Source organism: Onychomys torridus, chromosome 12 (genome assembly GCF_903995425.1).
Source record: "Onychomys torridus chromosome 12, mOncTor1.1, whole genome shotgun sequence".
Classification (NCBI taxonomy): domain Eukaryota; kingdom Metazoa; phylum Chordata; class Mammalia; order Rodentia; family Cricetidae; genus Onychomys; species Onychomys torridus.
The window spans coordinates 32,581,580-32,653,668 of NC_050454.1; positions in this window are offsets into that span (position 1 = coordinate 32,581,580).

Genomic DNA, 72,089 nt, shown 5'->3' on the forward strand with positions numbered 1-72,089 from the left:
ATCTAAATATTTCTGAAAGAACAAAATCCAGGAAATATGGGACACTATGAAAAGACCAAACCTAAGAATAATAAGAATTGAGAAGAATAGAGGAAGAAGATTTACAGCTCAAAGACTGAGAAAATGATTTCAACAAAAGCATAGAAGAAAAATTTTCCTAACCTAATGAAAAAAAATGCCTATAAAAGTACAAGAAACACACAGAACACCACATAGATTTGAGGAGAAATGAAATTTCCCTTGCTACATAATAATCAAAACACTAAACATTCAGAACAAATAAAGAATATTAAAAACTGCAAGGAAAGGGGGCCAAGTAACATATAAAGGCAGGCCTATTAGAATTGTACCTGGTTTCTCAATGGAGACCCTAATGGCCAGAAAGGTTTGAACAGATGTTCTGAAGATTCTAAGAGACCACAGATGCCAGCCCAGAATACTGTGCCCAGCAAAGTTTTCAATCACCATAGATGAGGAATATAAGATTCCATGTTAAAGTAAAATTTAAATAACATTTATATATAAATCCAGCACTGCAAAAAGTGGTAGAAGAAAATCTCCAACATAAGAAGGTTAACCACACCCATGAAAACATGGAAATAATCTCACATCAGCAAAACTGAAAGAAGGAAAACACACACTTGCACACATACACACCCACAGCCTGCCACTACTTCTACCACTACCAGTACTAACAACAATAGCAACAACAAGAGAACAAAAATAACAGGAATCTCCAGTCATTGATCATTGATATCTCTCAATATTAATGGTTTTAATTCCCAAGTAAAAACATATAGACTAACAAAATGAACATGAAAACAGGATCCAGCCAGTTGGTGGTGGCTCACGCTTGTAATCCCAGCACTCTGGAGGCAGAGGCAGGTGGATCTCTGTGAGTTTGAGGCCAGCCTGGTCTACAAAGCGAGTTCCAGGACAGCCTCAAGAGCTACAGAGAAACCCTGTCTCGGAAAAACAAAAATAAAAAACAAACAACAAAAACAACAATAACAACAACAACAACAACAACAACAAAGAGGATCCATAATTCTGCTGAATCCCAGAAACACACCTCAACAACAAGGACTGACATTAACTCAGGGTCCAATTTGTAGAAAGATACAACAAACAAATAAACCTTTTAAAAAAGCTAGTATAGCCATTTTAACATCTATCAAAATAAACTTCAAAGCATAACTAATTAAATGAGTTCAGGAAGGACATTACATACTCAACCAAGAAAGATCTACCAAGACTCCATTTCAGTTCTTAACATCTATACCACAAACTAAGGGGTACCAAAGTTTATAAAAGAAACACTACCACAGTTTCAATCACACATTGACCTTCACATACAGATAGTGAGAGATTTCAATACCCAACTCTCTCCAATAGACAGGCCTTCCTGACAAAAATTAAACAGAGAAATACTGGATGTTAGAAACCACATGGGCCTAACAGAACTTTTTGCCCTAAAATAAAACAATGAATATTTTTTTCAGTAAATCATAGAACTTTCTCCAAAATTGGCCACATACTCAGACACAATGCAAGTCTCAACAAACACAAGGAAATTGAAACAATTTACTGCATCCTGTCAGACCACCATGGATTAAAGCTGGGTATCAACAAAAATAAAACAACAGAAAGCTTACAGACTCATGGAAACTGAACAACTACAAATTGAGTAGAAATTAGATGACAAATGGGTCAAGACAGAAATAAATAAAGAAATTAAAGACTTTCTAGAATTCAATGACAATTAATTCATAGAGTACCAAAATTTACTAGACACAATGATAGTGGTACTAAGAGGAAAGTTGAGAGTAATAAGTGCCTAAATTTAAAAAAAAAAAAAGTGAAGCTCTCATGCAAGCACCTTAATAGCACACCTAAAGTCTCCAGAAGAAAAATAAGTGAGCCTCTCCAGGAGGAGTAGATAACAAGAAATAATCTAACTGAGGGCAGAAATCAATAAGACAGAAACAAACAAACAAAAAAATCAATGAAGCAAAAAGAGTTGGTTCTTTGAGGAAATAAACAAGATAGATAAGTCCTTACTCAAACTAACTAAAGGACTGAGAGAGAATATTAAAATTAAGAAAATCAGAAACAAAAAGGGAGGGCATAACAAGAGACACCAAGGATATACAAAGAATCATAAGGACATACTTCAAAAACCTGTATTTCATCAAACTGGAAAACCTGAAAGAAATGGATAATTCTCTCAATAGGTCCTACTTACCAAAAATAAACCAATATCAGATAATCAACTTAGATAGAACTTTATCTACTTATTGTAAAGATATTTCCCATTTTTAATGTGGGATTTTTTTTTCTATTTTAAGTAGTTTCTCCCTTTAAGATACCTGGTATCTTAATTGACTTACCAAGTCTACATAGAACAGGAGAAGTCCAATGGAATTTCAAAACAGCTACTTAGCATGGTTGCAGTCCAAGATGGAGAGAGAGAGAGAGAGAGAGAGAGAGAGAGAGAGAGAGAGAGAAGAAGAAGAAGAAGAAGAAGAAGAAGAAGAAGAAGAAGAAGAAGAGGAGGAGGAGGAGGAGGAGGAGGAGGAGGAGGAGGAGGAAGAGGAGGAGGAGGAGGAGGAGGAGGAGGAGGAGGAGGAGAAGAAGAAGAAGAAGAAGAAGAAGAAGAAGAAGAAGAAGAAGAAGAAGGAGAGAGAAGAGAAGAAAAGAGAAGAGAAGAAAAGAGAAGAGAAGAAGAGAAAAGAAGAGGAATCGCCTACTACTTACCAGAAGAAGAGAAAAAAGCTAAAAGCCAAAGTCCAGCCACATGCTCCAGCTTGAGCCATTTCAGGCCTGAGATGCTCATAGCTCCATCTTCTTTAAGCTCCAGCCACAGGAGCAGAGATCTGGCAGCAAGTAGTTACGGTCAAATGCAGCTATAACACTGTGCTTGTAGGTATGACTTATGAAATAGAAGCAGGCATTAAAGTCTCTAGATAGTTTTAGCTCAAAATTATACCAGACTTTTAAAGAAGAGTGAACACCAATATTTCTCAAAGTATTCCACAAAATAGAAACAGAAGGAACATTGCCAAATTCGTATTATGAGACCATAGTTACACTGATGGGCAAACCATAAAAAGATTCACAAAAAAGGGAATTATAGACCTATGTCCCTTATGAACTTAGGTGCAAATATCCTCAATAAAATATTTGCAAAACAAAATCTAAGAACAAATCAAATGATCCATCATGATCAAGTAGGCTTCATCCTAGAGAGGAAGAGATGGTTCAATATATGAAGATCAGTAAGTGTAATCCATCATATAAACAACTGAAATAAAAACAAAACAAAATATGATAATCTCATTAGATGTAGGAAAGGATTTTGACAAAATCCAACATCACTTCATGATAAAAGTCCTGGAGAAACTAGGGATATAAATGACATAGCGAAACACAATAAAGGAAATTTACAGAAAACTATAGCCAACATCAAATTAAACTGAGAGAAACTCAAAACAATTCCATTAATTAGGAAACAAAAAGGTTGTCCACTTCTTTCATATATCCAATAGAGCACAACAAGTTTTAGCTAGAGCAATAAGACCACTAAAGGAGCTCAAAGAATACAAATTGGAAATGAAGTAGTCAAAGTATCATTATTTGCAGATGATATGAATATATATGTATATATACATATATGCATATGTACACACACACATATTATCCCTAAAAAATCAACCAGGGAACTCCCAAAGCTAAGAAACACTTTCCTCAAAGTGGTAGGGTGCAAATTAACTTAAAAAAATCAGTAGCCCTTCTATATACAAATGACAATTGGAGTGAGAAAGAAATCAGGGAAACCACACCTAGAGCAACAGCCTTAAATAAAGTACAATATCTTCAGGTAACTCTAAAAAGCCCTTGAAAGTCCTGTGTGATAAAAATGTCAAGTCTTTGAAAAAAAGAAACTGAAGAAGATATAAGCATATGGAAAGATCTCTCATGCTCCTAATTCAGTTGGATTAACATAGTGAAAATGGCCACCTAACCAAATGCAATCTATAGATTCAATGCAATCCCCATCAAAATCCCAACATGATTCTATACAAATATTGAAAGGACAATTCTCAACTCATATGGAAAAAAATCCAGAATAACTAAAACAATCCTGAACAACAGCAACAACAACAAAGAACTCCTGGAGGTGGCACCACCTCTGATTTCAATTTGTAAAACAGAGCTATAATAACAAAACCATGATGAAATTGGCATAAAACAGACATGTTGATTAATGGAATCAAATTGAAAATCCAGACATAAATCCACACAACTTTGGACACCTGATTTTTCTATAAAAATAATTCACGAATATAAAAATGGAAAAAGAAAGCATATTAGACAAGTGGTGCTTGTCTAAGATGTCAGCATGTAGAAGAATAAATATAGACCCATATCTATCACTCTACACAAAACTCAAGTCCAAATGGATTAAAGACCTCAACTTAAAACCAAACACACTACTAGACTTGATAGAAGAGAAAGTGGGGAATACCTTGAACATAAGGGCAAAGGAGAAAATTTTCTGAACTGAAAAATGATAGCACAGGAACTAACATTAAGAATTAATAAATGGGACCTCATGAAACTGTAAAGCTTCTGCAATATAAAGGACACTGTCAATCGACAAAGCAGAAGCCTACAGAATGTGAAAAAAATTTTGACTAAATCCACATCCCATAGAGGACTAATATCCAAAATATATCAAGAACTAAAAATCCTAGATATCACATAAGACATATAATCCAACTTAAAAATGTGGAACATATTTAAACAGAATTCTCAATGGATAAATTTGAGAAGGTTGAGAAACTCTTAAATAAATGTTCAACATCCTTAGGCACTAGGTAAGTGCAAACCAAAACTACTTTGATATTCCATCTTACATTTGTCAGAATGGCTATTATCAATAACACAAGCAACAGCTCATGCTGGCAAGGATATAGAGCAAGGAAAACAATACTCCTCCATTGCTCCATGGGAGTGAAAACTTGTACAGCCAGTACAGAAACCAGTATGATGTTTCCTCAGAAAATTGGAAATTGATCTACTTCAAGACCCAGCTATACTACTTTTCTGAATATACCCAAAGAATGCTCTGTCCTATCATAAGGACACTTACTCAACAATGTTATGGCTTTATTCACAATAGCCAGAAACTGGAAACAACCTAGTTGTCCCTCAACAGAAAAATGGATAAGGAAAATGTGCTGCAGCTACACAATGGCTTATTACTCAGCTGTTAGAAAAAAAAATGACATCATGAAATTTGCAGCCAAATGGATGGAAACTAGAAAAAAAAAATCATTCTGAGTGAGGTAATCCAGACCCAGAATGACAAAGATGGTATGTATTCCCTTATATATAGATATTAGCCTTTAAGTAAATGGGGGAGGGATGGAACTCCCTGGGAAGGGGAAAGAGAATAGATTTTTATGGGTGAACTGAAGGCAGCTGGGAATGAGAACAAGGGAATGAGGGTATTGTTGGTGGGATAGAATGAGAGAGTGCTTCAAGAGACAGCTGGAATTGTGGGACATTTAGTTTTGTGTCTTGGAATCTATGAAGGTGATCCTAATGAAGACTCTTAGTAATGGAAGATACAGAGTAGCAACTGGCTAGCTCTTGCATCTAGAAAGATTCCTATGGTGTGACTGAGCTACGGTTCAATTGAGTTGCAGGCCAAGAGAGTCCCATGGAATTTCCCAAACAACCCAGGCTGATGCCTAGACAAAGGGTTACTCTTTGTAAGTTGACAGTGGGGCCCCAGGAATGAGGACAACACTCACACAACTGATTGAACATGGAGACGTGGAGCTGGTGCCTACATGGAGCCTTCACCCCTATGTTCTGGTCTTTTTGGTGCAGGAAGGTATTCTGTAGGCTACCAAAAGAAAAATGTGGACACCAGTGAAATCCCAAAACCTTTGATCTACAATGCTGTCCTGCCTGCAAAATAATCTACAACAATAGCAGCACAGAATTTATGGAAATAAACAGCCAAGTTCTGATCTGAATTAAGGCCCAATTCATGAGAAGGAACCCATGCCTGATAACTGCCAGGACAGACAGGAGCCAAAGACTAGATAGCCCAGAGACCTATGGCAAAATCGAACATGACTAGTAAAAAATAATCAATTACTAAAAACAGTCACACCACTAATGGGTATAAGTTTCTTTCCTACAACAGTTACTAAAAGAGAGATAAAATATTGGTAAAGAATAGTCAATGGCTACAGTTTCCTGTGGGTTGGGGGAGGAAGGCTTGGGGAAGAGTGGAAGGAAGGATGAGAGGGAGAATCTGTGTTTCATATGTAAAAATGAATAAAACACTTCTCAATAAAAAAAAAAATCGGGGCTGATATGTGAAGTTAAGTTCATTATAAAATAAAAATACTTTAAAAATAAATAAAATAATAATAAAATTAACAAAAACATTTTAAAAAGAAAAACCTTTTATGTATATATAATTTCTTTACTTTTTATTTTGTTTTATTTTCTATTTTACTTATTTTTTCTTTATATTGTTTTATTTTTTATAACCCTAAGATAAGAGTCATAGTGCTACACAATTTTAAAATCTTTTACTCGTCTTATATTTTAGTCAATTAGAATCAAGTGGAAATCAAAAGCTAAGTATAGAGTTCATAATAGCTGCAGATAAAATTTTCAAAGAAAATGCTTTTTCTTCCCTATTGAGCCTGTGTCGAGTTTCACTGTGATCATAGCTGAAGAAGGCATCGATTTGCAAAGGTTTATCCCCTCTACCCTAAGGCACTGTAATGCAATTTCATGTCTGCCACATGTGAAATGTTCATGTAACCATTCCAAACACCAGGCTGAAGGACTGGCTAGTTCTACGTCTCTATACTGTATTTCATACACAAAAATAATTATGAGATGTTTTCAAGTAAATATGAAATAAAATTTGCAAGGTATTAAACATGAAAATGATAATTGCTTGAAACATAAATATGTTAATTACTCCAATTTGATTTTTGTATACATATGAACTCTTTATATTGTACCATATGTGTGTATACATCCAGAAATATGTACCAAAAGTTTAAGACATTCATAAAAATGAAAAAAAAAAAAAGAAAAAAAACCTGATTCAGACAGTAGCTCAAAGTGATCATTTTTCTAGTGCTCTGGAAAGGACATTGTTTTTCCTCCAAAATTGGATAAAATAATTTTTACATCAAAAGTAATACCAAATGCAAATCATTATTCAAAACAAATTGCCTTTTAGAGAAGAAAAATATTATAGAGAGTCCCTTGGAAAGTGAATATGCATGGAAAATATTTTACTAAACTCTGCCATAAGTGGATATAGCCACACATATTAAAAATGAAGTAGGTTGTATAAATATTCATGGAGTTTACATTTACTAAATTATTATATAGCTTTGCTGATATTATCTTTTGATTCTCATAACCTGTTGGGTTCATTCCCAAGCATAGTTTGAATAAGAGATTTCTGTTTCAAATGGTTAACTCTTAAAAGAATAAATAAAAACATTTTTCTACATTACCTAAAACGTTTTTTTCATTTATTCTTTTATGATTTGACTGTACCATATAAATATGTGGCACAACAAAACAAAAGCAAAAGCAAACAACAAAATGTCTTAAATGATTGACACTTGTGTCAAACTCACTTTATTACTAGATAGGGGTAATTATAATACTTTTGCATACCAAATATTTAATTGTCTAAAATGGATATTAAAATTAGGAGATACAGAATTCCAAAATGTAAATTGCAAGTCTTTTATACATATATTAATATTGCCCTTTATGAGTTATGTATACATATTTCTAATGTAATAATAAGATATTGTATTACAATATTAGTTCATATACAAAAATACCATAATGAAGCACATTATCTTCCTGTTAATGAATATGTTTGAAAATGAGGTAAATGCAGAGAACAGCAATTTATTAGGGTCAAATGTTGGGGAAGTTTATTGATATGGAACATTTTTACTTTTGATTTTGTACAAAACAGATTTTTAAAAGGCATGTCATTATTTGTTGATAAATTAATGAGGATACAATCAATAAAAAAATTGCCTTTCCAGTATATGGTTTAGAACTTTTCTTATTAAGATAACAAACAACTTTGTATTTTTTTTGTTTTATTTTGGATTCTATTACTTCCAAAGAAATTCTTTTGTTGCCAGATTAGAGTTATAATCGAAGCATGGGAATCAAAACACATAAACACACAAAAACACATATGTGTATTTCTGGAAGAGAAAAAGATAAATATTAATTAAGAAAACAAAATAGATGCATATATTAAAATGAGGTTGATTTTGAGAATGCTAAACTGATCAATCAGTATCCCTGCCTCCCCATATGGTGATTTAAACAAAAAACTTAGTTAGAAGGATGAAAGTTAATGATCATAAAAAAAGTCATCTTTGTTTTACATCTAGTATCCTACTATGAGTGAGTCCATACCGTGTTTGTCTTTCTGAGTCTGGGTTAGCTCACTCAGGATGATTTTTTCTAGATCCATTCATTTGCCTACAAAACTCATGATATGCTGAGTAGTACTCCATTGTGTATATGTACCATATTTTCTTTATCCATTCTTCAGTTGAAGGACATCTAGCTTGTTTTCAGGTTCTAGCTATTACAAACAAAGCTGATATGAACATAGCTGAGCAAATGCCCTTGTGGTATGATTGAGCATTCCTTGAGTATATGCCCAAGAGTGCTACAGGTAGATTCCCAGCTGGGAATTGGGGGCAGATGGATTTCCAATTTTCTAAGGAAGCACCATATTGATTTCCAAAGTGGCTGTACAAGCTTGCATTCCCACCAGCAGTGGAGGAGAGTTCCCCTTGCTCCACATACTCTTCAGCATAAACTGTCTTCTGTGTTTTTGATCTTAGCCATTCTGACAGGTGTACGGTGGTATCTCAGAGTCATTTTGATTTGCATTTCCCAGATAATTAGGGAAGTTGAGCAATTCCTTAAATATCTTTCAGCTATTTGAGCTTCCTCTGTTGAGAATTCTCTGTTTAGTTCTGTAGCCCATTTCTTAATTGGACTGTTGGGCATTTTGATGTCTAATTTCTTGAGTTGTTTATATATTCTGGATATCAGCCCTCTGTCAGATGTGGGGTTGGTGAAGATCTTTTCCCATTCTTTAGGCTGTCCCTTTGTTTTGTTGACCATGTCCTTTGCTCTACAAAAGCTTCTCAGTTTCAACAGGTCCCTTTGATTGATTGTTTGAGTGTCTGTGCTACTGGTGTTATATATTAGATCTCTGGTGCCAATGCCTCCAAGACTACTTCCTACTTTCTCTTCTATCAGGTTCAGAGTAACTGGATTTATGTTGAGGTCTTTGATCCACGTGGACTTTAAGTTTTGTGCACAGTGACAGATATGGATCTATTTGCAGCCTTCTAGACTGCTACACAACTCTAGGGAGGCTACCTGAAAAAACAGGACCTTAAGAAAGACACAGGGATTGCCTAATGACAGAGAAATCAATGAGATCTGCATGAACAACCAAGACGACAGTGGGAATAATGAAGGGCAAGGTTCGAGGGAAAGAAAGCTTAGGGGAGCAGGAGATTCCAGCTGGATCAAGAATAGAAATGGAGAACAAGGAATAACAGACCATTATGAAAGAAGACCACATGAGAAAAAGAAGAAGCAAAGTGCTAGAGAGGTCCCCAGAAATCCACAATGATTAATCCACTGTAGACTACTGGCAGTGGTCAAAGAAAGCCTAATCTGACCTAGTATGGTGATCAGATGGCCAAACACCCTAGCTGTCATGCTGGAACTCTCATCCAATAACTGATGGAAGTGGATGCAGAGATCCTTGGCCTGGCCCCAGGTGGAGCTCCAGGTGTCCAATTGTCGAGAAAGAGGAAGGAGTGTAAGAGTATGAATTGTTGAGACCAAGTTTGGAAAAGCACTGGGACAAATAGCCAAACAAATGGAAATACATGAATTATGAACCAAAAGCTATGGAGCCACCAACTGGATCAGGCCCTCTGGATAAGTGAGACAACTGAATAACTTGAACTGTTTGGGAGGCACCCAGGCAGTGGGACCTGGACCTGTCCTTAGTGCATGAGCTGGCTGTACAGGGACACTTTGCTCAGCCTGGGAGGAGGGGACTGGACCTGCCTATACTGAATCTACCAGGTTGAGCTGAATCCCCAGGGGAGTCTTGGCCCTGGAGGAGAGGCAAATGGAAGGGAGGGGCTGGGGGGAAGGTGGGGGTGGTTGGGAGAGGGGAGGAGAGGGGAACGAATGGCTGATATGTAAAATTAAAACACAAATATAATAAAAAATAAATAAATGAAATTAAAAAAACAAAAAGTCAAGTAATTTTAGGTTATTGTTTAATACTAGTACAGATTAATAAATAGGACATTATTATTTATAAATATATATTATAATGTCCAAATTATTGCTGAGCACTTTTGGGTAATTCATGATACCATAATATATATCTTAATTTTGCTCATTTTTCATGACCCTGGTACTTTCATTTCCTTAATTAGTGATTTCAACTTTATTTACATATCAATTATTAGTTATAAATTTCATTTGCACAAAATAATAAAACCAAAATGTATTTTTTGAAATAAAGCATTTACCTTACTATGGATTTAAGCCCACAAATCAGCTCCAGGAATCCATAACACAGTTTGTTAACAGTATCAAAATTTTCTGTAGTTGCATTTCTGTGATATTTTCAAGGAATATCTGTTAATATAGGATATTGTAGAATATTTTCTAACTAGCCTCACTTTTATATTAATAAAAATAAATTTGTTTTTGTTATGTCTTAACTTTTTATATTTGTAGTATACTTTTCCAATCATCCTTACCTTTATGAACATTTATTTTTTTTTATTTCTAATGACATATTATATCCATACTTGACTGACCTTTCCAAATCAAAACCTTTGAAAACCATTTTTTGTTGTTATTTTCATAAAGTTCAAATTATTTTTAACTAAACCTGTCTTGCTCTCTTTGCAGCTCCCTAGTTCTCCTTCCATTCTCTTTCAAGTAGTATCTGAACAATCCTTTCCTTACTCTGTTGCATATTTTGTAAGTTGTTGTTAATGAAAACATCTATTCATAGCTATGCAAATATTTTATTAGCATTGTGCTCTGAGATTGTCTTTCACATATTTTCATAACATTCCAAAACTTTTAAGAAATGTACTTTCATTTTGAGGAACTCAGGATTCATATTGAAAGGCAAAGTGACAATGTAGAATTCCAAGAATTCCATAGGGGTGTGTGTGTGTGTGTGTGTGCTCATTTTGACTCACATATGTTTATACTTACATATCAGACCATCAAAAATACTAGATTTCACATGTCTGGCCATTGATGAGGCTGTGAGGACAGAGCTTTTCAAAGACTCTGAAATTCCACTCTGAATTGCTGACAACCAAGCATGTTCTTAGTGTTCCCCATGACCCAGGAACACCCTACTGTGAGAAAACAGAAACCTTAGAGCTTGAGTTTCAATAACAGTCCCTTGATTTCACAAGTACAAAAATACCCATCACCTCCAAAGACAATCACCACATATGGATTTCATTGAGTGCGTACATCAGGGCATTCAAGGTCAACATAATACCAAAAATCACTGGATTTAATTAAATGTTTGCATTCATAAGGAATTGAAATTAAAAAAAGACTCCATTCAAGAAGAGAAAAATAAAACTTAAATTGATATGACTGTTTAATTAAATACCTTCCCATTGCTTTCTTGTGGTCAAATGAGAACTATTGGCTTGATGCTAAGAATAATGAAATTATGTGGAGTGTATATTTGTTCATCTTTTTATTAGGAGTGAATATAATTCAAGATCATTTCTGTATTAATTATGGTTTTATTGGTTTTTAGTAATATTAATTGATCTTTTCTTTCAAAACATTTCTATTATTACCGAGTTTAACAAGTCTAATTCATTTAGGCAGAATCCCAACACCAATAAAACAGGAGTTTGATATAGATTGTTGACCAAATCTGTTCCCCTGACTGTTTTCCAAACATAAATTTGAACATATGTACACTTCTGTGTGGTGTAGAAATAAGGAAAGAAAGATATTTACATCAGAGGAATTTTAAACTATCTGGATTTTTATTTTATTTCTGTTTCACGTATCTAACACCTTTAATTTTGAAGCCTTGGTTTGCCCTAAGAAACTGCTCTTCTCCATGTCATTGTCAAATTTCTAAATATAATTCTTTAATAACCCTCTCCATTCTTTATCTTTATCTATGAGTATAAGTGGATGTTCATCATTCATACTGCATAGTTGTTACATTACACAATAGCAAGTTATATTCAAGTCTACCTTGTTTACCATGGGAGTGCTGCTTCTTATAATTTATGAGAATTCATGGATATTAAAAGCATCATCTAAGCAAACAGGAACTTAGAACTATTTAAGTATGTTCTCTTATTGTGCCCTTGAAAAAAATCATATGGGTATTTAGACCTATTTGATGTTCTCTTCTGTCTGTAGGAGCTAATGACAGTCTGCATTGCAGTGTTAATGAAATAAAATGCTAAATCTTACATTAAGCAAATGTAAGATCTGTCACTTTTCCAGTTCTTAAAGAATTTGTTTAACACTGGGATTGTTACATGGAAGGTAGGATTCCAAGGTTTCACCTCAATGACCCAGTACTTTTTACTAGGATTTCTAGGGATTGGACATACAGTTATTGCATTCTTTTTTCCTTCTTCGGAGTTTTCATTGCACTGCACTCTAATTGTTCTACTGTTGTAGATCCTTTTCAGGTCTTTCTACATAATGGACAAACACTCACAACTAGTTAGAACCCAACTCAATCCCTGTTTATATTTGAAGTCAATTTTACTTATGTTGTTTGAGTGATGGTGATATTACAATAGTACACCATTCCTCATTTGCATTTCCTGCTACCATAAGTGAACTAACCGAAAATATTTTATTTAAAGTTTACCTTTGTATTTGAACATTTTGCATTCATAGTTTAAAGCATTTATAATTATTAATAGTAACAACTTCCAAGCAGAACAGCCTGGTCCCAGAGCAGACCTTACAACAGAGAAAATACATGGCCTTGAGAGGTTGCTTAACCTGCTGAACATTTGTTTCTGTTTTGCATCTTTAGGGTAATACAGTTTACATGACAACATGATAATGAAGATTATGTAAATTAATATTTTATTTATCCTTAAAATATCACATCTAAGAATGCAAAAATTAACAAAGTATTTTACCTAAAATTAGTGTTAAATGGTAATAATTTGGAAAGTACAAAGTACATAAATAAAAACTGAAATAATTTATTCACCAGGGATGGCAAAAGACCAACACACTGATCTTATTATAATTGCAATGTTATTTTTTAAATTGCAGTTAGTTTTAATGTTTTATTTTGATTTTGAGTCTCATGTTGAAGCTCAGGCTGTCTAAAAACTCATCAATTTGCCCTCATGGCTTGGAAATCACAGAAAAACTTCTTCCTCAGTCTCTCCTGTGCTGGCTAGTTTGTAAGTTCAACAAAAATGGCATACAGTTTTTCTGAATATCACTCTTAAAATTCCATTATTCCTTTGTGATATGGCATGTTCAGACAGCGAGTGGAGACAGGGCTCTTAATTGTAAAGGGAACTGAATAAATGATTGATAGCCTTAGGCTTTCAAAACAGACCTTAATTTCTTAGTTGTCATAAAACAATAACACTCATTTTAACGAAATAATCTTCCTTAGGTAGTTTCTTCAGCTGAGACTTGGAAAATGAGCAAGTTGCAATAATGAATATTAAAATAAAATATCTGAGAACTTCTGCTTATGTGATGCTTGTGTGTCATAGGCATTCCACTGGAAATGCACTGTGGTCTCTGATGTGAAACAGTGTTGAACAAGGGTGTAATTGGTAGACCTCATAAAAAAAGAGAAGAGAATAAGTGGGCAGAAAAGAGTTCCTTAGAGTAATGTCAGGCACTGGAGGAAAGAAAAGCAAGAGTAACTGCAACATTTTCTTCTTTAAAACATCAGAGGAAGTATTCTTGCCTAGCAGTATGTTATCCGAGAAGAGAGAGAAAGGCTATTTATACAGAAACTAGAAAGGATACATAGGATAAACAAATTTTGACATCCTATGATACAATGCCCTACCAGAAATGAAAGTTGATAGTAAGTTTTATGTCATTAAAGCCTAAAGGGCAGGACAAAAGGCTGAACGTGGAAATGAGTGTAACTAAATTTCATGCTCACATGACATTGAAAGAGACATCCAGCAGAGGGTCAAACAAAATGAAGGCAGCATGAAAAGAGGACATGTAAACCTACTATTTTATTTATTTATTTATTTGTATTTTATATAAGAGATGTTTTTAGTTGTTTAACTTATCAGCCATGGATTCCCCTGTCTTCCCTCCTCCCACCCCCCACCGTTGTCCCCCTCCAATTCTCCCCCCATTCTCACCTCCTCCAAGGCAAGGTCTCCCCTGGGGAGTCAGCCCAGCCTGGTACACTCAGTTAAGGCAAGTTCAGTCCCAAGGCTGAGCAAAGTGTATCATCATAGGCACTAGGTTCCAAAAAGCCAGCTCATGCACCAAGGACAGGTCCCAATCCCACTGCCTGGAGACCTCCTAAACAGTTCAAGCTAATCAACTGTCTCACTTCTCCAGAGGGCCTAGTCAAGCTCCATGAGGTTCTTCAACTGTTGTTTCACAGTTCATATGTTTCCTCTAGTTTGGCTATTTGTCCCTGTTCTTTTTTAATTATGGTCTAGATATCTCTTGCTCATATAATCCCTCCTCTCATCAACTGGACTCCTGAAGCTCCATGTGGGGCTTGGTTGTGGATCTTTGCATCTGCTTCCATCAGTCTATTTTGAACCAAACTTTAAAGAAAAGGTGGAAAATGAGAAAAGATAACTCATATAGCTGTGACTGTTTCCACTCAAAGCTATGGTGTTATTAAACAAAAGCCCAAATGTCATGTGTGAGATAACTATTTATGAGTTAAGAAGGTCCCAGAGACATACAGAACAATACATGGTATTGCCATTCTTTATGGTTGCCCATGAGAACTTGCATGATAAGACTCTATTTGCTGAAGACACAACCCACTTTGGCTAAAATATATTGAGTAATTACAGTATGGTTGAGCTAAAATTCCTCTTTCCATCTATCTTTCATATATTTAGAAGATGCTATGTAGGCTAATGGAGAAGAAAATGTTTCAACAGTCTTACCCAGCTGTGTTCCCTATGAATTATATATGGTACTGTGCTGGGGATGCTGTGAATGTGTTGCTCTGATTGATTGATAAATAAAATGCTGATTGGCCAGTAGCCAGGCAGGATGGATAGTATAGGTGGGACAAGCAGAGAAGAGAATTCTGGGAACAGGAAGGGTGAGTAAGGAGTTGCCAGACAGAGACAGAGGAAGCATGATGTGAAAGTACCAGTAAGCCACAAGGCTTATAGATTGATAGAAATGGGTCAATTTAAGATATAGGAGATGGATAGCAAGAAGCCTGAGCCATTAGGCCAAATTGATGAAATAATGTAAGTGTCTGTGTGTTTATTTGGGTATGAGTGGCTGTGGGCTTGGGTGGGATTGGAGATAACTCCAGCAACAGTACTGACCTGCCAGGCAAGATGTACTCACTTGTGTCACAGGGCAACAATATTATGTGGGTTAGTAATTCTCCATGCCAGTAGCAGATTTCAAGATGGAGAGTCCCACCTGGACTCCTTAGCATATAGGCTCTTAAGCTGAAATAGCCTTAGCATTCTGCATGGTTACAGTGATTGAAAGTAGAGATTAAGACACACCTCCTTCATTTGTTAACTAGGACAAGAGCATCATTGGGGAGCCACCAGAGTGTTTGCTGCTGAGAAGAAACTTCTGTGTTGGGCTCAGTGTTTTACAAGTGTATTGTGAGGTATTGTTGCTTAAGTCTCTACAGTACAAGATCATTCATAAACATCTCACATGTACCTTCTAGAACACTGCATCCCTACATGCTGCCGGAGAGAATGTCTTATGTGAGTACAGTTGGCCAATCCCTCAACAGATGAGACAGTTAAGGGTCAGATCACTCAGTAAATCAGTGGTTAAGGACATTTTCTCCCAATTGGGAAATTTGATAAATACACAGTGGTGAGAAGCATATACATAATGACTATATATTTCATCATTTCTTTATCAGTAAGTACTATGTACTTATTTATACATAAAATGCACATCTTTTAGACATCTTCATTATGTAAAGTAAAATGAAGGTGACAATTAAGTGGATAGATTCAGTACATTATGTAACAATATTGACGCAATGCGGCATAAACGTCTAGTCCCAGTATTTGGAAGGTCTGAGGTACATACATAAAGAATGATACAATTAAATCATGTAATATCTTTATTTCCACTTAGTACAAAATAACACCCCAATCTGTGTATAATATAATCCATTTTCCAATTCATGATTGGAAACATAGGATAGCACAGAACCTAGAACTGTTAAATTCCACAAAAATTTAGACCTCTAGTCATCACCAAATTAGACTGACATTTCAAAAAAGAAAGATAATGGAAATTATGAAATGAAAGCAAATGTGAAAAATGGATTTTTTCCATCCTTGAGAAAGTTACCTCTTGCTCTTTTAAGATGTACTCTGGGGTTGGGGATTTAGCGCTTGCCTAGTAAGCTCAAGGCCCTGTGTTCGATCCTCAGCTCAAAAAAAAAAAAAAAAAGATGTACTCTGTTTACTCTTTTCTGTGTGTGATTCACAAATGGTACAAGAAAGTTGTTATTTATTGAAAAGTGAAGTTATTTCTCCTCCAAGTTATTCTTTCATGTTTCTTATCCTTACTTAGTTAATGATTAATTTCCCAAAGAGCAGTTTTATCATAAACATAGTATTATCTGTAATCACTGAAATATTGGACACAGAATGATTCTCTTATTACTATTACAAACAGGTATATATGAGCAGAGACAGTGTTTAGATTTCTGGAAAAATTCCACAAGGTACTTTTCTGTGGCATCCATAGGAGCTGAGAAAAAATACTAATCTTATCAGTACTTTCTTCTTAACAACAATGTATTAAAATCTACACTATCTGTTATTGACTATAGATCATTGTTTACTTGTGTGCTACCTGTTTTCTCTGCTTTCATTGACTATGATATATATGTTCATATATATATATATTCCATAGCAAATATTATGTAAATGTATATTTTATAATATTTCAATCCTTATGATGACGAAATTTAAACAGCTTCAGCAGCAGAGAATGAATACAGACCATGACATTTCTTTGTTTTATATTAATGTCTAGTCTTATTTCTGGACTTATAAACAATTATAAATGCATTAATAAAATAATAAGTACATAGCATTGTTTGGTTGTCAATTATATCTTAATATCAAACCAGAAGAACAGCTGATTTAAATAGATCAGGTGCTTTTTAAAAGGCGTGATAATATGAACAAAAACACCTTCACATTATAAAGTAGTATTTCATTGTCATTCTGTCCTGCAAGCCTCCCTCTGATGCTTCTGCTCTTCTTTTATTATTTGAACTCAAAAGCAAACAATCTTTTTATGTCAAAGATAATATCTGTGTAGAACTTGTCCTTTTTCATTTGTTTTGTCTGTGATGAAAACAAAACTTCATAATTTTGAATTCAAATGTTTTGTGTTAACCATGTTCACAGAAACTCCATGCACATAGACAGCATTGTTAAGAAAAAGATATTGATGACTAAAGATGTTGAGCAATTCCTTAAAGGCCATTCAGCCATTTGAGATTCTTCTATTGAGAATTCTCTGTTAAGCTCTGTAGCCCATTTTTTTTAAATTGGATTGTTCAGTATTTTGATGTCTAGCTTTTTGAGTTCTTTACATATTTTGGAGATCAGCCCTCTGTCAGATGTGGGGTTGGTGAAGATCTTTTCCCATTCTGTAGGCTGCTGTTTGGTCTTATTGACCATGTCCTTTCCTCTACAAAAGCTTCTAATTTTCAAGAAGTCCCATTTAATTATTGTCGCTCTCAGTATCTGTGCTATTGGTATTACATTTAGGAAGTGGTCTCCTGTGCTAATTCATTCCACACTACTTCCTACTTTCTCTTCTATCAAGTTCAGTGTAACTGGATTTATGTTGAGATCTTTGATCCACTTGGACTTGAGTTTTGTGCATGGCGACTGATATGGATCTATTTGCAATCTTCTGTATGTTGACCTCCAGTTATGCCAGCACCATTTGTTGAAGATGCTCTCTCTTTTTTTTTTTTTCATGGTAAAGTTTTAGCTTCTTTGTCAAAGATCATATGTTCACAGGTGTGTGGCTTAATGTCAGGGTCTTCAATTTGATTCCATTGGTCCACATATCAGTTTTTATGCCAGTACCAAGCTGTTTTTATTACTATAGCTCTATAGTAGAGCTTGAGGTCAGGGATCATAATGTCTCCAGAGGTTGCTTTATTATACAGGATCCTTTTAGCTATCCTAGGTTGTTTGTTTTTCCATAAAAAGTTAAGTATTGTTCTTTCCATGTTTGTGAAGAATTGTGTTGGGATTTTGATGGGTATTGCATTGAATCTGTATACTGGTTACACCTGTCAGAGTGGCTAAGATCAAAAACACTGAAGACAGCTTATGTTGGAGAGGATGTGGAGAAAGGAGAACACTACTCCATTGTTGGTGGGAATGCAAACTTGTATAGCCACTTTGGAAATCAATATGGCAGTTTCTTAGAACATTGGGAATCAATCTTCCTGAAGACCCAGCTATGCCACTCTTGGGTATATACCCAAGGAATGCTCAATCTTACCACAAGGACACATGCCCAACTATGTTCATATTAGCATAATTCGTAGTAATAATAATAATAATAATAATAATAATAATAATAGTAACAACCTAGATGCCCCTCAACTGAAGAATGGATGAAGAAAATATGGCACTTCTACACAATGGAATACTACTCAGCAGTAAAAACAATATCATGAATTTTTCAAGCAAATGAATGGATCTAGAAAATATCATCTTGAGTGAGGTAACCCAGACTCAGAAGGACAAACAGTAAGAACTCACTCATAAGTGGATACTAAATGAGAGGGAAGGGATGGCCAGACTGCAACCCACAACTCCAGAGAGGCTAGTTAACAGGCAAAGACCCTAGGAGGGGTACATGGATGACCCTGTGGAGGAGAATTGGATGAGATCTACATGAGTGGACTGGCGGGGGGCGGGGGGATGGCAGGCAGAGGGTGAAGAGTAGGTGATGAGAACATAGGGAAATGGGAGGGTCAAGCTGGAACAGGGACAGAGTGGGAGGGCATGGAGGGAGATACCATGGTAGATGAGGACATCATGGGAATAGGAAGAGGCAGGGTGCTGGGGAGGCTCTCAGGAATCCACAAGGTTGACCCCACCTTTGTCTGCTGGCAGTGGTCCAGAGGGTTCCTGGACCAGTCTACTCTGGTGACCAGCCTGGCAAATAACCTAGCTGTCATCATAGAGCATTTGTGCAGTGAATGATGGAGGCAGATACAGAGATCCATGGCCAGGCACCAGGCTGAGATCCAGGAAACCAACTGATGAGAGAGAGGAGAGATACTGCATTCGAGAGACATTGAGATCATGATGGGAGGATGTGCAGAGATGACTGGCCACACTAGTGGAAGCCCATGAACTGTGGACTGGTGGCTAAGGAGCCCTCATGGGACTGGACTAGGCCCTCTGGATATGGAAGACAGTTGTTTGGCTCGAATTGTTTGGTGGCACTCAGGCGGGGGCATCAGGATCTGTCCCTTGTCTAAGAATAGGCTTCTGGAATCTGGTGCCTGTGGTGTGACACCTTGCACAGCCTTGGTGCCGTGGGAAGGGGCTTGGTTCTGCCTAGGCTCAATGTCCTGGGCTCTGCTGACTCCCCATGGGAGACCTCAATTTGGGGGATGTGGGGATGCAGGGTGGCTTGGGAAAGAGGGCTGGGGGTTGGGAGGAGGGAGGAGGAAGGTCTGTGGATAGCATGTGGAGTGAGTAGAAAATTTCTTAATAAAGAAAAATGAAAAAAAGAAAAAGATTGATTTAATGATTTTCGTCATATTACAAAACTACTTTCATTTTGATTTCTAAAAAATTTCCTTCCAGTTTTTTTCTCTATTTTTACAGACGTTTTTAGATTATACATTTCCAAAGAACTTTTTATAAATTTTGGAAAATGATTCCATGTTTAAGCTATTAACATTAAATGTTTCTTAAATTGTTTTTCTTAGATGTACGCCTTCATCCATACCTTACATTAAACTAAATTAAGATTATATGTAAGGGTATATACATAATTTAATACACAATTAAAATAAATATATTGATAACATAATTCCAGTATGCCTTATTTTAAAAACTATTTTGTTGCTTAAGAAAATCCTAGAATTTGCTATCCAATCTATTTTTTAAATTTACAATCTTATAAGATATTCTTTAGAAACTGTTCTGAATACAACATTGTTTTCATTAAATGCTGCATTCTGTTTTTGTAGTCCTTCTGTTTTTGTAGTCCTACATAACTGACTTTTGGTAGAGTGATAGTTGTAAAAATATTTTGTTCACACTCTAATGTGAAACATGTTGGTTTCTTTAAAATGAAAATTTTTGTCCTCATTATATCTTATAGTGTCTGATTTATTTTATTTGCCTGATTACAATTTGATGAATTTTAGTCTATGTGTGCTTCTTTATATGTAGTCTCTAGAATTATTCTCTATGGACTTATTCTGGAGCCTTAAACATAACTACCATGACTTTTAGACCTTTTTGCTTTTTATGTGTTTACTATGAAAAAGAAAAGCATGATAGATAGATAGATAGATAGATAGATAAATAGATAGATAGATAGATATAGAGAGACAGGCATAGGCAGACAAACAGACAGACACACAGAGAGAAGGAGAGAGAGACAGAGAAAGAGACAAATGCCCTATAGAATTTGAAAATAAAATTAAATTACACTACTCACAATGATAAAGCTCATTGTAAAATCTCGTTTAAACCAGGAACCAGAAAATATCCTGTTTTTGTTTCTTGTTTATATTTTTATAGGTAATTGCTTTTGCCATATTGATATACAGTAGAATTATAGCTTCCTGTTTCTGTTCAGATGCCATAACAGTAAATAAGAGACACTGCTTGATGTGATGTCTCAGGTTTTCAATGTGATATATATGTCTTATGAAAATCATATGTAATGGATTTGTGTCGTTGATAAACTATTTACCCTGAATCTGTAGGCAGATATAACTATTTATATCAGAACTTAAAGTAACTTAAAACATGCCACAAGACCTGATAATTTTCCACTATTTCCAAAACCTTACATGTCTTTGAAAGAGAGAGATGTTATTGATAAGTGAAGGCATATTTACGTGACAATAAATTTTTAAGTTTCTCATTTACTTTTTTCCTATGTCATAATTGGGCATTTATAGCAAACCACACATTTTGTTAAGATATTTATAACCCTGAAATTTTTTCCAGTGTCTTCCTTCCAAACACACATTTTGTCAAAGTGAGGATATTTTCTCTTCTGATCCTCAAATATAATTATCTTTGTATTGAACAATGAAAAGTTCGTTGCCAATTGTATTTCAGGAGAGTGCAGACATCACCATTTTCAAAACAGCAGGACTTTGCCGGCATAGAATATAATCATCTGCAGCCAGAATGGAATGCAGCCAGAACTTGGGCCAAACAGTTCTAGATGCTGAAAGTAATACTAATATATCTAGAGGAAAGAGTAAGGAGACGTATTTGCTCTTTAAATATCAGCAAAACTAGCATTCTCCAACTGGAGGAGAGGAACAGGTGTATTACTTTCTGTTACACATGGTGCACCTGTGTCTTCTGGCCTATGATTAAGTTTAAATATTCTTAAAATATTGACAAGTATATTTGTAACTAATGTTAATATAGGTGTACATTAATTTATATCATAAATATATAGTAAATAGTTTAATTCTCCTTGTATTTTTAACTATTGACAGCAAATAAAACTTAGGATATTCACATAATTAATATTTCTGTAAGGCACTCACAAGTAAATGATACAAGGTTTAGCAATTTTGTCACAATTAACTACTGTCTCTCCAAGAAACATTTTGTTGAGTTTATGATGACCTCTGTCAATTTTTCTTACACTTGTAGATAGAGATAAACCTTGACCTATCTAAAATATAATATCAATGATACTAAAATATAATATCAATGATATACTCATTATTTGACTATTATTTCATTTATATGAACTTTATATTTCAGTGCCAGCAATCCAGTGATTTTTTAAAAATGTTTTTAGAATTTTTATAACTAGATAGATATCTCAGCAGTTAAGATCTCTTGATGATAGTATAGAGGACCTAAGTTTGTTTTCTGGCTACTATGTGGGGAAGGTCAAAATTGCCTATAAATCTTGTTCCAGAAGACCTGACCCCCTTTACTGGCCTCCACAGGCACTTGTACCAACTTGGGAAATCATGTAAGCACATATATACTCATAACTATTTTTAAAATTGTAATTATTTTATGCACACAGTGTGTGTGCTAGGGATACCTGCATGGCACAGTCCATATGCGAAGGTCATATGACAACTTTGTCTGTTTGGTTCTCTCCTTCCACTTTTATGTGTGTTTCAGAACTTGAACTCAGAACTGACTTAAGATGGACAGCAAGATCTTTTACCCACTAAGTCATTTTGCTGTCTCCAGTGGTATCTTTTAGATAGTCATCTAGACAATTTTGACATGTGTGACTCAAAAGTATCTCTTTCTTACCTAGACAGTTTTAGAAATGAAAATAATTTTTCCTGTCCACTGAAAGTTTTCCATAACAGTTTAAATAGAAAAGCTAAACCTAAATGTCAATAATATAAAAACAATGTATTGCAAAACCAAATTTTCCAGAAATATTCATATTCTCCTTTCAATACTTGGTGAGAATGCAGAATCCATATAATTTTGAGAGATGGTAAATTATTTACATGGGGAAATAACAGGAAAAAGACTTTGGTTCACACAAACAACTCCATGGTTTAGACATGATTCTTTTTGAGATGGATGTGTGGACTGCATGAGCAGGTATTCGTTTTTGTTTTGTTTTGTTTTTGTTTTTCTAGATTTGAGAGAATGCTTCTGACAGCATTACCCTTCACCCTGTACGAATCTAAATACCCAGATATAAACTGTTCACAGAGGTGCTATCTAATTTACATCAGTTCTGACAGAGCCAGGAGACATTTATGGTCTTCATAAAGAACTCAGGAGAGTGGCTGGTTTTTCTTCATTGACATATGAACATACTCTCCTGGAAGCCATTTTTACTTCCTTGTTTCTTTTGCGTGTACAGAAAAGTCTAATTAGGATTTACAAGTAAACAAGTGCTTGCCATTTTATTTCCTGATTCATCATCTTACATTAGATAGATTTGGAGTCATATTTAAAATGATATTATGTAACTCAATGAAGCACAGCATAACCTGTCATATCCTAACATAATAAGATATGATGTATTGGAAATCATCTAAAGCAATCACTTTGTTTCAAGTTTGATACCTGGTATTCGCTCACATGGATTTTTATCCTAAATTAATTTTGGTAAAGATTACAGTGTTATTAGCATGGAAACTCCTCTGAAACTTCATATGTTGCTTGGTAGTTTTTTTAATTTTCTAAATCTTTAGATCAAAAACTTGAATGGATCCAAAGTCTCATTGTCAAAGAAGAACTTGGTATACATTCCCTTGTTGCTTACTTTTTTATATTGTGTATGGTTAGACTTTTAGTTTTCAAAAGTAACTTGAATATTTTCTAACAATAATTCAACAATCAGAACAAAAGGGTATGCCATACACAGATGAAAATACTGAGACTCTAGAGATGTCATTGGACTTAGGATGACATGAAAAAGGGACACGTTATACTCACAGTAACAGCAAAGTTATATTGATTCCTTCTGAGGAAACAAGACAACAGCCAACTTGATATGGTCTAAGCTTCTCTGAAAGAAACTTTGTATAAACAAGTAATATGAAAAATCTTTTCTAGGCTACTTCATGCTTTATTTATATGAATGGTTTTTTTAAAAATTCTTGTTGTTTTGATTTTTTTAAAATTAATTCACTTATTATTATTATTATTATTATTATTATTATTATTATGTGTTTTAATTTTATACATCACCCATGGGTTCCCCTGTCCTCCCCCCTCCTGCCCCCACTCCCACCTTCCCCCCAGCCCCTCCCCTCCATTCCCATGTCCTCTAGGACCAAGACACCTCTGGGGACTCATTTAAACCTGGTGGGTTCAATATAGGCAGGACCAGTCCCCTCCATCCAGGCTGAGCAAAGCTCACAAGTTGGACAGAGAAATTCCACTCAGTCCCACTCCTAAATGAAAAACTAGAGTTAACCAATACTTGTAGTGATGGCTCTTCTTGGTTGTCAACCTGACTATATTGTGAATGAACTATAATCCAGAAATGGAGAGCACATCTGTGATCCTGATCTTGAGACTAGAAGACAAAAGCTTTTGATCCAGCTCTTAAGGCAGGATGACACATACCTTTAATCCAGATCTTGAGGCAGGAAGGCATGCCTTTAATCTGGGCTACATCTTCTGCTGGAAGCCTGCGTAAAGATAATGGAAGCAGGAAGGGTTCATTCTTCACCTACTTGCTCTTGCCTTGTCAACATTGGAGCCTACTTCTTTGGAATTGCAGCATATACAGAAGACTAGCTGAGACAGCCAGTCTTAGACTATAGCCTGTAAGTCATTCCAATAATTATATATATATATATATATATATATATATATATATATAAATGAATTTTTACATATACTCATGTATATATTCCATAAGCTCTGTGACACTAGAGAACCATGAATATTGCACCTGGTGAGATAACTAATGTCAGTCTTCTACAGAGATGATCACCCAGATAGGTTGTTCAATTCCAAATGGTAAATTTGGGACACAGGTAAATATAAGCAAAGCTAAATGGATTCAGCGAATTATATACACAACTGTGCATTTATACACATACATATATACATATAGCAATAATATTAAGGAAGAAGATTTTATGAATTTGGGAGAGAATGGGAGAACACAGAGGAGTAGGAGAGAAAGAAGGATGGGTGTAAATACCATAATCATGTTTGAAATTTCAAAAAAAAAATTAATAACAAGTTAAAACTGTGTTTCAGAGAAAATCATATTCAGATGACTTATTGGAATGCATATAAGAGTTTGAGTATGCATATTTGAACTAAAATATTTTTTCTAATGTGTTTGTAGCATGCTAACCAGACCATCATATTAGAAGGAAAGTACTCATTTAAAAGAGATACCAAGAGAGTACAAAGTTAGGTGTCTCACTAGGAACCTACAAAGTGTTTGCTTTTTAAAAGACACTATCCTCAGAAGGCAGGCACATTCATGAGACAGATTTAGTCTTTATTTTGATTGTTCTGCTTCAGTACAACTCCTTCCTGCTTTATGTTGCTTCTTTTGCTTCATTGAAGACGTCTTTAAAGAATGCTATGCTTTGAACTACAGCAGCACACACTTCCTTTCACAGCGTGTAACCTGGGGACAATTGGTGCCAGAAATGGTCTGAAGAGGAATACTCTGAAATATTCCCTTTGAAGCTAAAATACCTACTGGTCACCTGACATACAGTAATGCAATTTTTAATAGAAATTTTAAGTTGTTAAGTTAATATAGTTTGCTATCAAGAGTAAAAGCATCTAGGAGGGAGCATATACCAATAATACAGAAATCTGAGGAAAAAATTAAAATATCTGCAGAATGAGTTGATGGTTTTTAGGGGCAATGGATGATTTAATGAAAGAACATAAATGACAGATTAATTAACCAGCAATTAAAGATTATGTTTGAAACTCACTGGAATATCCTTGGTAAGATTAAAAGAAAATACAGACCACTTTTCTTAATCTCCTGAAGTTGAAGTGGACCAGTCTTAATTGTAAATATCTCAGTTGAAGTGCTCTTAGTTAAGAAATGATCACGAGTAACAAAATATCTGTATCCTACCATTTCAAACTTCTTGTATCAAAAGTTGGCAGGAAAGGGAAACTTGTCATTCTCTTAGGTTATCTGACCTTGCTCATTGGATGGGAATAGAGCTGCTGTTGTCTATCAGGAATACATGAGTTGCTACAGGGAAGGTTGTTAGTGTTCTCTTAATACTACAAACAGCTTCATGATAAATTGAGCTATGGAATAATTATTGATGGGGAAGTACTTTTGTCTCAAAATTACTGATTGAGAATTACCTTTGCACTTAAGAATTTAGTGCAGGACAAACACCTAAATCATTCAGGTAGTCCAGCAGAATGATAGAAGGACAAGGGATTTGTAATGAATGCTGGGGTACTTATAAGTCGCATCTATGATTTGTAAACATTTTGGAGACTAATACACTTATTTCAAATTTCAACAAAATGACATATCAATTAAAATCCAAGTGATTATTAATTTATTATGTGAAGCAAATTGATCTGATATCACAATGGTGATTTATACTTGAACTGTGGTCACTGTTCATGTTTCTTTCTCTGGGACCAAAGCATCTTATTCACAATTCTTAGAGTGATAACTTCCTAACATTGTCCTTTGACTTCTACATGTACACAATAAAATGTGTGTCCATATATATGCAAATATACATTCACACAAACATACACCTCTCTCTCTCACACACACACACGCACAAACACTCAAATACACATAGACAAACACACACCCAGATAAATGATTAGATAGATATATAGTTCAAAAATCAAAGAAGTTCATCTGAAACAAAACTGTAAGTAAATAACTATACTTAAAGACTACAGACTTTTTGAAGAGTAATTATCATTAAATATTTCCTTGAAAAACTGTGATTTAAATTATTCCTATGAACTTATTTAATGATATACAATATTGGTTTTAAAGAGAAAGTTATTAATTCATACATACACCATTTGTATTGAGGTAAACTGTTTCCTTGCACTTTATTGAACACTTGTCTTGGATGTAATATAGTGATGTTCTTACTGTACATTGTCTGAAGAATTACTATAATCAATCTATGAAATATTTTATCATGCCAATTTTTACTTTCAATGCTCTGCACATTACTGATACATACCTTTTCTGCCTCCTTTTATTTATTTTTATTTATTTATTTTTGGTTTTTTGAGATAGGTTTTCACTGTGTAGTTTTGCACCTTTCTGGGAGCTCACTCTGTAGCCCAGGCTGCCCTTGAACTCACAGAGATCCTCTTGGCTCTGCCTCCCATGTGCTGAGATTAAAGGCATGTGCCACCACTGCCTGGCTCCTGCCTTCTTTTCATTGTAATGTTTTAGCATATACCACACAAATGTGAGGCTGTACTATATTTTAAACAGTACAGAGAAGCATCTGTTCTTTATCCCAAATATTATCAAAATTTGAAAGTCATAGAATTTCTTTTTATAAAGTATTAATAGTTTTGCAAGTGAATATGACCATACAAATAAATTCAAATATGCCAACTCCCACATAGTATGTTTTTAAAGAAATAATTGCTATCTAAAATTTTTCTGGAAATACCTTTGATATGCTCAGCATATCAAAGAAAAATATTTTTGAGTAAGAAAATACAAGCAGCCTGTAAAACTTGGTAGGAGACTAATAAAGTATCTGATTCACCAAGTAAATTGTTTCTCACCAATCAGAGGGGCACAGCAAGTTTGGGAGGTGCTACAATTTACATGAAAACAACAATATCACTTCAGGGAAATTAGATGAAGAAGAATCTAATGCATGAAGACGAAGAAATCTAAACCGTAATCAGTCAATTGTGTTAGAGTTAATTTTTAAAAAATGCATACAGTAGGAGACATAGATAATAATGGTAAAAGCCAGAGTGCCATACTGATAAAAAAAAATGAAAGAAAATTTTGTAGAATTGTAAACTTTAAAATAAGTTTAAAATAAGTACTATGTATGTAGTGACCTAGAAAGGGTTCTTTGTGCTTGTTTCTCAGAGAGTCGTATCAGTTCATAGTTTTTAAGGAACCAAAGTACTTTTTCCAAGTTAAACCACTGATCTGATAAGTAAAAACATTTTTTCAAAAATAATACATAATTCTCATTTGATTTTAGAACACATCATGTTAAAAATCATGAGGCTCCTTGAGGAATTAACTAGGTCATTGTTTCTTTAAGTATGTTTCTATTAGTTGGTGTTCTATGAACCACATGTTGAATTTAACTGCCCAATGCAATTCAAAACTACTCCTATGGAAAATTTAACCATTTGTTTTATTTAGAATTACTTTTCTTCTCAATTGTAAAGAGCATGTAACTATAAATATTTATAGACTATCTAACCAAATATATTACTCATTATAGAAATATATTAAAATTTTTCCTAAAAGAATAAAATTTTTCTCTCACTTAAAGTTAGCAATATATTTTTAACACATTTTTTTTTGTAAATATGAAATCAGTGGGACTTACATAGTTTTTTTAGCATTTTAATTTGCAGAAGTATGAATATAGACACCAATGGGATTAAGGTCAATAATATGGTTGAAATGAACTCATCTGAACATGGCAGCTAGGCAGTGTCAGGCTTTGTTAATACTTGGATCAAGTTGTGTGAGTCAATTTGCTAATATGTGGTTCATGCATCAGGGATGGGAATTTAAAATATTTATTTGCATTCATTTGCATTTATATGAATAAATTAAAATAGTTTTAATTAGAAATACATATCAAAGCACAGAAAGAGACTAAAGAGCAAAAATAGTTTTGTAAGTTTATTGCAGTTTACATATACTTGTAGCAATATTTATATTAATCATGCCTGAGGTAGTCACATAGGTATCCAGAGCTTGATTCAATTGATCAGTCTTCTCCAAATATTAGTAAAGAAGACAAATGCATTCACTACTCATATTCCAAAGTTAATGTTAAGTGATGTCATACTTGAATTTCTTGAGAAGTGATTTAAATATTAATTGATAGTAAATGAAAACCAATGATTGAGTACAGAAAATATGCTTATAAATTTTAGTATATTTTTGGTTGCGAGCCTAGCCTTTAACAGCTGAGCCATCTTGATGTGTGAAATTGAAACACAAATATAATAAATTTAAAAAGGAGAGAAAAAATTAATAATTAAATCCTAAAAAAAAATTAGTATAAAATGAGCCAAATGAAAATAAGTTGTGTGACAAGCTTCCTTCTCAGACTGTCTTTGGACAGCCAGATCATAAATAATAACACAGAGACTTATTATTACTTATGAAAGACTGACCTTTAGCTTAGGCTTGTCTTAACTGGCTCTTATAACTTAAATTAACCCATATTTTTAATCAATATTCTGCCACATGGCATCTTTTGTCTTCCATCGTGCACCTCCCATTTCCTCCCCATGTCTGGCTGGTGACTCTGTGCTCCTCTTCCTTTCTCTTACCGGAAATCCCACCTATACTTCTTGCCCAGCTGTTGGCTGTTCAGCTTTTCATTAAACTAATCACAGCAACATATCTTCACACAGTGTACAAATGTTCCACAACAGTGTCGTCTAACAGTATATAAAGTGTTTCATAGTACAGTTATTAAAGTTTTACATATTTTAAGCTTTTATTTATTACTTATTGTAAAGGATAGCTATTGACTGGACACAAAACGAAAATTCACTTCACTGACACTGTGAACAATTTGTCTATCAACTAAATTAGGGTGGGAAAGTTTCATTGTGGAAGAAAATGACTGATGATGTTGCAAACTGACAATATCCCTCACTAGAATGAGTTTTAGTTACATAGAAATGGAAAAGCCTAACAATAAAAATATTACAAAAATACTACTCACCGTTTTCTTAAACTTACTTCCTCAGACCAAAGGGAGTATATTAGACTTGCCATTTTTTTCAATTTTTTTTTCCTAATTAGAACTTTTAGTAAAAATTTGAAAATCAAAAAAAGTGGAACAAGAACTGTATCAATGCAGAAAGGATGTCAAAAAAGAGTAGCCTAAAATTAAATTATATATTTCATCACATTCAGTCTAACTTTAGTACTAATCAGTGCATATCTTCTACCATAAATGTGATACTAATTTGCAGGTTCCAACCTGTGTTGTCTAGAGTATTTCCTCAGGGAAATAGCTAAGGATGTATAGGTCAAGAAAACATATCCTATGGTTAGTTACAGATAACAACACAACGTTGATATAAAAAACATACAATTAAATAAAAGGGGAAAATGATTTGATTGAAAATTTAAGGCCAGTGAACATTCAACCTCAATAAGAAGTCAACTGTGCTTCTCTTTAATATGAAGATACCACTAGCAGTAAACACCATTTTTTTTAAATCTCTTCAAAGTCATAAATGGAGCCCCGAAGGCTCAGAGGGTAAAGAACATTGCTATCAAGCCGAGGCATCTGATTTTAACCACAGGAATCCACATGGTGTAAGCAGGGTACTGACTCTTTCAAAGTTGCCCTCTAACCTCCCCACATGGGCATATGCAGGCTGTGACTCTGTGCAGGTATGTACATGTATATGCATTCCCACACACATACAATAAATAAACAAAGGCAAAAATTATATTTTAAAAAAACAAAATGCGTGAGACAGTTTGCATTGTAAAATTTCTGTGCATTGCAAATAATAAAAGTTACAATCATAAGATATAAAAGAAAGTATTAATTAAAAAGAGCACTAAAAATATTACAATGCCATTTTTCCAAATGATTTACAACAATTCCAAATAAAATGTTCACTTTTCCTATTGAAATTAAAAATTCTGGAATAATTACATTTATGGCCAACTTTCATTACCTGATTTTGATATTTAATTGAAAAATTACACACACGAATCAAAATGTCATTGCATAAAAACTTAGATGATAGTATACAAGTACAAATCCATAAAACCCACACCAATTAGTAAAATTTCAGTAAAAGAAACAAGGCAAAAATACAAAATAAAATAATTTTCAGAGATTGGCAGTCAAACAAAGAGGGAAATATGGGTAAAATCTTTTCTTAGATCACATTTCATACTAAATATCGTAAGTGTGTGTGCAGCTTTTCTAGAATGACAGGTAGGAAAATACCTTTACAAGCATGGAGAAATAAAAGATGTCTTAGTGAATCAGTGAGTGTACACTGTAGACAAACTGAGAATAATCTTAAATGTCAGAAATTAAATAGAGATGGATGAAATGTATACAGAAATATTCTCACCTTCATTGGGCATACTAGTCCCTAAAACTCCGGAGCCTGTGATGGTGGAGCTGGGAATATATTTTTATTGAGGACTTCAATCAGTGCATCCACTGTCTCCTTGTTTATGTCCTCCCTATTGAAGGATGAGATAGATCCCAAGCCCAGACATGGAAAAATGGTATTTTTTTTTGCATTTCCTTTATGATTTCTGAGTTTCCTGTGCATTATCATAGCAATATTCAATTATGCCAGCAGCAGAGCTTCCTAAGCTGTTAAATTATATACAGATCTTATTAGAACATACTCAAGCACCTGATCAAGAAATCGGTATTCTGTTTACAATAAATTCTCACTAATAAAATTTACTCTCACTAGATTTGAAGTTTAACGTCAAAGACCACAAAGTAAACCACAATGATTACAATTTCAAACCCACTTGAATGATCACAATTAAAAAATGTTAGCAACAACAAATAATCACTAGTGGGTAGAGCAATTGAACCTTACATACACTATTGGTGAAGTATAAAATAATATTGTCAATTGGAAAACTCTTGTAATTTTTAAAATATGAACATCAATTTATCATGTTTCTCAGCAATTCCACTTTTTGAATATAACCAAGATAATTTTAAGTGGATTGAGAAAATATTGCACTAACATGTTTACAGCTGCTTTATTTTAGAGAGCATTCAATTGAAAACAAATACAAATTTCTGATTATGAAAGAATGGCCAATGGCGGCCATGCTCTCACTGTGGAAAACAAGTTTGACCTAAAATTCAAGGAGTGATAATGAGCTGCCTAACAACATGGGTGACTCGCAAAGCCACAGTTACAGTTTGGATACTTGCCTCTTGGCTGCCAGAAAACACTTGGCAAAATACTTTAATGGAAAAAGTTTATTTCGGCTCATAGGTCAAGGGCATCCTCCATGGACTGAGAAGGCATGTTGGCAAGAACCTGAGGCATAGGCCCATGTTGCATCAGCAATCAGGAAGTAGAGAAATTAAATTGATGATTACTGCATGCTCAGCAGCCTTTCTTCTTTGATTTGAAACACTTCTTAAGATTATAGTTACATAATTTCCCCCTCCACCTTCCTTTCTTCAACCACACCCATGTGCTCCACACCCCTTGCTGCCTTTTTCTTTTAATTGTTGATAAATACCCTTTATCTTCGGTTCAGAATCATAGCCCAAGAAATGATGATGCCACAATAAGAGTGAGTTTTCCCATGTCTATGAATCCAACAGGAAATTCTTTCACAGAATTGTTTCCACAGTGATTTTTAAGCACATCGAATTGACAAGATTAGCTATCACAGGATAAGTTTAATAACCTATAAAAATGAAGAAAAACATTGGATTTTAAAATGTAGCCATTGATCATTGACTTGTACCTGAAATGAATGGTCACATTTTGCATGTTCATCATAGCTATCTTTGACAGTGAGGTAAACCATAATCATTTTTTATTTAATTTTTTTATTCATTTTACATACCAACCACAGATCTCCCTCTCATCCCTCCTTCAGATCCCACCCCTGCCTTCCCCTCTAACCCATCCGTCCTCTCTCCCCTCTTCCAAAAGGGGTACAGCAAAGTCTGGTACATTCAGTTGAGGTAGGACCATGAACCTCCCCCCTGCATCAAGGGGAAGGGGAAGGGAGAAACTTGGTGTTAGGGAAATTCCCAGGAACCCACAAGAACAGCCCCCAATAAGACTACTACCGATAGTGGAGATGGTGCCTGAACTGGCCTACCCTGGTAATGAGATTGGTGAACACCCTGACTGTCACTACAGAGCCTTCATCCAGTAACTGATGGAAGCAGATGCAGAGATTAACAGTCAAACCCCAGGCCGAGCTCTGGTAGTCAGGTCAAAGAGAAAAAAGAGGGATTATATGAGCAAGGTTGGGGGGATGTCAAGATTATAATGGAGAAAGCTTCAGAGACAACTGAACCAAACTCATAGGAACTCACGAACTTTAGACCAACAACTGTGGAATTTGCATGGGACAGGACTACACCCTCTGCATACACGAGACAGTTGTGTAGTTGAGTCTGTCTGAGGAACCCCTGGCAGTGGAATCAGGATCCATCCCTGGTGCATGAGCTGACTTTCTGAAACCCATTACCTATGGTAAATCATAATCTTTATGGAATTAGATGGAGAAAGATTGAAGATTAAAAGCTACCATTTCTAATTAATCATGAATGAATACCAATATGGAATTATAAATCTCTCCAAATTGATGTATTTTTATCCATTGCTTCTACATGTACATAAGCTACAATATTATGTCTCCTTGGTAAAAACAGATTTTCAATTACTTTCATAATCTATGAAAAATAATTTTGGTGCAGAAGCCTGAGAGACCTTTAACTCATTGCACAGGAAGAGAGGGGCAGTGTGGAGGAAAGGAGGGTAGGGTAGAAATTAAAATACCTGAATTCATTCCTTACTTCCAAGAGCTGTCATGGTTTGCAAGCAATAACATTTAAATGAAGGTCTACTAGTTGGATTAAAATTGAAACATAATTCAAAGTAAATGTAAATATTTGTGTGACAAATCTTTGAAAAATAGAAGAGATTTTGGATCATAAGTGGGTAAAATAAGTACAATAATTAGAGGATAAAGCTAGAAATTTGATAACATCATTAGCATTGGAGATATTTCTAAGGCATATGGATAAATCTGTATGTAATTTAGTTAGGAATAAAGGAGCCTCAAATATTATTACAGGAAGGGGCCATAAAAGAATTAGAGATTGGCAACAAAATTCTGGCATCACTCTGCTTCATTATAGTGCAGCTATCTCTGGGAATTTATAGCCAAAGCCCAGACATAACTTAATTAGGTATAAATTGGGTGGAAAGATTTAAAGGAAGAGTTAGATTCAAGGAATTATATGTCAAAAGAGAAAAATGAATGAAAAAGAAAGATACAAGGTCTAAAAGTTAAGGAAAATACTAAGTAGAATACAGAAGATGTAGTAATAGTTATCAATTTGTATCTACTTCTAAAGTATAATGAATAATGAATAAAATAAGTGCCATTTATATGATCAGCTATTTCAAACTTAGTACTTATTTATGGGATTAAATTCTCTTAGATGTACTTATTTGCGTGTTTGTTTTACTTCTGTATTACTCATGAAGTAAAAGAGAGTGATTACTCTATTAGTTTGCATATTTCTCTTTTGTACTTCATGAAATTTCTGTCTTATGATTGATGCTTTCTCTTAGGATAATTCATACATGAATCATCACATCTTCTTTATTTTTATCTTACGAATTAAACCTCTTGACATTAGCATGTGCCATCATTGGTTTCACTCAATGTCTTTGCTCTCATTTGCTATTATAAAATATTCTTTTTCTTCAATTATTACACTTTTAACATTCAGAGTAGAATTATTCATAAAACTAGAATTGCAATTTGTTTATGGCATGCCATGAAAATAACTTTCAGCAGAAGCTAAGCCTCTTTACATTTTTAGTGTTGTATATTTGACTTTAATTTTGTCATAATGTCTATTTTATATTTCATATTCTATCATTGCTGTTTTTATATGGCTTGTTCAGATATTTGGAATAATATTCATTTTATAGTAGTGATTATTCATGTATTTCAAGAAGCACTTACTTTTATATTTTATTAATTCTGTATGAATGTACTGCCTGAATTAGCATGTTTCATCCTCTTTCCTCTACTCCTTTCCTCTAACAGTATTAATACATCCTTTTACAAAAAACTTGGTTCTAAAAAATATGTGCATGTTTGTACTACTTCTCCTGTTCTAATTTCAATATTCAGTTATGACAATACAATCGGCAAAATAACTTGTCTCCGAGTATCTTTTCACTGTACTCAATTTTTGAGTCATTTTACTGTTTATATCCTATGATAACAATAATGAAAGTTAATTTTTCCAAAGAGCTAACATTCATAATTTGAATATCTTAGGAAAATCCAGGTCACCTGACTTTAATTTTTAATAGTGATAATATATGTTACTTGGCATTGGTATATCCTTTTAGAGTGTAGATTTGTTTTTATTTATCGAACATATATTTACTTAAAGTGTACAATTAACAATAGATTGATTTAATTTTTCTTTTATTTTTATAACTACAGTATTATGGGCTAGTCCTGTCCTGCTTCCGTGACAAAAAGTGCTAAATAATGTTCTCCCAATGTTCCCTTATTTCAGCATATTTGTGTTTTAAATCCCTTACTGCCCTTGCGTTGACATAAGTTTCCTGTTTGTTGTGTGTTTTCTATTTCTCTTCATCTCTATTGTTCCATGTTTGTCCTCACTCAAATTCAGCAAACTAAAGCTTCACCTAATGATTTGTCTCAGCATTCTTGAATCATCTCATCCTTTATTTGTGGTCTTACTTCAGGAAAACACGTGTCAATACATTGCAGCTTTTAATTCAGAAAATAATAGATTAGTTCCTATCATTCTCTGCTTTATAGACAACAGAATTTTACCTTCAGGCAGTTCTACTGAATTCCAATATTCTGTTTTATTACAATTATATTACTTTTATCTGGTAATTATCTGGTAATTTGATTTTCAGTCTGTGTTGGCAAAGTTTTGTTGGTAGAAGAATATTAGATCTGTAAGGACAAATGTTTGGCAAAGAAAGAGAGATAGTACCTGAGAAGTAATAGAAAAAGAGCCAGGATAGGCCAGGGGGAATACCAGAAAGACATATCGGGTTCCATCCAATATATAGTAAACTTGAAAAAAATGTTCATTGTGTATGTGTCTGCATGTGAGTGCTTGTGCATGTGCGTGCATGTGTTTGCTTATCTGCCTGTGTACTGATGAAGATTGACAGATGAGAGAACTGAATCCAGGTACCACCCCTGAGCTTAGAGGAAGTGGGCAGATCTCTGGAGCTCAGGTCATCCAGTTACAAGCTTACCAACATGCTGGGGAGGCTAAAGAGCTAGAAGCTGCCTGCTGGTAACAAGTACTTAAATGCAGCAGTGAGATCTTCCTGTTAGCCTCTGGGAAGAGCATTGGCCACTCCAGATCAGGTATTTGACAGAGATCCCCAGGATGCAGGAAATGTACTCTTCTCATTTCAGAAGTCAGAGAGTATCTTTTTATTTTCTTAATCCAATATACAATACAGTGTTTCTTATAATAGTCATACAAACTAAACAGAGTTCTGAGGGCAGAATTTAAATTACTTAAAATAATTAATAAATTACTGCAATTGATGACTTTGTAATATATATATATATATATAATTTTCTGTCTCTCCAGTTTTGTTTGATAAAGTTTATTACTACCAACTTTGTACTTTTCTTACTGCTACCTTTTCTCCAATGTGGGTTTTTAAGTCACTTTGCTCATTGATCAAATGCTTAAAGTTCAGAGAACACATTTATCTTTTCAAAGAGATTCTTTTGGATAGTTTCTCTTTAAATTGTTCCCCTTCTCAGTATATCTTATCCACAGAAGGAAATAAGATGTGCTGGTTGATAAAATGTGTTGTGAAGTACTTTGGTTCAGAATGTATCACTTTATGACTATTCTTTTAAGTAAACATAAAAAAAAAAAAAGAACCTGGATGTGGAAACCAATATTGTTTGAGAGAATAAAAACAAAGAAACAAAGAGAAAGAAAGAGAAACAGAATGTGGTGAATTTGGAAAACAAAAATACAGAGGCTGTTGTTTGCTTAGCTAAATCTAAACAAAAAATGAAAGGAGCTGGCAGTGACTTTGAGAATGCAGGGTGGGAACCTGTGGGAAAGATTCATTCTCAACTTCTGGAAGTGCTTTCTTCACACAGTTAGTAAACTGGGCTCAAGCAGTTTATAAGGCACATTCTCTGTGGAAGAAATAGACTCAGTTAGCCTGATAGGAAGATGCTTTGTAAGGTTAGTAATGTTCAGGTTTCCTCAGGAAAGGATGTTTATTACAGAGCTATGCGCCTTTTAGTCCATGAGCACCAAGTGGTGTGCCTTTGAGACCAGGACACAGTGAAATGTGTACTGCTGGATGAGGGGTATTCTAAAAGTTCAAATATTTTCTTCATCAAAGATACATCACTCAAACAGGAATTTTAAAGATTCTTATTGAATGGTTTAATTTATTTTCAAAAAATTAAGTCAAGTTACATAAACTAAATGTGATAATTTTATGTCTTTTGATAACTCACAGCTCTTGTAGCATATTTATATTAATTATTACCCATAAGTATTTTGATTTGTGAAAATCTTCAGTTTCACCTCAACATTTTCTCTCTGTTCTGCTTTTTGAAAAAAAAAATCACCTTCTCTATTATATATTTAAAATAGCACTGTTTCTTCAAAAATACAGATATTTAGGTGAAATTGTGTGACCTAAAATGCTGTTCTCCCTTAAAGGCTCAGTTTAAATTTTGGGTCAGGTATGGTATAAGGAGAGATCTTATTTCTCCAAGTTGTTTTCTGCCCTCTACATGCAACATTGTAGCATGCAGACAAATCTGTATACACACACACACACACACACACACACACACACACACACACACACACACCACATGTACTAAGTAAATGCAATAAATGTTTTAAAAATTATGATGTCTTTTTCAAATTGAAACATCACTTCAAGGTGTAATGTTTCTTTAGTCTATACTCTGTGTATCAGTATGTAACTAATACAATTTACATTTCTATGCTCATGCTTCTTGTTTTAACTATTTCTTGAAATTGATGAAAGTTTTAATTATGTCTTATCATTTGAAAGTGTTGCTCTAGGTGACAAATATGTTTCAATATTAAACATTGAAAAGTAACAAAAATATTTACATATGTAAATGTAAATTTGACACACAAATTATGTATGTATATATGTACAAATGCAGAAGCAAAAAAATAGATGCTATGGTTTTATGTTTTACTTTATTTTTCTGTAATTTTCTTTCAGATAGTTAGAGTCTCAGACAGCCCAAACAGCTACTGACAGACTTATATGTAGGCTATGGTGGTCTTGAAATCCTTATCTATTTTTCACAACCCTTAGGTGTCAAGATAACTATCCACAGTCACGATGCCATGCAGAATCATGACCGTTTAATGCAACTGTGAGTCTAGGCACAGGACCTGAGTCTAAGGAAATTTCAACCTGAGTCAGTCTAACTGTGAGCTATAGAAGAAATGCATCATGACCTCACAGAGACCAGAGACACTAATAAATCATTAGATAGGGTGACAAAGAATTGGTGATGTTTTCTTTCTCTCAGATGTTTTCAATAATTATTTTTTTTCTGTTGAAAAATCATTTCCACAGATGGTCCTTAGAACTCTAACCGTGCAAGTTTTGCAAGGCAGTAAACCATCTTTGATTCTCACAGAAAAAGTTTCACATTAAGACTTTCATCACCTCCCCCAAATATTTTAAAGGATGCGGCCTCTGCTAGGTTAATTTTACGTCTTTATCTAGTGTGTGGAATCTCCTGTGGTGCTCATAAAACAGTCACAGTTATTTTAAGGCCTTTCCTGATACATTATTCATACATAGAATCTTCACTATTATTTTCTGTCCATCAAGTAGTGAAATAAAGCAAGTGGGTGTGTTTATCAGTGACATTATTGAGATTTATTCAGCTAAGTAGTTCTCTAGTTAATAAGATGATACTGAAGGGCTGCCAGCTGAAATCAAATTGAAGCAATGCAGTGTGCCTATCATTTTTTTCTCCCCTACGCTTCCTCGGTCTGGAAGAGGAATTAAATATTATTAAAGGAATTGTCTGAGACAAGCTGAGAACAGAAACCAGTCTAACGCCAGCACTCCTTATGCACCCAGTGCTCTGAGCCTTCATCTGTGACGCAGGTGAATAGCACTAATAGCTGTAAACAAAACACCAAAAACAAAGTCAACCAAAACCACAGAAAATTTGTTTTTAGTGATAAAGGGATAGAGATTTCTTGTAAATATCAATTTTTTTTTCAAAGTTACTTAGTCTCAGTTCACTCAGAACAACTAAAAATTACATCTAGATGACTGTTCAGACTTTGTGTTGATGGAAAAGGGAAATGCAGAGAACCAAGTATTCTTAGAGCTGGCAAAGGTCACACCAAAACATTCCGTTTCCTTATGCTCATAGTTTTGGTTAACATGATTAAGAGTATTCATTATGTATTCAGAAATAAACAGCATAGAATAAAAGCCCGAATACTGTGATGGTTTAAATTACCTAAACTCTTCATATTGTTTTCCCTCCTTTTAAGTCATATCTAATGTCTATAACCTATTTTTTATTGAGAGAAACCAGAAGTTGTAAGTGAAACTTGATTGTCCCTTCACGCAAAGCTTCTAATGCTTACATTCTTTTTGTTTGTTTGTTTGGTTTGGTTTTTGTTTTTGTTTTTTGAGACAGAGTTTTTCTGTTTAGTTTTGGTGCCTGACCAGGATCTCACTTTGTAGACCAGGCTGGCCTCAAACTCACAGAGATCTGCCTGGTTCTGCCTCCTGAGTGCGGGGATTAAAGGTGTGTGCCACCACTGCCCGGCTAATCCTTACATTCTTCCTTCCAGCTTCTTATTAAATGTCAGTAATTTTTTACTCTAACTAAAGATTGAGTCTTCTAATTATACACAGAACTGCTTCTTTCTTTCTAATGTGAGCTTACCATCTTCATTATCAAAATTTTCCTCTGCACTCATTTTTATTAACATAAACATTGAAAGGACATCTAATATTTTTTATTTTAAAAAGCCCCTTAAAACACATAACTACCTTCATCTACAAAACTGTCATTCTGTTTTATTTTCCTGTGTAGCTATCCAAAGTATTTAATCTTCTTTTATGGTTAAATCAAGACAATCCTCCATAGGCTGAATTTAAAGATGTAGTGTTCAACTATTGATATTTGCGGTAGACTTTGAAGTGAGGAAGTGAGGCCTGCCTGGCAGAAGAAAAATCCTCGTAGTAACTCTGTGTAGGTCTTGCACCTGGTTCTGCCCATGCTGTGCTTCCTCACCTGTAGTGATAAGAGCAGCCTCTAGCACAGGGTTCTGCTGCCATGAGCTAAGATGCTTACTTTTACATGATAGGGCCAAACGCTACAAAGCTATGAGCCAAAATAAGTCTTTCTCCCATGAATTAGTTTTGAATAAGTTCTAGAGTCACAATGACACAGAATAAACCAGTTATTTCTGCTCTATCTCTGCTACCATCTTTAATATTATCCCAATAAAAATTTTGTTATGAAAACACCATGTATCAACCATAGTTTCCTTCATATTTAACTTAATGAATAACTTCAAATCTTACCAGGTTTGGTAGAAGTATTTCCTACGTTTGGGTTATTGATTTTTGGGGGAAGAATTTCATTTGATTCTGATACATTATTCTGTTTTTTTTTTTTTTTAAATAAATCCCTCCACATAGAACGACACTCACAGATTTTGCAATATTGAAATTTTTTAATGTTTATGTGGTTCAGAAATCACTCATTAAATATCTTATATACTTTAGGTTTTATTATACATCAACACTTTTAAGTGATCTCATTCACCAGTCTCTTCAGATAAGAACTTTCCCTGAAGCTATTTTCATGAGTTGCCTACCCACTGAACAATGTAACATGGTTATCTGATAATAATATATAGTAGTATTTAAAACATTACCATTTAAAACAAACTGAAACACAGGAAAACCTTGTTTCTACTACATTTTAATTATCTTGTGGTGGTATTGTGTTCCCCAAAATATTGTGTACCCTAATAAATTTATCTGGGTCAGAGAACAGACAGCCACTACATACAGAGGCTAGAAAATGGTGGCACTCACACCTTTAATCCTAGCATTCTAGAGGCAGAAATCTCTTTGGATCTCTGTGAGGTCAAGACCACCTTGGAAACAGCCAGGTGTGGTGAGTAACACCTTTAATCCCAAGAAGTGAGCCTTTAATTCCAGCAAGTGATGGACAAACAGAAAGATATATAAGGCATGAAGACCAGAAACTTGCAGCATTTGGCCTGGTTAAGCTTTTAGGCTCTGAACAACAGTTCAGCTAAGATTCATTTGGATATGGACTCAGAGGCTTCCAGCCTGAGGAAACAGCATCAGCTGAGGAACTGGTGAGGTGAGGTAGCTGTGGCTTGTTCTGCATATCTGATCTTCCAGCATTCACCCCAATAACTGGCCTTAGGTTTGATTTTATAAATAAGTACCTTTAAGATTCACGCTACATTATCTCCAGAAAAAAACAAGGGTTTAGAAGATTGTTAGTCAACAGTTCTCAGGGTCCTTCTTCACTTCTCTCTGCTTTGATATTCACTGTTTAACCACCCATTTTTCCTCACACATATAACTGATACGATGGTCACAATCTCCATATATCTTAGTAAAATTATGCTGTAGTTTAGTCACTACTATGCTACATCTAATTCTTCTGTGAACTGAGAGTTGTGGTTCATACCGGTGATCTATGCACATGGAAGGCAGAAACATAAAAGTATGTCTCAAGATCATAGCAAGCCTAAGCTACACAGTGAGCTTCAGGCTAGCCTGGGGTATAGAGTCAGATCCTTTAAAAATGAAAAATATACTAATAAACAATAAATAAATAAGTAAAGGGGAAAAATGAAAAGAAAATCATTGTGGCAGAAGAATCCCAAGAATGTTTACCACTTTTGAAATTACTTTAGAGCTCTCCAAACCAATGAGTCTAAAACTTCAGTTTGTTAAGCAATACAAGTCTCAGGAATACTCCACCCTGAATCCTTACTATCATCCTTTTCACTTGCTTTGTGTCAAGTAGATTGTTTTTTTTTTCTTTATTATTATGTGTTTTAAATTTTACACATCAGCCATGGGTTCCCCTGTCCTCCCCACTCCTGCACCTAGCCCCACCTTCCCTGCAGCCCCTCCCCTCCATTCCCATGTCCTCCAGGGCCAAGACTCCCCTGGGGATTCATTTAAACCTGGTGGATTCAGTACAGGCAGGTCTAGTCCCCTCCTTCCAGGCTGCGCAAAGTGTCCCTGTGTAAGCCCAAGGTTCAAAACAGCCAGCTCATGCACTAAGGACAGATCCTGGTCCCACAGACTGGGTGCCTCCCAAACAGATCAAGCTATTCAATTGTCTCACTTATCCAGAGGGCCTGATCCAGCTGATGGCTCCACAGCCTTTGGTTCATAATTCATGTGCTTCCATTCCATTGGCTATTTGTCACTGTGCTTTTTGTAATCTTGGATTCAACAATTCACACTCTTGCAAACCTTCCTCTTTCTTCACAGTTGGACACCTGGAGCTCTACGTGGGGCCTGGCTGAAGATCTCTGCATCCACTTCCATCAGTAATTGGATGAGAGTTCCTGCACGACAGTTAGGGTATTTGGCCATCTGATCACCAGACTAGGTCAGATCAGGCTTTCTCTCAACCATTGCCAGCAGTCTACAGAGGATGTATCATTGTGGATTTCTGGGGACCTCTCCAGCACTCTGCCTATTCCTGATCTCATGTGGTCTTCATTTATCATGGTCTGTTATTCCTTGTTCTCCCTTTCTGTTCTTGATCCAGCTGGGATCTCCTGCTCCCCTAAGCTTTCTTTCCCTCAAATCTTGCCCTTCATTATTCCCACTGTCGTCCAGGTTGTTCATGTAGATCTCATCCATTTCTCTGTCATTGGGTGATCCATTGGTCTTTCATAGGGTCCCGTTTACTAGGTAGCCTCCCTGGAGTTGTGTAGCAGTCTAGTCATATTTATTTTACATCTAGTATCCTCCTATGAATGAGTATATACCATGTTTGTCCTTCTGAGTCTGGGTTACCTCACTCAGGGTGATTTTTTTCTAGATCCATCCATTTGCCTGCAAACCTCATGATGTCATTGTTTTTCTCTGCTGAGTAGTACTCCATTGTGTATATGTACCATATTTTCTTTATCCATTCTTCAGTTGAAGGGCATCTAGGTTGTTTCCAGGTTCTGGCTATTACAAACAAAGCTGATATAAACATAGCTGAGCAAATGCCCTTGTGGTATGATTGAGCATTCCTTGGGTATATGCCCAAGAGTGCTACGGCTGGGTCTTGGGGGAGATAGATTCCAAATTTTCTAAGGAAGAGCCATATTGATTTCCAAAGTGGCTGTACAAGCTTGCATTCCCACCAGCAGTGGAGGAGAGTTCCCCTTGCTCCACATCCTCTCCAGCATAAGCTGTCTTCTCTGCTTTTGATCTTAGCCATTCTGACAGGTGTAAGGTGGTATCTCAGAGTTGTTTTGATTTGCATTTCCTGGATAATTAGGGATGTTGAACAATTCCTTAAATGTCTTTCAGCCATTTGAACTTCCTATGTTGAGAATTCTGTTTAGTTCTATAGCCCATTTCTTAATTGGACTGTTGGGCATTTTGATGTCTAATTTCTTGAGTTCTTTATATATTCTGGATATCAGCCCTCTGTCAGATGTGGGGATGGTGAAGACCTTTTCACATTCTGTAGGCTGTCGCTTTGTCTAGTTGACTGTGTCCTTTGCTCTACAAAAGCTTCTCAGTTTCAACAGGTCCCATTGATTGATTGTTTCTTTCAGTGTCTGTGCTACTGGTGTTATATTTAGAAAGTGATCTCCGGTGCCAATGCATTCAAGAGTACTTCCTAATTTCTCTACTATCAGGTTCAGAGTAGCTGGATTTATGTTGAGGTCTTTGATCCACTTGGATTTAAGTTTTGTGCAAGGTGACAGATATGGATCTATTTTCAGCCTTCTACACATTGACATCCAATTATGCCAGCACCATTTGTTGAAGATGCTTTCTTTTTTCCATTGTACATTTTTGGCTTCTTTGTCAAAAATTATATGTTCATAGGTGTGCGGGTTAATGTCAGGGTCTTCATTTCGATTCCATTGGTCCAGATGTCGGTTTTTATGACAGTACCAAGCTGTTTTTATTACAGTAGCTCTATAGCAGAGCTTGAGGTCAGGGATTGTGATGCCTCCAGAGGTTGCTTTATTGTACAGGATTCTTTTGGCTCTCCTGGGTTTTTTGTTTTTCCATATGAAGTTGAGTATTATTCTTTCCAGATCTGTGAAGAATTGTGTTGGAAATTTGATGGGAATTGCGTTGAATCTGTAGATTGCTTTTGGTAAGATCACCATTTTTACTATGTTAATCCTGCCTATCTATGAGCATGGGAGATCTTTCGATTTTCTGACATCATCTTCAATTTCTTTTTTCAGGGATTTAGAGTTCTTGTCATATAGGTCCTTCACATTCTTAGTTAGTGTAACCCCAAGGTATTTTATATCATTTGTGGCTATTGTAAACGGTGATGTATCTCTGATTTCCTTCACAGCCTGTTTGTCTACTGTATATAGGAGGGCTGCTGATTTTTTTGAGTTGATCTTGTATCCTGCAATGTTGCTGAAGGTTTTTCTTAGCTGTATCAGTTCCTTGGTTGAATTTTTGGGGTCACTCATGTATACTAACTTGTCATCTGCAAATAGTGAGAGCTTGTCTTCTTCCTTTCCAAATTATATCCCCTGAATCTCTTTATGTTGTCTTATAGCTCTGGCTAGAACTTCAAGTACTATATTGAATAAGTAGAGGGAGAGGGGACAGCCTTGCCTCATTCCTGATTTTAGTGATATTGCTTTGAGTTTCTCTCCATTTAATTTGATGTTGGCTGTTGGCTTGCTGTAGATTGCCTTTATTATGTTTAGGTATGTTCCCTGTATTCCTGATCGCTCCAAGACTTTTATCATGAAGGGGTGTTGGATTTTGTCAAATGCCTTTTCTGCATCTAGTGAGATGATCATGCATTATTTTCTTTGACTTTGTTTATATGGTGTATTACATTGATGGACTTTCATATGTTGAACCACCCTTGCATCCCTGGGATGAAGCCTACTTGATCATGGTGGATAATTGTTTTGAGGTGTTCTTCGAGTCTGTTTGCCAGAATTTTATTGAATATTTTTTGATTAATGTTCATGAGGGAGATCAGTCTGTAGTTCTCTTTCTTTTCTGCAATTTTTTTTTTGGTTTAGGAATCAGGGTAATTGTAGCCTCATAGAAGGAGTTTGGTAATATACCTTCTGCTTCTATTGTGTAGAACAATTTAAAGAGTATTGGTATTAAGTCTTCTTTGAAGATCTGGTAGAATTCTTCAGTGAAACTATCAGTTCCAGGGCTTTTTTTGGTAGGGAGACTTTTAATTACTGATTCTATTTCCTTAGTGGTTATTGGACTATTTAAATGGTTTATCTGGTCTTGATTTAACTTAGGTATGTGGTATCTATCCAGAAAATTATCCATTTTCTTTCAATTTTCCTGTTTTCTGGAGTAGAGGTTTTTGAAGTATGACCTGATGATTCTCTGTATTTCCTCATTGTCTGTTGTTATGTCCCCCTTTTCATTTCTGATTTTGTTAATTTGGATGCTCTCTCTCTGTCTTATGGTGAGTTTGGATAAGGGCTTGTCTATCTTGTTGATCTTCTCAAAGAACCAACTCTTTGTTTCATTAATCCTTTGTATTGTTCTCTTTATTTCTATTTTATTGATTTCAGCTCTCAATTTGATAATTTCCTGGCGTCTGTTCCTCCTGGGAGACTTTGCTTCTTACTGTTCAAGGGCTTTCAGGTGTGCTGTCACGTCACTAGCGTGAGATTTCTCCAGCTTCTTTATGTGGGCATTCAGTGCTATGAATTTCCCTCTTAGCACTGCTTTCATAGTATCCCATAAATTTTGGTATGTGGTCATTGATCTCTAGGAAGTCTTTAATTTCTTTCTTTATTTCTTCCTTAACCCATTGGTGATTCAGTTGAGCATTATTCAGTTTCCATGTAATTGTAGGATTTCTGTAGTTTTTTCTCTTGTTGAAATCAAACTTTAAACCATGGTAGTCTGATAGAACACAGAAGTTTATTCCAATTGTTTTGTATCTGTTGAGATTTGCTTTGTGGTCAAGTATGTGGTTGATTTTAGAGAAGGTTCCATGGGGTGCTGAGAAGAAGGTATATTCTTTTTTGTTTGGGTGGAATGTTCTTTAGATATCGATTAAGTCCATTTGAGCCATAAAATCAGTTAAGTCCATTATGTCTCTGTTAAGTTTCAATTTGGCCGATCTGTCCAGAGGTGAAAGTGGGGTGTTGAAGTGGTCGATTTTAGAGAAGGTTCCATGGGTTGCTGAGAAGAAGGTATATTCTTTTTTGTTTGGGTGGAATGTTCTGTAGATGTTGATTAAGTCCATTTGAGCCATAACATCAGTTAAGTCCATTATGTCTCTGTTAAGTTTCAATTTGGCCGATCTTTCCAGAGGTGAATGTGAGGTGTTGAAGTCTCCCACTATTAATGTGTGGGGTGTTATGTGTGATTTAAGCTTTAGTAATGTTTCTTTTTTCATATGTGGGCGGCTTGTGTTTGGAGCATAAACGTTTAGAATTGAAACTTCATCTTGGTGGATCTTTCCTGCGATGAGTATGTAATGTCCTTCATCATCTCTTTTGATTGATTTTAGTTTGAAGACTATTTTGCTGGTTATTAGGATGGCTACACCAGCTTGCTTCTTAAGACCATTTGATTGGAAAGTCTTTTCCCAGCCTTTTATTCTCAGGAGGTGCCTGTCTTTGAATTTGAGGCGTGTTTCTTGTATGCAGCAGAACGATGGGTCCTGTTTTCATGTCCATTCTGTTAGTCTGTGTCTTCTTATAGGTTAATTAAGTCCATTGGTATTAAGGGATATTAATTACCTGTGATTGTTGTTCCTGTTATTATTTTTATTTTTTGGTGGTAGTGTTTGTGTACTTCTCTTCTTTGGGGTTGACTGCTGTGGTGTTATCTATTGCCTGTGTTTTCATGGGTGTATCTGCCTTCCTTAGGTTGGAATTTTCCTTCTAGTGCTTTCTGTAGGGCTGGGTTTGTGGATAAGTATTGTTTAAATCTGGTTTTGTCTTGGAAGGTCTTGTTCACTCCATCTATGATGATTGAAAATTTTGCTGGGTATATTAGTCTAGGCTGGCATCCATGGTCTCTTAGTGTCTGCATTATATCTGTCCAGGTCCTTCTGGCTTTCAAAATCTCCATCAAGAAATCGGGTGTTATTCTGATGGTTTTGCCTTTATAAGTCACTTGGCCTTTTTCCTTTGCTGCCCTTAATATTATTTCTTTATTCTGTAGGTTTAGTTGTTAAATTATTATGTGCTGAGGGGACTTTTTTGGGGGGTCTAGTCTGTTTGGTGTTCTATAGGTTTCTTGTATCTTCATAGGCATTTCCTTCTTTAAGTTGGGAAAGTTTTCTTCTATGATCTTGTTAAATATATTTTCTGTGCCTTTGAGTTGGTATTCTTCTCCTTCCTCTATCCCTATTATTTGTAGGTTTGGTCTTTTCATGGTGTCCCAAATTTCTTGGGTCATGTCTTTGTTGGTTTTAGTGTTTTCTTTGACTGATGAATCTATTTCTTCTACCGTATCTTCAACACCAGAGATCCTCTCTTCCATCTCTTGCATTCTGTTGGTTATACTTGCCTCTGAAGTTCCTGTTTGTTTACTCAGGTTTTCTATTTCCAACATTCCTTCCGCTAGTGTCTTCTTCATTTTTTCTATTTTCCTCTTCAGGTCTGGGATTGTCTCCCTTGCTTTTTCATGATTTTCATTCAAGGATGTATTGTTTTCTTCTGCTTTAATTGTCCTTTCCTCTCGTTTTTTATAGCATTCTTCCCATTTTTTGTTTGTCTGTTCCTGTACTTTATTTTTGATTTCTTCTAGATAAGGCTCTAGCCTCTTCATGATTTTACTTATAACGTTGTTTTCTTCTTCTTCTTCCATTCCGTGATGTTCAGGTCTAGCTGTTGGAGAAGGGCTAGGTTCTGGTGATGCCGTATTGCTCTTTATTTTGTTGTATGTACTTCTGCTTTGACGTCTGCCCATCTCATCTTGTGTTCGTTCTTGGTCTTATCTGTATACTTGGTCCAGAGAGAGCTGACAGATTTAGGAAGCCTCTCTCTGATCCAGATGGAAGCTCTGGGCCAGATGGAAGCGCTGGTCCAGATGAGAGTGCTGGCTGGATAGGAGCTGGGGGGCTGGACTCTGAGTCTCAGGAAGTGGCTGGTGTCTCCGGCAAATGGGTGTGGGGCATGGTGTGGAGACTGCATTGTCTGCCTGAAGTCTTGGAAAAGGGGAGCCTTCCTGCAGGGGGCCCCAATTGGCAGGAAACTGGGGCCAAGTTGGTCAGGTCCTCCCGGGGTGGCCTGTGTCCAGTGGTCTAGATTTTTTTTTTTTGTCTTTTCCCCTGTCCAATCCAGTGTATTCTTGTGGCCTTATACCAAACGTTCATTTTATCTAGACATAATGCTCTTTGAACATATTCCCAGTTTTTTTTTTTCTTTTAATTTAGCTTTCACCTGCTTAAATATCAGACCATCAGGGGTTCCGCCCTGTCCTACCTACAACCTTCTATGATTATTTCTCTTACAAAACATTATTGGTGACACATGACTTTAACCCTAGCACTCGGGAGGCAGAGCCAGGCAGACCTCTGTGAGTTCAAGGCCAGCCTGTGCTACCAAGTGAATTCTAGGAAAGGCGCAAAACTACACAGAGAAACTCTGTCTCAAAAAACAAAACAAAACAAAAACACAAACAAACAAAAAACAAACAAACACACAAACAAAAACAACAAAAAACATTATTTTCGGGCTGGACAGATGACTCAGAGGTTAAGAGCACTGACTGTTCTTCCAGAGGTCCTGAGTTCAGTTCCCAGCAACCACCTGTAATGAGATCTGGTGCCTTCTTCTGTATACATAATAAGTAAATCTTTTTTTTTTTTTTTAAAGAAAGTGTTAAAAAAACATTATTTTCTACAAAACAATCATCACCTGTGTAATTAAATAATTGTGTGATGAAACTTAGGTTTCATCCCTAGAAATTGAGCATAATGAGAGATAAAGATTTGTTAAAATGACCATTACTCCACACTGATCATCTCTCAAAAGTGTTAAATATGATGTGTCTGCATAGCAAGACACACCGAGCATGTTATAACCTCAGACATCATGAGAAATGATTGTAGGAGCAGGATTTGGTTCACAGCAAAATAAGATGCATGGGCATTGATAACTGTCATGGTTTTGGAGAACTGAACATTTTTTTAAGAAGCAATGCTTCTCTCTATCAATGCTTATATCTTTTTCCTAAACTTTTTTCTGAAATTACTAAATCTATTCTCACTTTAATTCATCAGCTCCTTCCCTTTGTGTCCATACTTGTCTATGTGTTTATGAAATCATTTATTTAGAGACTGTATCACTGAGCCTTTCATTTTTACTTGCTGTGGTTTAAATTTATTGATTTATTTAAATTAATATTTGCAGTATTAATTTTTTTGTTACCCATTGTCCTTGAATTAGTTCTTACTATAGTTTCTATACATTGTCATTCATTAGACAGTTTTAACTCACTTTTTATATTATCCCATTATATCTTTCTTAAAGCAATAAAAGTATAAATTTCCTTAATTTTTATTTTTGTTAGTACTTGCACCAAAGTTTTGGACTAAAATAAGTCCATTCTTAATATATTATCCAGAGGTAGTATATTCAAATTATATGAAGAAAACCTTCATTATCATTCCAATTTGGTGCCTTACATTTATCTTGCTGTTCAGAAGTATGTGTGCGAACATATAGTTTGTAATGGAATATATCATCAATATTTATTGGGTTCAGGTTTGTTTGTTGTAGTTTTAGCATATGAGTGTATTGTCTTCATGTATGTATGGGTACCATGTGTATGCCTGGTGCCTGAGGAGGCAAGAAGAAGGTAGTTTATGACCTGGAACCACAGTTATATATCATTGTGAGCCACCATGTAGATGCTGGGAATCACACTCAGATCATCTGAAATAAGAACAAAGGCTTTTTAACCACTGAGACATTTCTCCAGAACCTTTACTCCTTCCTTCTGATAAAACTCATCTTTATTTTTTTTTCTGTAAGAGCAATTATTGACTCAAAGAGTTGAGGACATGTTTGCCTGCTTTGAAATATCTAACAGCATACTATAAGCAAGACAAAAATACTTATAATAATAATTCTATACTACTGAAAATATATGTACAGGAGTCCCTTAATTATCTTAAGGATTTTAATAGCTGTCTTAACACCCTGTTTTTAAAGACAATGTAATCATGATAAAATATTTAGAGGAAGTTATAACATAGAGGCTAGTTAATTGGGCATGAAATGAGAATCAAATATTAAATTAAATATAATCACCAAAAACCTAAATTCTATATTTTTTCCCTGTGTTGTTACCATATAACCAACTAGGGCTTCTATAATTACAGGCTGGGCACTTACTTGTTGAAATTGTTAAGTGTACAAAGCATCACTTTGTCTTTCTGAAATCTCCCATAAAGTAGATCAGCAAAATACATTTATACATAGAAAAAGTTATGTTAACTCAGGAACATAATTATCCAACTAATAAGCATGTTAGCTATATTAACAATTTCATGCACAAAATAAATATTTTTCTTCCATGTTTATATTAAGAAAATGTATGGGGGATTTCATATATTTTTTAAAATTCATACACTTTTCAAGTTAACATTTTTCAATCCACCATTGTTAAAAGTAAAAGAAACTTCAATACAACTGACTGTGGTAATCTTCTTTTGAATTCACTTTAATAAAGGCAGAATGTTCCTTTAGTGAAAGTACATGGATGTGTTTCTTATTGGTAAGCTAAACAATTTCCATTTCTTACGTGTTTTTTTTTTCTTTTCTAAGAACAATAAGTGAATCAAACAAGTATGAGAATTTCAGTAAACGCAAGAAACACAATTCTAATTCACATGCTAAATATCACTGATACTTATTTTCTAACATGCATTTTTGTACATAAAAAGTATCATCTATATATTTATAGAAAAGACCTCAAAAATAATTTAATATTTTGCCAAATAAATCTAAGTTTGTCCTTTATAAACAAATTGTACTTGAATATAATAACATAATGTTCTTTGTCCTATTTATAAATTCTGGATAGCATATTGTTCTAAGATCAGTAACAGTCTGCTACCAGAGCTTAACGTGTTGAGGTAAATCCAATTTGAATATGTCATTCCTGCCGTTGATTCATTTCCTTCTGTGCTAGTGTTTTGGTTGTCAATGGGTTGTCTTTATAGAAGCCAAAATGTTCCAATTGCTCCCTGATATATAAAAGCAATACTAATTTTAATGACAGACAAATTGTTCAGAATTGAAACAAGGACCAGGAATGAATACAGTGATAGGTTTTGGCAAGTGACCATCTAAATCTGATCCAGCTTTCCTTTCCCACGCATAATGGTGCTATTCAGAGGACCTCTCAAGACCAAATGTGGGTATGTGCTACTAAATTTTAATGAAGGATTCAGAATGTCACATTTTAAGTCAATTGCCATCATGACCATCAAATATTAAATAATATAAAGTCTTCCTTTAAAAAAACCCAGAACTGTTCAAAACTGATGAATAGTCAAAACATGAAATACATTGTAAAATATATATTTAGAATACAAATTTTCGTGAACAAAATGTTACACATGAGGAATAAAGAGAAGACAAATCTGAACACATCATTACTCCAGCCTGACCAGAATCTCCAAAAAGTTTCCCCATCTCAGTAGTATCCTTTGTGATACTGAAAATTATACTTCCTTTTTTGTTTTAAAGAAAAGAATAAGGAAAGAATAAAAACAAAGTGATTTTTTTTTCTACCACCAGAAACTCATGCCCTGCTTTCCACACTGTTACTCTCTGAAAAGGACTGATGGGTAAAACTGTTTATGACATGGATTGCTTTGTTTCTCTTTCAGTCACTTAACCAGCAGGAAGTAGATAATGTGTTGTTTCACATTAGGGTATTCTAGCTGTAAAAATACTTTACAACCAGAACTAAACAAATAATTTCAAAAACAACAATCCCATTCACAAAGAAAATGGTTGAACAGCAGAATAGACTCAGAGAAAGCTTGGAGAGACATGGTTTTGAAAGGAGAACTAGTCTAAAGTAGTTATTATTGTGGGCTTGCATAATGGCGTAGCAGAGAAGACACTAGTCACTGAGCCAATGATCTGAGTTGTACCAGGAGCCTGGAAAGTGGAAGGGAATTAAAAAACAAATACTATTATGTGTTGGTTTTTGGAGATTTCTTCTTAAAATTTCCAGTAGTTTTGAAATAGTAATCTTGAAAGGAGAGTTTATTTTTATTTAAACTCCAGTAAGACCCCAGCTATCAGGTGGACATTTATATACCATGCATATGTCAGTTTCCTACTCCATCAGTACTCACGATATATTTTATGTAGCATCATCTAATAAGATATTTAATATGTGGATTGATTGGCAACCATAATTCTTAGATTGCTGATAATGGTGTAAGAAACAATTCATTTCTATAGAAAGTGATACCATGAATGTGAGGATATCTTTGCAGCTATTCATCTGACAGAAAATACAGAAAGAATTAAAAGTTATTAAGAAAAAAAAGAAGGAAAGAAAGAGAATTAGAGGGAAACACTAAGAAAATAAATAATACAATTACATAATAGGCTAAAGGAACTGAAACGTCTCCAAAGAAGTAACACAACTGATTAATCAACATTGTAGAAATTCCTCAACATCCTTAGCCATCCAGTAATGCAGACTAAAAGTACTTTAATCTTTAAAAACTATTTAAAACTGCTCTTAGCCAAATCAGAATTAGCAATACAAATGACAACAGAAGATGGCCTGGATGTAGAGAAAAAGGACATCTTCACTCAGAGAGTATAAATTAATGAATAAAACCATTTTGAAAATTGGTGTGGAGTTCTCATAAAGCTATAAATATAACTATCATTTGAGCCAGTAGAACCGTTCTTGGTACAAACCCAGTGGTCTTGATAGTCTACAATAAAGACATTTGTTCATCCTTTTTTACTGTCGCTCTATTTAATAGCTACATAATAAAATTTACCTAAATGATCATCAATTGGTGAACGGACAATGAAAATGTCCCATAGATGCACAATGCAGCATTACTCAGCTATAAAGAAAAATTGAAATCATGAAATTTGCAAGTAAATGGATGGAACTGGAATAAACTATACTGAGTGGGGTAGTGCAGATCCTGAAAGACCATCATGATATATTTTCTCTCATATTTGAATCATAGCATCAAATCTTTTGTTTTGTGTATTTAATATAGAGCACAAGTGGAAGACTTGATATTAGAAAGGGGGATTTTGGTGGGAGGAGCATGTAAAGCAAGCAGGGATGGTATGTTTAGGTAAAATGAAAGCAGAGGTGTGGGAAACAGAAGGAAGAGACGTCCAAGCAGAGGAATATAAGAAAATCAGGGAGTTTGGGGAGTAAGCTAACCCAAAGAAAGAGTATGTAAAAAAACATGAAAATCTACCATCTCAACACAAATAAAAGTATATAATTTGAGAGATATTAGAATGCATATGATATGCAAGGAGAGGCAGCCATGATAGGAGTTGGTGATTAAGTAATGATGAGATAGAAGTGTGAAGTGAGGAGGATAGAGTTGAATTAAATAATGCAAAAGACCTATGAAAATGTCTTATGGAAACATACTAACTGTTAAGGTAATATAAGGTTAAAAATAAGTTGGAAAGGAAATATAATAAGTGGGTGAGCAGTACCACTCCCAGAAAACTTGGGTTTTTAAATGAAAATTGCTATGCATGTCACAGTATACCACTCTACAAATTATAGTTCAAGCAGGCCCCAGAGTTCTGAGAAGTAAAACAATCCATGACATTATTCTTGTTATCTGCCATAACTACATGGTTAGACCCTACTGCTGAAAACTCCCAACAGTTAGACTGGACCACAAAGATAAAGTAATCGTAAATGGATTGTAATGCTTCTGCCATGCTGTCTAGGCTTCATAGTCTCCAAAGTTGTTAATGGGGATACTAGAGAGAAAAGACATCAGTGTTCATATTCAGCCCTAGAGCCTATGTGCTATAATATCAACATGCCATGCAAAATGTACCCACGGGTGCAACATTATGCTGACTGTTATGGGATAACCAAACACTTTCTGATTAGAATTGAATCCTGCTCCACAGGAAGAAATTCATGTCTGGTTCTGTACTCCTAGTCAAAACTCCCATGTCAACTAAGGTCATAGGCCCAAGGATACAATCTGGTATTACCATTTTAATAAATGATACTGTGTCAAATGCCTTCTAAATATTTATGTTCATGCCCATAGGGCTTGGCTGCTCTCAATCGTGGCCTGAGAAAAAAATTGTCATCAGGTAGTGGAAAGACTAACAACTCTCCAAGTGTTAATGGTCAAGAATCTAAGTGCACATCTCTGAATGGGACATCTGTACCCTCCTGCACCAAGGCACAGAGATCATTTTCAAAAAGAGTAGAGGAGAGCATAAGGGCTGAAGTTCAGGAAGAGTGCTGTGATACGTCGTCTTCTGAATGTGACTGTCCTTCACATGAATTCACAGCACAGGACCTACAGTGGATCACTTGACACAGGTGGAAGAAGTTCTTTCCAGGCTCAAGCCCTTATTGACCCCTTATTTGCAATTGGTAGCTGCTAGAGGTAGGAGAGAATAATTCTTACTTGATGGAGTGGTCACTGGTAGATTTTCTGTATTCCAGTGGATAGTCCCAAATATGGGCACATTTATACATTACTAATGATACTTTTAGGGATGTGCAAAAAAAGTGAAATTGGGAGGAGTCATGTGAGGAAGTATATGAGATGAGTTGGGGGTGATGATGAATAGAGGAGATTTCATATTTCATTGAATATATGTATGAAATTCTTTAGAATAAAGTCAAATTACCACTTATGTAGATTTGCTCATGTTTATTTTTATTTTATGTGTGTGAGTGTTTTTCTTGCATATATGTCTGTGTACCACTTGCATGCCTGGTCCTTGGAGGCCAGAAAAGTTGGGTGGTTCCCTGGAACTGGAGTTATAGATGATGGTGAGCTGCAATATATGTGTTGTGTTGTGTGTATTTCTGGGTCCTCTGGAACAGTATACAATACTCTTAACCACTGAGTTAACTTAACCCCAAGTCAAAATCATTTAAAAAGGAAAGGAAAGCCTACATTATATGAAGAAGGAGTGTAGACTAATTTCTTTAAAGTCTTATTAAATAAAATACAAGGAGCCAGATATAGGGTGAAAGCTTAGAGATCAGAGAAATAATGAGAACCAACAACCAACCTCACCTCAACAGCTATGCAACTTCCAAAATGCCACGACTTTCTGTCTACTCAGGCTTTTATTGCCTTATTGTTCTGCCCTCTCATTGGCTATCTAGCCCAGCTACTTCACTTCCTTCTCACTGCCTGTCTGTAGATACCTCCTATCTCTATGATTGGTACTGGGATTAAAGGGTGTGTCACCATGCTTGACTCTGTTCCCTAGTGTGGCCTTGAACACACAGAGACCCTGCCTACTAAGTGATAGGATTAAGGGCTTGCACACCACTGCCTGACTTTTGTGTTTACCTTAAAATGGCTTGTCATTTTCTCTGATCTCCAGGCAAACTTTATTTATTAACATACAAATAAAATATCACCACATTTCAGCACAAATAAAATATGACCACAGAGGGGCAAATAGAGCTATAATATTATATAAGGTGATTTTTATTGTGATCAAATTTTATGTAAAATACAAAAACTATAAAAACAGTAATTAGGTAAGAAAGATGTGATGAACTCTTCTTGAGAACTAGTTGCTTTCGCTATGGTTCCATAATGTCCAGCAGCTACTTGCTTCAGTTTCATTTTTAATGTCACTCATAGATTTGAGGCAGGAGAGATGCTCACAGAATCAGTAAGACAGTATTTTAATCTATGGAGACTGCTATGACAGAATACCATAGACTGTAATGCTAAACAACAAACACGTGTTACTTATATGTGTGGAAATGGAGAAATTCAAGAAAAAGACTCGCTGACTCTGGTTCATGGAGAGTAGTTCCCTGCTGTGCCATCATGAGGGTAAATTGGCAAGATAATTCTTGGGAGCTTCTTTCATAAGGACATTATTTTCATTAATAAGTTTCTAATTTCATTATATAACCATGTCATGTGTTCTGCTTCCCCCATCACTCCTGGTGGTAGAATTTCAGCTTAGGAATTTCTTGGACACATGGTGATTCTGTCGACAGCACACATCTTTTGTCCTAGCCACTACAGATAATCTCATATCATAATTCCCTCATGTGACTAATAATATTTCTAGAAGTGAAAATGATTGCCTGATCTTTTATGAAAATCTGTATCTGGGTACAATTTTCTAACTGATAATTGGCAAATAGTGTAATACTCCCTCTATTGCAGTCTAGTTTATTTGATACATTGAAGTTAATGAGATTATTCTTACTTTAGCCTACTTCATTCCATAAACTGAGCCTCGCTTCCAAAACAATGCTAAAGTTATTCAGTAGGATACAAATTTGAATGAATGACAAGGAGTGACACAGAGGAAGTTATAAATAATTCTTCACAGAAAATATGTATTTTCAAAATATAAATAAACCCAACAAATTCCTCATTTCTCATTGATCCTGACAGCAATTAACAACAGGGTTTGGTTTTTAGTCTCTTGAGAAACAAAATATTCCTTATTATTTCATTATTTGTGGAGAACCTTGGATCACTGCTGGATTTATTAACCAGCTTTGGTTGGTCACTAGGGCATCGAAATCAATCCTAGCCTGCCTTTCTGTCTCTTATATGATAAAATTGTCCATTAAATGGTGTGTTATCATATTTGGAACCTGAGTCATGTTCAAATCCCATTATCTTAAGTTATTACAGTAAATACTTACGTTCAGATATCCCTGTGGCACTATGGCAATCATAAATCTTGTGCCGTCTCAGGTGAAGGTTAACTTAAGTTGCTTCTTATCCAAGGTTGATGTGTTGAAGAAAGAACTTGCAAGATCAATTTATCAGCCTCTGCTAACCTACTGTATTTTATATACCAGTTAGAACATGCCTGGATTCATTGCATCTATTCTCAGATTTTACTTAAGCCCCCAAAGACTACTGTTAGTTTCTCTAAACCATTCACATTTCCAGGTTATGTAGGGTTATTTATTAAACAAACAAACAAACAAACAAAAAATCCAACACTGATGCTTCAGGTTATAGGACTTCTTGTATTGAAGCTATATTTTGACCCACAAGGTATTCTACGTTATGCAGTATTAGGTATTTGTGTGAGCTATAGCAGAGATGGTCTACTTTTTTCTGATTTAGCATGTCTAAATCAAAATTTTTCTGATAGAGAGCTCATTCTAGTTTGCAGTATCAGAAAAAAAAATATTTTAACATGTCTATTAAAGTAATACTTCCAGATAAGGGAAATATGACCACCTCCTATAAAGACCATTAAATATATGACCTTTTAATCCAAACCTTCACTTTAATTATATCAACCACCTGACCCAACACCTTCTCAACATAATATTAGCCACCGTTAAGAATTTATCGGAGGCCCCTCAAGAAGACCAAGCTACACAACTGTCTCGCCTATGCAGAGGGCCAAATCCAATCCCATTCAGGCTCCACAGCTGTTGGTCTGAAGTTGAGGAGTTCCCACTGGCTTGGTTCAGTTGTATCTGTATGTTTCCCAATCATGGCCTTGATTCCACTTGCTCAATCCCTCTTCTCTCTCTTCAACTGGACTTCCAGAGCTCTCTGCATCTGTTTCAATTAGTTACTGGATGAAGGCTCTGTGATGAAAGTTAGGGCATTCACCAGTCTGATCACCAGGGTTGGCCCGCTCAAGCACCACCTCCACCACTGCTGGTAGTCTAAGATGGGGTCATCCCTGTGGATTCCTGGGAATTTTCCTCACACCAGGTTTCTCCCTATCCCCATGATGTCTCCCTCTATCAAGATATCTCCCTCATTGCTCACCCACTCTGCCCCTGTTCTAGCTGACTCTCCCATTCCCCCATGCTCCCCTGGTGCATGAACTGGCTTTTTGGAGCCCATTGCCTATGGTGAGACACCTTGCACAGCCTTGATGCAGGGGGAGGGACTTGGACCTAAATGTGCTGGACTGTGATGACTCCCTATGGGAGGCCTTACCTTTTCAGAGGAGGGGATGGGGTTGGAATGTGGGGAAAGGCTGAGATAAGGGGAGTGGGAGGAAGGAGGAGGTAGGAATCTATGGTTGGTATGTGGAATGAATAAAAAGAAAGTCTTAATAACAAAAATAAAAATAGAGTTCATAGAAGATTAAATTAACTAATTACATAAATAAATAAAAATGTATTAGAAAAAAAGAATAGATTTTTAGAAACTGAGTTGCATTTCTGTGCCATAATGCTTAAAAAAGAAGAATCATTTCTTCTTCCCATACTTAAAACATAACTTTGGATTCACTCAAAAGTTTAGATTGAGCTGGGCAATATTGGTGCATGCCTTTAATGCCAGCACTCAGGAGGCAGAGACAGGCAGATTGCTGTGAGTTCGAGGACAGTCTGGGCTATAGAGTGAGTTTCAGGATAGGCTCCAAAGCTACCTGCCTCAAAACAAACAAACAAACAAACAAACAAAAAGTTTAGATCATAGAATGTTTCCTACCCATTAACTTTTAACTCATTTGTCTCATTCCAACTCAATATGTCTTATCTTCATATTTTGCTCCTTTTAAATTCTTCATACTGAGATAGTATAGATTTCTTTGGAGGCCTTTCATATTAAGGAACCAGCAAAAGGTCCAATTGATCCAGTAGACTTTTGATAGTTTCTCATTTTTAACAACAGCTATATTTGCTAATATTGTACCATTTTAATTAATCACCTAAAAGCATTTAACCTACAGTGTTATTGACTTCTTGTGTGTCTTACTTCTTTATTTACTACTTAAACATAGAGGCAGGGCAAGATATGATCTTGCTATGTACTCCCATCTGGCATGGAATTCATAGCCTTCCTGCCTCAGCCTCTGAAGACTGGGAATCACAACTGCCTTGATCCTAAGCTCATTAGCTACTTCTGCTAGGAGACGGACGGTAGGTCATAGTAAACATACTTTACAATGTGAATACATTCTATTAACTGGCTTGCATGAATAACCTGTTTATATGAATCATTAATAAATATCAGTCTATTATAACTCAGTAAGCAACTATAAGGACCTTGCCAACCCAAACATGGCATTCTACTTTGTAGCAATAAAAATCAACTGTATTTCTAGAGTTTGATACTTTCTACTTTTAGAAAAATTCTTAAAACCTTTGAACCTACCATAACACAGAAAATAAGACTTTCTTTTCACATATAAACTTGGCTTTGGTAGTTCGGAGTGTATCCTTTCTTTCACACTGACAATATTTTGGTTGTTAATAAGTAGTAGAGTTGGTTAAGAGTTAGTTAAGCTTCTCTTGGAGTGATTGATTTCCCTTTGTGATCATTTTGAGGTTTTGATCAGAGAGATCTTAGGCTAACAAAAATCTATATCAAGGACTGTCTGGGTACTTTCTTTACCTTTCATCTAACTGTATCACCTGATATTAATAATTTTGATCTTAACAGGCTTCTTTTTATTTTGTAATCAGATATACATCCAATGAACTAACTTCTTGGGAGTTAGGTTTACCAGCATTCTGAATTTTAATAAGTCACTTTTAAGTCTATAAACTGAATGCAAAAGAGGAGAAATTTGTAAGCTGAGTGAGTAGGAAACCATCCAGGAGCAAACGCCTCCCATCTAGGTTGGCTCTTAATCTTTTTTCCTACCATTTTACAGTTTTCTTTGGTCTAGAAAATCACACTCTTTGCAAAGCTACCATTGTTACAATCCATTTCTGCTTACAATAATGATGCCAAGCTGTTTTTCTTTTTCATTCCAGCATCCAATTCTTGAACTCTGAAACAATTATGCAATGACTCTACTCATTTCTGACATGAACTACACGGAGTTCATGTTAGAATCCATACCTTAATAGTTAAGGATTTAATTCCAGAAGAAAGAGCTTCCTTGAGATAGTAATGTCTGTTCAGTCCTTTGATAATTATGAGCAACTGGTTGTAAACCAAGTGTTTTCATGACACCCTCATCAGATCTGATAAATTGGTCTGATAATTTGTTAGATTGGCTGGGAATATAGAGAAACATTTGCATTATATTTACACTTTCATAGTTACATGTTATACAAAATACAGAAAAAAATGATGCTGTACTTTGGGCAAGGTCTAGAAGGGTATATTGGAAGTAGCTTTTGCCACATGGAATTCTTGCTATCCTTCCTGCATTCAAATGTGTTTGATGACTCTGAAGCCATCCAGGTCCATTCATGTAGGATTTGACAAAGGTTAGGTTATAGGCTGTTTGAATTTGGAACCTGTGAAAAGCTTAATATCAAGTTTCTCTCTTAATCTTGAAAAAATCCAAGGAATGAAGCTGAAATTTACAACTTTTGAATCACATGATTCGCCTCTTCTAACAACCACTATCTGGGAACTTCCAGCTCCCAGCTCAGGAATAGGTAAAAGGTACCTGTCAATGAATAGAGGAGGTGCTATTTATCTGTTTTTATTGCTCATGAAGTCACAAGGCTTTAGGAACCTCTGTGTCAATGATCTAAGAATGAATGAATATTAAATACATTTTTCTTATCTTATTATCATGTTGATTTAAGTAATGAATTTTGGTTAAATTTTAATGACACTTATATGAAGCAATTATATACACGTATCATAGTATTTCAACTATTATAATGATTCCCAAATGTAATTTATTAGCAATAGATGCTATGTGAGTAACTATAAGTGAAAGGCTTTTATTTTATTTAAAAATCAAGGTTAAGTCCTGTGCTTAAGGTTGAAAGTCCCGGGGCTGAATCAAATTGCTGAATGCTTCAAAGTACTGCTTTAGCAGAGAACCTGGGTTCTGTTCTGACTTGTCAAACGAAAAGTACTGTCAAGCTCCTAAGAAGCGATGACAAACAGAAGCTGCTGAAATGAGGTTCAAGAGGCCAGGGGCCACCCCGAGCTGGCAGAAACACTTGGAACACATACAAGAGTGAATATTTCAAAGCATCTTCCTCCATAAGTCAGAGACCAGTAGAGGCCGGACAATGTGAGGCAGCGGAATCCATGCCTGCAGCCTCTGAAAGGCCATTGCTTAAAACAGTAGACGTGAAACCTGGGTTATCCTGGAGATTCCAGTCTGTTAGGGATTCCCACTTTCTTAGACATCTGAAAAAGGAGAGCTGCGCACGGAAAGTGGAACCAGATTTGAGGCAGCACAGCTGAAATTGGGGGAGCAATCTAACCCGTTTGGTAACAGATATAGAGCTAAGTCTTTTTCGTGCTGTGTTTTGGTCTTTATGTGACCCACTATTTCCTCACTATGACCCTAGTCCTTCCTATTGGAATAGAAATGTGTATCCTATTGTTCTGTGCCATTACATATTAGAATAATAATAATAACAATAACAATAATAATAATATTATTATCAGATTTTTGATTCCGCAGGCTGTTAAATTAAGAGATCAATTTAACTCTAAGAAGATATTTTGAATTTGTATGAACATTTTTGAGACTAAAAGACTACCGAGACTTATGGAAGTAGAATAAATTCATTTTGCATCATGATATGTCCAGATTTTATAAGGGCAGGGAATGGAATATTGTGGTTTGAAAGAGAATGCCCCCATAGGATCAGAAGTTTGAATATTGGTACCATGAAATGGCACTATTTGAACAGCTTTAGGAGTTATAGTCTTGCTGGAGGAAATATGTCACTGGGGTTGAGCTTTGACGTTTCAACGCCAGGATCCATTCCTGGTTTACTCTATTTGATTTAAGATGTGAACGTAGGTACTCAGCTTCAGTTTCCATTCTCATGTCTGACCACATGATGCCATGTTGTCTGCAACATTACAGAAACCTAAGGCCAAATAAACTCTTGGTTCTATAAGTTGCCATCCTCATAATCTTTTACTACAGCAGTAGAAAAGTCAGTAACTAAGACAGGTAGACGGGTCTGTATTTTCAATCCTTGTGAAACTCTGTGTTTTGTTTTTAAAGCATCATCTGAAAAGGTAAGGCCTTTCTCAACCAGAAATAATCACTGTAAATAAGAAGTTCAAAAATGAAATTATGATGGACATTGTATGTCAAAAATATCTGAGAAATAAACTCAATTTAAGAATAATTTTGATCATCTATGTATTAAATTTATTATAAAAATGATCTTTGATTTTTATGATATATGTTGTGTTTATTTCTTAGCAATATGAAATCTGAATCAAATCAAATCCATGTCATCAAATGACATTGCATGTCTCCTTTTTATGCACATCAGTTTCATTCTTCAAGTGAAACTAAAAAGATATCTGCTTAAGAGCAAATATTTAGAATATAATTATGAAAAAAAGGGAGAGTAGTGTTTGCTAAGCTTAATTCCGAGCTCACTCCAACTTGCTAAATTTTACATTGTTTTATATCTCCCAGTGGTTATCATTGTAAGACCCAAAGGTGAATTATTATCTCTACTTACGAATGCTGACTTTGGGAAGGACTGACAGTCTGGGAGTTCAAAAGCATAGAAAAGTGTTCTTATATCATCTTCTATTCTTTTCTTCAGTCTACCCAACTCTAATTTTTATTCCATATTTTTATTGATTTTTTCTCTTCTAACTTCTCATTTGATTACACAATGTTTTTGCATTGTCATGATTTATAAACTTACACTAACTTTTATTATTAGTATATAAATTTAGTACTCCATTTAGTTATTTGATTTTCCCTACCTTCTGCACCCTGATCTGCCATCTGGAAGTACACATGTATCCATATTGTTAACTTCCTATTTGTGCTGAAGGCCTAAGACTCAGAATCTATACTTCTTTTTCTATGAGTTTTTCCTTCGGACACAGAGTACCCAACTGTGCCTTAGCAGAGGGTCTACTGAGGAAGGAAGGTATGCAGCCAGTTGCTAAGTTCTTTAAATTCCTAACTTAATTTAAATTTGTTAATAGATTTTCAAAACAATTTCAAATGTATTTACTTATTAGAGATATACAACCTATGACTTTATCTTGACTTAAAGGGAAGGGAAATTAGGCAAAGGTTCAGATTGTATGCATATAAGTCTATATATATGTGTATGTATACATAAACATACATATTCAGAACGACATAGACATAGATAGTATTGTGGCATTTGCATATTAAATCGCAAAGACTCCTTCCAAGCCATTGACTCTGACTCTGAGAAGCTCTCATCTTAGCAAGTTTCACTAGTGGAAAGACTATCTGGAGTTTTTCTTTATCATTTTTTCATAGCTATTGTTTGCCCTAATATTAGTGTTTGTAGGTCAAGAAGAATGACTTGGTTTGTGTAAATACATTCCAACATATTTCTGAAGTAGCAGGAAGTGTTCCCAGGTCTCAGTGCACATGAATTTATTGGAAAGCTCATCACAATGCTTGTCCCTGTGAAACAAGCTGCAGCTTTTAACCATGAGATTTTCATTTCTGTTCCAGGTGAGCTTGCCAAGGGCTTCTTTTTTCATTGGATACATGTTCTGATACCTATTCGATTAATTATTTCTTAGTTATCTAAAATTCCACTGGGGGAAAATGTGTACTTTTCAATCATTAATTATTTTAATTACACGTATGCATTTTGGACACGATCATTAACTGTTCTAATACACACAAACAAAATGAAGAAAACCACAAAGGAAGAAAGGTCAAAACTATGCAGGAAGCTCACTCAAATCCCTTTGGCATCACTTTCTCTTTCTCACCTTCTAACTGCTTGTCTGCAAATGCTCTTTATTTTTGAGTACAAGACTACAATTAAAATTATTCCCATGTTTTGAATTATGAAGCTTTCCATCATTTATTTTTACCTGTGATATTCTTTATAGACTTAACACTCTAGTGGTTTAGCAAACTTAATTATTATTAAGAAATTTATGCCCCAATTGAAGTCAACTTTTACTTTAAACTGTTTGGACGTTAAAGTCATTATTCACGTATTTCAACTGTAGAAGTAGTAGAAGACTTGTCACCACACTGTGACAACAGAGGTCTGTAATTCATGCATTTGGGGTTCTAAGAAAGCAAGATTGCAACCTGGAATCCAATGTGGTCTATGTCAGATTGTCTCAAACACACATACATATACACACATGCACACAGACATGCAGGCATACACATATAGATACATGACTTATTTCCTGTATTAGTTATTTCTTTATTTAGCAATTTACTGAGACATAAGTAACATAAGAAAGATGTGCACATTTAACATTGTTAGGCAACTTAATTAGTTTGAAGATAAGCAAACACGCATGGGGACGTCTTCACCAAAAATTTATGTTAAAAACATACTTATCATCTCATTCTTTATTTGTTGTGTATGATAAGTACGTTTAACATTAGGTCTAACATTTTAATAAAATTTTATATATACACTGCACTGCTACTAAATTGGGGCAGTTCTCCAGGACATAATCATTTGGCAAACATATAATTGGCCTTTGTCTAGCACCTCATATCCTGTCCCCACAAGCCTAGTGACAACTTCAACTCTCTTACTTCTTCTATAAACATGACAACCTAGATGTGTCATCTACATAGTATCTTGGAGCATTTGTAAGCCTGTACCTGGATGATTTTGCTGAGTATGATACCAGCTTTATTCCCACTTTGTTTTAATTTCAGCAAGCAAGCTGACACTGACACCCACGGCTGACCTCAGTCTGTTTTAAGCTGTGTTACCATCTCTTCCTAAAGTTTCAAGTCTTCTCTAATTGATTTGTCTTTTTCTGTGTAAAGGAAAAAACCTATAAAATATCTACATAACTTGGGAACTCAAAGTCAAATATATCTGGGGATATGTGTATGCAAACATTAAATTGTAAGATATCCTATATCATGTAATAGCATATCAAAACAGGCTAAGCAAGGTTCCATGAAAGGGCAGCAGATCTACATTGACAATCTCTGAAATTTGCTGTGGGATGGTCTTTCTGTAGGCTGTGAATATGTGTCACCATCATTGGTTAATAAAGAGGATGCCTTGGCCGATAGCAAGGCAGGGTAGAGCCAGGTGGGAAATCCAAGCAACGATATAGGAAGAAGGGCAGAGAAAGGGGGAGACACTAGCTAGCCAGTGGAGGAACAAGATGTATTAGGACACAGGTAAAGCCATGAGACACGTGGCAAAACAGATTAATAGAAATGGGTTAATTTCTAAGAGCTAGTTAGTAATAAGCCTGAGCAATAGGCCAAACAGTTTGTAATTAATGTTAAGCTTCTGAGTGATTATTTTAAAAGTGGCTGTGGGACCAGGCAGGAAAGAAAAGCCTTCAGTAACAGAAATCAACTTTTGACCTTTTACTTTTATTATATATTCCAATTCATGGTTCTTTTTCCTTCCCAGAAGAAAAGAATGTGTACACACTCACTTCATTATATGTCAAATTTTGATGATTCTTGTATAAGTCATTACAGTTTCTGTTCTAAAGAGACTTAATTCAATATTTGGAATTTCAATCTAATGAGAACATATTGAAACATATAGTAAGATCACCGAATAGTTTGCCTAATATTTACTTGTTTAATATGTTTCTGCAGTTAACTTCAACAAAAAGAGGATAGTGGAGAAAAGAAGAATCAGATAGGGAAGGAGATGGATATATAACTAACAAGTGAATTGATGTGCCAAGATGTCTGCCATATATTGAGCAACTCCTGTGGCTTTTCTGATTGTGTGATATTTCTGGAGTGTGAAAGCTGAAGAGTGAAACAAAAATTTAAAGGCTTGAAACAGTGGCAATCATCTGGCACAGTGTTCTGGGTTCTTTGTATGAGTGACTGAGTATTGAGCTATAATACTATTAATACTATAATATAATATATTATAATAATATAATATAATTTCTCAAAAACAGAGATATTGCTTCAATCCAAAATGTAAGACTTCTGGACATTCTAGAGGAACCACATTGCTTGTAATTCTGTGCAAGCATATCTGTTCAAGGGCTTAGCCTGAGATGCTGTTCTAATTAGACATGTGTATTGAACACAACTTATGAAAACAAGCAGTTTTGACTTAAATTAGATATCTGTGTGAGATTTACAATTTTGTATGTTTTTCATTTACTGTAGTTATTCTTCTTGCTTTATTAAGAATCTCTATAACATACCATTATTTCCTTTTGTTTCTCTCCTCTCTAATCTAGTGACAAATGTTAAAATTGATTTCCTTCTAATTTTGATTGGAAAGTATTTAATATCCAGCTATTAAATATTTTACAAACTTTTCATATATATCTCTCTCTTTGTACAGATATAAGAATTTTTTTCTTTTCTATATAAATCTTATATTATCTAGATATGTTTCTATTTTGATAATATGAATTGTGTAGTATATCATTGTAAAATTGATTAGTTTTATAGTTTTTATTAAATATATGATAGAAATAAGCTTCAGTAAGTTAAGGCATATACTCTGTAAGTTTCACATAGGCGTATATTTGTGGAATATTCTTTGAGTCAGGATACTAAAATAACCTACTGATGATTCCTGGCCACCCACTAGAAAGTCTTTTACTGTATTCTTTTCTGTTTCCTTTTTTCAAAGCCCTATCCACTGAGCCAAACTGAATTGCTTTATGTTTCCATGAATTAGCAAAATTATTTTGAGTTCTATTTATATTGTACCTACCAAAAATACTTCCTCTATAATATTATGTAAATTTCTATAATGAGATTTAAATGGTTTATCCTCTCAAAAGAACACTTTGATATTACATAATAAATATCATTGCAAATACAAATATAATATTAAAAATCACATATCCTGTCTTGGATTTACAAATATTCAAAACCAAATATAAATAATCAAAGTTGGAACTTATTACCCATAAAATTATTTTTTACCTGAATTGTTTTTATTTTCTTATAGAAAGTTTATCTTGCATGTTTGATGAATATCAATATTGCTAGATGGAATCTGTGTCTCTATTCATTTCTTCTATTCTCTTCTCTACAGTTTAACAGTATGGTAACATTAAGACAGTAAGTCTAAACAAATTTTAAAAATCACTGTTAGATATAGCCTGTCTTATACATGTGTCATTTTTCATGTCCAATGAAGAAATGTATATTCTTGAATTTTATTAATTTATGGTTGTTGATGAACCCTCTTAGTTCATTATTTTTATTATTTAGGGCTAATTTTATTTTTTTCATCAGATCATTAGTTACAAATAATTTCCTTTTAAAATTATATTGACTTCATTCAATATAGTTTTTTTTCATATTTTTCTTTCTCACCCAATTCCTTTCAGATCCTTCCCCCACCGATCCAGTTCATAATGTCTAGTTGTTGTATTTCACTCCATTAAAATGCTTTTATAAATGCATGTATTTTAGGAAACATTTACAGTAATTGGTTTCCATATGAAATGAACTTTAACTTTTAAACAAGTTTTAACTGTTAATTATTCCTCCCCAAACATGCTCTCCACCATTTTTTATTTGAGGTTATAATATAATTACAACAGCTCTCTATTCCATTTCCTTTTTCTTAATGGAGATTACCACAAAAAAACACAACCAAGAAAATGCAGATTTGTGAAGCCCAGTTCCAAAGAATATATCTATAAAACCCTACTGCACCTAAGTCTCGAGTAAAATTGCAGAAGAGGGGATAGAAAGAATGTAAGAACCAGTCAATTGAGGAGCTTGCTATGAGATTGTGTCTCCTTGTGATATCAGAACCTACATCCATAAAGTTTCACCAATGTGACTGCCCAAATGTGGTCACAACAAGAATGACAATGATTGACATGCCAAAATGGATGGGAGGAATAACCCACAAAGCCTCCATCATACAAAATGATCTATAGGCAACTGAGGAAAGTTTAGAGCAGGAGGAAACATTTCACCATTCTTCTGTTCACTTTTACTCTTCATCTTTGCTTGTAAGTCTTGCAGCACATTAACCAGCTGCCATTTTCTTCCTATACAAATATAAGTATTCCATTTCCTAATCTGTCTATAGATTACAATTTTTTCTTTATCTTTCTATGTCTAGTATTTAAAACATATCTGTTAGGCCATGTGAAGCTTCATAATTTTAAAACTAAACTGTACATTATCCCTATAAGTTTCAATATCAAGTAATTAATTATGTTCCAGTTTACACAGGCATAAATAAGACTAGAAATAGAATATTGTGACTATAGGTTTGGGTGAGTCTGGCTATACTACAAGGGTAGCCTTGTACAGGTTGAGGATGTTTGGAATGTTTAAGGTCCTTAGAAGATGTCTAGAATTTTTATGGAGTCCTAAAATTCTGAACATTTGGAACTCCACCATTTCTTAGGAATGTTCAACACTCAATTTCTAGTAATTTCCTAGCTTCTTCATAACTCTCTCTTAATTCCTTGAAGTCTCAACATATTTGCACATATCATGGTATAAGAATGAAAACACATGTATGGATTTGCATAGGTCTCTGAGTTTTCTCTGATTTTGTATTCTGTGGTAATTGCCCCAAACATGCTTCATCTTCCCCAGGTGCTTCTCCAGATGTTTGGTTTGTTAGATTTCCTTTAAATTTGCTATTTTTAGTGTGTTTTTTTTGTTTGTTTTTTTCTTAATTTCACTCTCTGTGCCATTGTATCAAAACTTCATTGTGGAACAGTAAGAGAAAGGATGGAGGCATGAGATGTTCAGTTCAATTTGATCATTATTTTCACCAAGAATCAGAGTTCTTTAGCACTCATTGTCATAGTGATAATCTTTCAATGTCTATCTATATCTATTATGTATAATCTATCTGCATTAATTATTTTACATGTTAACAGGTTAAAATACCTGACAAAAGCCCCATGAGGAATATAGTGTTGAGATTTCTAATAGTTCAAGTATTCAGTGCACCATGATAGGGAAATCATGGTAGAAGGACCCTTGAAGTAGTGTCTCAGTTACTATTACTATGATGAAACATTTTGACCAAAAGCAACTTATATAGCAAAGATGTATGTTGCTTATGTATGCATATCATAGTTCATCCTTGAAGTCAGTTAGGACATGATATCAATCAGGACAGGAACCATAAGGCAAGATATGATGCAGAGACCTGAAAGAGATTTCTCCTTATGGTTTCCTTGGCCTGCTTCATTGTAGAGCTTGGGGCTATCCCATAGGGTCAGTCCACTCATAGTGGGCTTAGCCCCCACTTCCATCAGTCACAAATTAAGAAAATGACTGCACACTATTTTACAGCTGGATTTTATGGAGGCATTTTATCAACTGAGGTTCTCTCCTCTCAGATGACTCTGGCTTGCATCAACTTGACATGAAAGTAACCAGGGTAGGTGGCTAGTCACATTACATAACCAGGCAGGAAACACAGAGAAAGGAATGCCAGTGCTCAGCATCCATTTTATGTTTTCTTTAGTCTAGGATACCTGTCCATTGAGTAGCTTGACCCATTTTCAGGATGGCTCTTCCCACCTCAATTACTCTAATCTAGAAACTATATCGCATACATGCCCAAATTTGTTTCCATACTGATACCAAATCCTATTATCTTAACAAGAAAAATTGCCACTATACTGTGTACCTATATACCTTTGAGTGCATGTATGTATGTGCATAAGTTTGTATGTATGTATCTATCTATTATATTTCTGCATGTGTATTTTCATTGCTATTTATTAAAGAGGTAAGTGCAACAGCCATTACTCTATTATGACCTATGGTGATATATCATGTACCCCACTAAAACTTGCTTGAGGATCAAAGGACAGAGCCAGCCACTAGATGAGACATAGAGGTCAGGCAGTGGTGGCACACGCCCCTAATTCTATCACTTGGGAGGCAGAGATCCTTCTGGATCTTGATGAGTTCAAGGCCACACTGGAATTAGAGCCAGACAGTGGTGGCATACACCTTAATGCTATGATTTAAGGTCTTATGTCTTGCTTGGGAAAGACACATGCCTTTAATCCCAGAAACTGATGTTTGGGCAGAGAAAGGTATATAAGGCATGAGGAAACAGCAACTCACTCTCTTTAGGCTGAGGATTTCATAGAGGTAAGAACTAGTGGTTGGCTGTTCTACTTTTCTGATCTTTCAGCTTTCACATCAATATCTGGTTCCAGGTTTTTTATTATAAGATCTTTTAAGATTCATGTTACAATGACCATTCCCTAAGCTTTCATTTCTAGACTCTAAACATCATTTTCAAGGGGAAATGCTAGATCTTTTGAAAGATTTGAGAAAAGGCAAATTTCATCTTAATGCTCAATATATTTTCTTTATTTAGTTTAATGTTTATTCACTGCAATTAAGTTTCTTAGTTAGCAAGTAGAACTACTATTAACAAGCAGTGAGTAGACTTTTTAAAGAAGAAAAATTTGATAAGCTCTCAAAGATTCAAGACACAATCTAACAAAGCTATCAAAGTAAAACAACATCATAGTACTGAATTGATTAAGTCATTGTTAATTTATTTATTTTCTTCAAAAAGCTTTATACAATGTATTCTAATAATGGTTTTGCCTACCTCTTCTCATCCAAGTTCCTTCTCATCTCCCTTTCTGTAGGTATCCATCTCCTTTCTGTATTTCATTAGAAAATAAACAGACATCTAAGTGCTAATAATAAAATAAAGTAAGAGAAAACCAGCACAAAACAATCAGAATAGGACAACACAAAATTACAAGGGCCAAAGAAAAATCACAAAAAAATACAGATCAGAAACACACAGTTTGCACCCAAAGGTATCACATAAAAACACAAAATAAGAAGCCATAATGTGTATACAAAGAATCTAAAAGGGGATATACATACATACATAGACACACATACACAAACATGTATACATATACATGTGTATAATGTATATAATTAGACTGGGGAAATAGCTTTATCAGTAAAGCCCCTACCTTGGAAGCACAGGGCCCTAAATTTAATCCCAGAAACTCACATTATGAAAAAGCCTACACTAAAGAAAAGTAATCCTGCCTCTGCCAAGCAGCCATCAAATGCCAATAGCTACTCACCTAGTGTTGTGAGTTTGTGGTGGTCTTCTCCTCTCTAATCCTTGATTGTTGTTGTCTTGAGTTTGTTCAAGTCTTGCATGTTGTCACAATTACTGTGTATTCATATTTTTGGCTTCCCTGTTTTAATCATGTTTGGGTCTTCTATTTTGTTCTGTGGATCCACAATAACTGCTTTTGTACCAGTACCAAACTGGCTTTACCATTGTAACTCTGTGTTATCTCTTAAAATATAGTATACTAAGTGTTTAACCATTGTTTGTTTGGCTCAGGATCTCTTTGGCTTCTTGTAAGACAGTCTTTTTCTATTGCTGTGAAGAATGTCTTAGAGTTTTTGAGTGGGTTTACATTGAATCTGTCAATTGTTTTTGTAGATGGACATTTTCACAATATTAATTCGAACAATCTGTGAGCATGAAAGTCTTCTAACTTCCAGTGTCATACTCTCTTTCTAAGGAGATTTAACAACTCTTTGTAGGTGTCTTTCACGTCCTTGGTAAAGTTTATTACTAGATAGCAATTTACATATGGGTACCTGAATGTTTTCAAGACTTCTTTCTGAGCATGAATACTGTCGGTATATAGAAATGATTCTCATTTTTGAAAGTAGATTTTTGGATCCCTCCACTTTGGTGAAAAGGCTGATTACTTATAGAAATTTCCTGGTAGAAGTT